The sequence below is a fragment of the Taudactylus pleione genome, unplaced genomic scaffold, assembly GCF_031769625.1.
Source record: "Taudactylus pleione unplaced genomic scaffold, aTauple2 ptg000537l, whole genome shotgun sequence".
In the NCBI taxonomy this organism is placed as follows: domain Eukaryota; kingdom Metazoa; phylum Chordata; class Amphibia; order Anura; family Myobatrachidae; genus Taudactylus; species Taudactylus pleione.
In genome coordinates, this window is record NW_028284939.1 from 2,160,624 (window position 1) to 2,232,712 (window position 72,089).

General features: G+C 47.1%; 1 protein-coding gene across 5 annotated transcripts; it reads left to right on the forward strand.

Moving 5' to 3' along the window:
* Positions 1–14,947: 14,947 nt before the first annotated feature.
* Positions 14,948–54,209, forward strand: CUNH19orf12 (chromosome unknown C19orf12 homolog). 5 transcript variants are annotated; one of them, XM_088451074.1, is made up of 3 exons: positions 14,948–15,035; positions 28,133–28,298; positions 49,791–54,209. In XM_088451074.1, the coding sequence occupies exons 2-3, from the start codon at positions 28,139–28,141 to the stop codon at positions 50,054–50,056; spliced, it is 426 nt and encodes a 141-aa protein (XP_088307200.1). In that variant the 5' UTR covers positions 14,948–15,035; positions 28,133–28,138; the 3' UTR covers positions 50,057–54,209. The 5 variants fall into 5 exon arrangements, with proteins under 5 accessions (XP_088307200.1, XP_088307198.1, XP_088307197.1 ...); XM_088451072.1 differs by lacking the exon at positions 14,948–15,035 and adding an exon at positions 15,248–15,333; XM_088451071.1 differs by lacking the exon at positions 14,948–15,035 and adding an exon at positions 15,606–15,636.
* Positions 54,210–72,089: the final 17,880 nt, after the last annotated feature.

Genomic DNA, 72,089 nt, shown 5'->3' on the forward strand with positions numbered 1-72,089 from the left:
AGACGCTACCGTCTTCCGCCCCAAATCATCATAGACACTCTCTCATTAATAGAGAGTGATCTTGAGCGGCAAATTCACAGTCCTACAGCAATACCACCACTTACGCAATTTATGGCGGTGTTACATTTCTGTGCCTCAGGATCGTTTCAAACAACGGTGGGAATAGTTGCGGGAATCTCCCAATCCTCCTTCTCCAGGATCCTGAGGGCAGTGATGGAGGCCCTTTTCAAGCACCTCCATCATTTTATTCAAATGCCTTTGGATATGGGTGCCCTTAGTGTGGCCAAGGCCAATTTTTACCAAATAGCTGGCTTCCCACACATCATAGGGGTTGTGGATGGTACTCACATACCACTTCAGGCTCCAGCACGGCTGTAGGCCATTTTTCGCAACCGCAAACACTATCACTCCCTGAATGTAATGGTGGTATGTGATGCCTCCCTCCAGATCCTGTCCCTGAATGCAAAATTACCCGGAAGTGCACATGACTCATTCGTCATCCGGCAATCAGGGATATGGCAAAAATGAAACAACCTACAAGCTGGTGATGCGTGGCTTCTGGGTAAGTGGAGACCTTTAGTACATAACAATGTTAAGCTTGATACACAGTGATCCTGATGTTGTCACTTCTTTTTCACAGGAGACAGTGGCTACCCTTGCACGCCCTGGCTGCTCACTCCTTATTTGGCTCCCACACCAGGGCCACAAAGTAATTTTAATTCCGCACTTACAGCCACCAGGCAAGTAGTGGAGCGCTGTATCGGCCTTTTAAAAGGCCGATTCAGATGCCTCCACCGCTCTGGTGGCGAGCTCATGTATTTGCCGGATATGGTTTCGAAAAATTGTGGTCCTGTGTGGGATATTTCACAACATCGCCACAAGGAGTGGTGTCCCAATGCAGCCAGAGGATGCCTTGCCTGAGGATGGCCCCCCCGAGGTTGGTCGGAGGTCATACGCGATGATGTGGTGGCCAGATATTTTAGGTAATTATTGGCACAAAAGAAGTTCTTTGACACAATGTGGTAAGGATTTTGGGAGACCATCTAATTAATTTGTTTATTATTTCCCATCTTCTGTTTGATTTCATAATCTTTGGGACTGAAACGATGACTACTTCCTGCTACACAAAACAAACCTTCATGGGGACACATTCGATATATATTCTGGACCCAATATTGCAACGCTACATTTGTGGAATCATGTTGGCATGCTCATTTGTCAACCAGTTCTTGATTTTTCTGTACTTTTTTCATATGGTGTTTGATGGGTTGTACATTTTGTTATCACTGTGTGTATTGTTTGTGAGCCAACACTTTGGTTTTTTTGTTATGTGTTGAATACATTTTTTGAGAGTGTAATTTTGCTAATTTTCTTGAACATTGCAAGCAAGTGTAACCAGGTTCACCCACGTTAAAATTGCTTAAGGGTTAATCCTGTAATGTCGCAATTTGCTCTAAATTTAAATATGCTTTCTGGGTCAAAACCAACACCAAAAGGTATTGTGTACAATCAGTATGCTTTGGAATCTCGGGCTAAGCAGGTTGCCCCCAAAATTGGAACATGTAAAAAGTACTCATTTAAAAAATGTCACACAAACAAAAACCCTAAGCCAATTGTTACTGTTAGCTGTTTCATGTGCCTGTTTTCTAAAAATCTACAACACACAATCTTAGTGACATTAGTTGCAAATACTTGCTGCAAGAGTCTACTTATGTAAGTGTAAACAAACTAAGATTTGGAGACAAGGAATGAGACTGAACTCTAACTTTAACTTTTTTATTAGTAAAAATAATTAGGGTTTAAAATAAAAAATTATGGACGCAGGATCCCAGCCATACGGTCAAGGACCACCAGCAGGCTGATCACGTGGGCCCGCATCACTTGGACGCACCCGGCTAGGTCCGCCAAACACCTCTGGTCCTCTGTGGGTTAGAAAAGTGTGGGGCTTAATACATAATTTAAGAAACACCCAGAAAAAACAAGCAAAACAGAGCGATACAAAAATGACAATAGTGTGACCAGAAGCACATTTAACCAAAAAAAACAAAGGACACAAAAATGGACACCCAAAAAAAACAACAAAAAAAAAGTTTTGCCATGTGGGATATGTGTATGGGGAAATCAGCAGTAAAAGGTAAAGACAAACAGAGATATACCCAAACTTTTGAAAAACCAAATAAAGGAAAAGGCACAGACACAGGATTAGATTAAAACATTTTAAACTACAAAAAAGGATAAAAGGGAAACATACCGTTCAAAATGACGGCTGGCCCAGAACCAACTCCCTCGTCCTCCTCGGAGGTGGCCACATTCCCCAACGAGGTGGGAGGGGTGATGACGGATTCTGCCGAGGGGGTAGTCACGAGAGGGGTGGTTGGAGGGGAGGGGGAATTGGGATGGAGGGGAAGTAGCACAAAGGGATGTGCGACAGGGTCTGGGCAGGCTGGGGAGGAGGGGGAATTTAGGGTATTTTGGGGTGAGGATGTTTGGCTGGGGGTTGGGGAGAGGGGCCGAGAGCGCCGTCTTTGACGGTGATGACGCCGTAGTCTTCGCTCTGCCCCTAAATGATGGGAAAAAAATTGAGGTTAGTTTAGAACATCACCTTGTTAAACGCTAATTGTTGAACCCAAAAACATGAAAACATGCACATGCAGATATGACTACAAAGAAAAAACAGCCCATACATGAAAACATGCACATGCAGATATGAGTACAAATAATAAATAGGCCATACATGAAAACATGCACATGCAGATATGAGTACAAATAATAAATAGGCCATACATGAAAACATGCACATGCAGATATGAGTACAAATAATAAATAGGCCATACATGAAAACATGCACATGCAGATATGAGTACAAATAATAAATAGACCATACATGAAAACATGCACATGCAGATATGAGTACAAATAATAAATAGGCCATACATGAAAACATGCACATGAAGATAAAAGTACAAATAATAAATAGGCCATACATGAAAACATGCACATGCAGATGAGTACAAATAATAAATAGGCCATACATGAAAACATGCACATGCAGATATGAGTACAAATAATAAATAGGCCATACATGAAAACATGCACATGCAGTTAGGGCCACAAAGATAAACATGAAAACCAAAGTCAAATAAACTTACTTTCCGCTATCTGCATGCGAAAGCATGCCAGCAAGCGGGGCGTCCGCCGTTGCAGGTCGGACCACCTGCGCTCCAGCTGGCCGATCTGGCGGCGTGAGCCGAAGGATCGCAGGCTGCCACGTACCTCCGCATATGCGGAACGCTTTTCCCGATTGGTGATGGGGGGAGGCTGGCTGGTGATCCGCCTGTCCATGACCTCGGTTAACACCATCAGCTCGCGCCTGGTGAATGCCGAGGCTCTCATGATGGCAATGGTGTATTTTTAATAAAACAATTTTAATAAAGACCAGAAAATAATTTTGATTGGCTAATGTATTTGGGTAATTAACAGGACCAATTCTATTGGTTAGTGTATGAGTCATGTGTTCGACAGGGCCACAAATCTATTGAGAGTTATGATAGGCTTGATGCAGTGACATGCGTAAGCTAATTTAAATAAAGAAATGAACCCAGTAAAATATGCGTGGGTAAAAACACAGAAAACAAATGGATAATTGGCTCAAACATGTATTTTGGCAAATAAAAGCGAATGTTTAAGCCGTACGTATTCTGCGGGTAAACACAAACACGGACAAGAGTAAAGTTTATTGCATGTCAAAAAAACAACAACAAAAAAAAATTGACGAGCAATTAAGCTAATTGATATATTGATTGGCATGATACGATTGAGGGAGGTAGGCAGAATAAACGAGCAGGTAATCGGAATCTGACAGGCCCACTTCCGGTTTGTACTTGTGCGTGCGTTCACTGCAAGCCACAATGGGGATGTACGCTCGTTATTTGGCACGCTCGTTAGCTAGGGGAGGGGTCGGTAGACTTTGGGGAGGAAGTTTAGCTGCGTTTGAAATTACGAGCGAGCGCTTAAATTAACATATTTCGGTACGTACGCCGAACGTACGAACGGCCACTTGCGTCCGGCTCTGAATGAGGGCCTATGTTCTCTGCGAACTCGCCACCCAATATGAGCCTACAGATGTATACACATACACCTAGCCTCCTGGCGCGTTAAACAGCACTTCAAGTTGCGTCATGCTGTGACGTGGGATGTAGTCAGCATCCTGCCATGCGAGATGGCAACGGTCAAAATACCGTCGCCGAAACCCCAACAGTGTCAGGATCCCGGCACCAGAATCTCGACAGCTGGCATCCCGAAGGTAAGTATCAGGCATTAGGGGGGAGGGTTAAGTTAGGTTTAGGCACTAGGGGGGAGGTTAGGTTTATGCACCGGGGGGGAGGCTACGTTTAGGCACTAGGAGGGTGGTTAGTGTTAGGCACCGGGGAGTTAGTCTTACCTTGTTTTCTCATGGGTGTCTTGATTCTGACGGGATGCCGCTGTCAGTATTCTGACCAGCGGCATCTCGACCGCCGGGTCTCATACCCAACCCCTGTGGCGTGACTTGGTAATGCAGAGCATCTTTTTGTGCGACTTTTTACCTTCCAGTGAGTCTTATTCGAATAGGATGCACAGGTAGCTTGTGCTGATTAAAATGATATGCGATATGCCTATATTCTGTGTGCAACTGCATCTGCATGCAAAACGCTACGTGACAGCCACTGACACTGTAACGTAGAGGTGTAGATGGTCTTAAAGGCTGGAATCTGTTTCGTGTTTGAAAAGGGCTATGTTGGGACTGCGTGGAATCTGGTGTATTGAAGTGGGGAAATGCATTCAAACGAGTTCTGGAAGAATTGTTTGTGCGACTTTCCTTAGGTCTTGCGCCTTGTCGGGCATAAATTCCCTGGGGTGGGTATCCTCTAGATCGATTCCTTGAATAGTGTTTCGCTCTCCATGGACTAGAGTGACTATCTAGGGACCGAAGTGTCCTAGGATCATCTATAGGGTGTTTTGGGGTGTTTCTATGCATCCCTTGAGTGTAAAGGTGCCCACACACATAGCGATTTTTCATCCAATTTGGCCGATTTCGATGAATCGTGACGACGAATCGGGTAATAAAAGTACAAATCGTGAGTTTATACTCACGATGCCGATGCGCGTCCCCGCTTGTCGTTCCTCGCATCCTCTGATCTGCCGTGCTGTAGGGCAGATTAGCCAACCTGGAACACGATGGAAGCCGATCGTGAGGGTTTTTTTCAGCGCACAACGTGGAATTTGATTGACAGCTTCCTGTGCACGCCCCATCGCCATCTTGTGCAGCATCGTGTATGGAGGATGATAGACGCACTTTGGAAGCCTGCACAGAAGTCTTGTTTTGTTGGAAGTTTGGTGAGTATTTGTACAGTTTAAATGCAACCACACTGACCACCAATATGTGCTCCCGAACTGCCCACCTATGTGTGCCCCCAGGTAATAAATGCATGACCCAGCCACCGCCCGCCGGAATGAGCTGGCGGTGGCTACAAGGGTCTCGTCGCAAGTCCGATGGTCGCGATGGTCTTGACCATCATCCTGGCCGCTCGCACTAGCTGTGGGTGGTCACCCACAGCTTTGCGAGTGGCCAGGAGGCCGCTCTAAAAAAACAATAGGCGGGCACTGATTCAGAGCGAGCGCTCTGAAAGAGCGTCCGGCTCTGAATCAGGCCCTTTGTCCCCAACAGACCCCCCTTCTGTGTCTCCGTACCCAGCAGACCCCCTTCTGGATCTCTGTCCCCAACCGACCCCCCTTCTGTGTCTGACCCCAGCAGACCGTCTCTTTGGACCCAGCAGCCCACTTTTCTGTGTCTTCATCCTCAGCAGCCCCCCTTGTGTCCCACGTAGCCCTCCTTCTGTCTCCATCCTCAGTAGCCCCCCTTGTGTCCCCTGCAGCCCTCCTGTGTATCCATCCTCAGCTGTCCCCTTTGTGTCCCCCGCAACCCTCCTTCTGTGTCTCAATCCTCAACTGCCCCCCTTGTGTCCCCCGCAACCCTCCTTTTGTGTCTCAATCCTCAGCTGCCCCCTTGTGTCCCCAGTAGCCCTCCTTCTGTGTCTGTCCTCAGCTGCCCCCCTTGTGTCCCCAGTAGCCCTCCTTCTGTGTCTGTCCTCAGCTGCCCCCCTTGTGTCCCCAGTAGCCCTCCTTCTGTGTCTGTCCTCAGCTGCCCCCCTTGTGTCCCCAGTAGCCCTCCTTCTGTGTCTATCCTCAGCTGCCCCCCTTGTGTCCCCAGTAGCCCTCCTTCTGTGTCTGTCCTCAGCTGCCCCCCTTGTGTCCCCAGTAGCCCTCCTTCTGTGTCTATCCTCAGCTGCCCGTGTCCCCCGCAGCCCTCCTTCTGTGTCTCAGTCCTCAGCTGCCCCTCTTGTGTCCCCCGCAACCCTCCTTCTGTGTCTCAGTCCTCAGCTGCCCCCCTTGTGTCCCCCGCAACCCTCCTGTGTCTCAGTCCTCAGCTGCCCCCCTTGTGTCCCCTATAGCCCTCCTTCTGTGTCTATCCTCAGCTGCCCCCCTTGTGTCCCCTGCAACCCTCCTTCTGTGTCTCAATCCTCAACTGCCCCCCTTGTGACCCCAGTAGCCCTCCTTCTGTGTCTGTCCTCAGCTGCCCCCCTTGTGTCCCCAGTAGCCCTCCTTCTGTCTGTCCTCAGCTGCCCCCCTTGTGTCCCCAGTAGCCCTCCTTCTGTGTCTATCCTCAGCTGCCCGTGTCCCCCGCAGCCCTCCTTCTGTGTCTCAGTCCTCAGCTGCCCCCCTTGTGTCCCCCCCCACAACCCTCCTTCTGTCTCAGTCCTCAGCTGCCCCCCTTGTGTCCCCCGCAACCCTCCTGTGTCTCAGTCCTCAGCTGCCCCCCTTGTGTCCCCTATAGCCCTCCTTCTGTGTCTATCCTCAGCTGCCCCTGTGTCCCCCGCAGCCCTCCTTTCATGTATCTGTGACAGAGTGCTGCTGAGCATGCATAAGGTGGCAGCGGAGGACAGATAATCTGTCCTCCGCTGCCCCCTTATGCATGCTCAGCAGCACTCTTCCATGTCCTCAGCCACCCCCACACTTACCTTCACACGCTTGCATTGCTACTCCGGGCTCCCGCGAAGTGGCTCCAGCGCTCCTCTCTTTCAGCGGCGCATGTGACATCATGAGTCTTAAACAAAAAAAAACAACTTTATTGGCTGTGGCGCCGGAATCAATCATAGTATCTGCACGGCCCGAGGAGGGCTGACAGCAGCAGCCTCATCCTGGTGGTGGCCGTGCAGCTACAGTAGGAGCAAAAAAAAATGAATCTTCTAAACGACAGGGGGGGCACGTGCCCCCCCCCTGAATCCGCCACTGCCAATAGGGATGCATCAGTACAAAATTCAGGAACAGGATAGAATGCAGGTAGGTAGCACACACTTGCAGGTAGAAGACACTTTGTAAAAGGCAAGCCAAATACAAAGAGCACAGTAGCAAAGTACAGGATTCAGCAGGAATACACCTAGCCTCATCTAGTAGCAGAGCAGAATGTACACAGAGTTTAAAGGGTACCTGCTTTTAGATAGCCCCTCCCATTGTTATGGCTATTTAAATTTCCCACCAATAGTCAAGAGCCTGTTTTTTTTTTTGTTAAACTCACGATTTATTATGGCCAAACTCACGATGCATACGATCCTATAGATCGTGATATCGTAAAACAGATTGGGTGTCTTTTTCCCAAAATCGTGATCACGACGGCAAGGGAGCTCCCATGAAAGTTCATGAGGAAATTGGACAAGAAACCGGATCGTGAGCACATCAGTATGTGTGTGGGCACCTTTAGAGGTATAATCATGCTCGTGGATATGATAATCTGTAGAGAATTTTTTATATTTGTTATTTTAAATAATTTCTTATCCATAGCCAAGAACCCTTTTATTAACTAGATCCTCTCTTTTTTTAAATATAGGGAGATCTGTATATTGTCCAACAGTCTTTAGGGTTGCCTCAATCTCACCTTCTAAATCTGATACCAGTTCTTGTCTGTATTTGACCAAAATGTGCATAAATTCATAAGCACACTTATCTAGGGTGTTGTTGCATTGTTGCAAAAGTTTTGGGCCATCCATAGAGGAAGGAATCTTTTGAATTCTTCAGCCTCTTGGGATGTATTTTTGTTCCAAGTCGTGACTGAGGAACATCCGGTCCCGCCAATGCTGTTTCATTTTTCAGTAAATGCTCTAGTTTGTTAAACCGTATGAGCAGACAACACGAGCACATCGGACTGGTCAGGTCACCGGGATGTTTTAAATGTGAGTCCAACAGATGTCTAACTTGTTCTTTCATCCAGAATCAGAGCAAATATTACAGCTAATACATTACGAAAGGGCAATACAATATTAGGGGCTCTGGGCCTAATTCAGACCCGCTCGCGAGCTTTGAGCGCTCGCAAGCAGGTCGATGTTAGCCCAGTGCACATGACGGAGGGGGCTCCATCGTGCGCATGTGCGAGACCCGAATAGCGACGGCCAAGCCGTCGCTATGGGTCTCGCACCAAAGGGGGCGTGCTGTCGATGGTGAGTGACAGCACGCCCCCTTTGGTGGGCGTGCCGGGGGCGTTGCTGCCTACCATCTGGGGCCGGCCCCACTGACATCACAAGTGATGTCAGTGGGAGTGCTTTTGGCTCTGATAGAGCCAAAAGCACTCCAGGGCTTGCGGCCACGAGACCCTACCGCAGGGGTCTTGTCGCAAGCCCGATGGTCGCGATGGTCTTGACCATCGCGACCATCTTTTTGGCCGCTCGCATAAGCTGTGGGTGGTCACCCTATGCAAGCGGCCAGGAGGCCGCTCCAATATTAGGAAGGACGGCCCTGATTCAGAGCGAGCGCTCTGTCAGAGCCTCCGGCTCTGAATCAGGGCCTCTATTCATTATGTTAAATATCGGGATCTGATAAATATAGGGATAACAGCTGTGACCGGATGGCCTCAGCCCGACTCCCGATCACAGATTGGGGTTGATCCTCACTAGGTCTTGGGGTATCAGGGCTTCCCACTTACCATCAGTGACCGCTTGTTACTGACTCCGCCGTGGGCGTGTAACGATGCTGCCACCACCAAGCTCCTTCCGTCGGCGCTTGAAACCAATTCTTATGTAGTCAGGCTCCTACCTCCGGCACCTGGAACCGCCTCTGCGTCGTCTATCTGCGGCCACACCTCGATTGGTGTCGGCTGCTTTCTCCTGATCCCTCGCAATGGACCAGGGTCTGCACTTTAGCTGGCAGAGGGCTTGAGCTTTGGAGACGTTTGGCTCAATCCAGAACAGCCGGAGAACGGAATAGCGTTTTGCACAATTCTGTTGGTCGCAAGAGCCAGATGCAGTTGTAGCCAGGCAAAGATATTTATTACTCGCAGTCTTGAAAAAGACTCTGCCTTCAGTTTGAAGGGGTTCAGAATACAGATATCAAACAGAGATGTACACATACAGGGCTCACATGCACTCTTTTTATATCATTCTTAAGGTGCCTACACACTTACCGACTTTCTAACGATCCGACATCGTGCACGATTTCCCGGCAGCTCTGCACACGATTTGGTGTCCAATCTTCATAAGATCTCTCCTGTATCCAGACTTTTTTCAGTGAATCGTATCCTAGATTGGCAGCTCCGTCCCACAGCATGGCAGATCTGACGATGCGATGTGCAACCAGCGGGGACGCGCATCGCATTGTGATCGTGAGTGGGGACTCACGATTTGGGCATTTTTTACATGATCTGTCGTTCCAATGCATTGGAATCGGCCAGATCATGTAAAAAAAATGGCCAAGTGTGTAGGCACCTTAACACACAATATCACAGGGGGGTAAATCCGCCATGCGTTCCTTTTAACCCATCATGCTTTCTCACAAAATATATTTAACCACATCTCACATTTCAAAAGGAGTTACCCAATTTCCTCCTTTCTAATCTACCACCTAAAAGCAGTTGCTTCCTAAACACAAACTGATTTAGCATAAAGTATAACTGTCTCCTAAAATGTAGATATAACATTTCACAGGAAATGGTAAATGACATTCATCCTTCCAAATACAAGTATCAATCAGTTTGGCATTTCCAACCATAACACATTCAGGTTTTAGAAAGTGGCTTCTTAAAAACAAACAAATTGTCTTTACCAAACTTGCTGGTTATCGTACCCAGAGACACAGAGGAGCCTTTTCAAAGGAAGTGCTGTAAACAGAGTTTTGGCCATATGACACTATTCACACCTTCACACAGAAAACTTCCAGCCAGGTCTTTCTATTCATCAGACCTCCTGCTAGGAAATGACAATTAACATCTAATTTCCTGCAGCCACAGAAGCTGGTCATGTCATATACAAAAAGTGCATTTAAACCCATATTAAATACAAATATTTGCAAACAGGTTTCCCCAATTTCAAAACTGCGCACAGCACTTTAAATTATAAAATGGAATATCACCCATAAATCTACAGTACATGGCGTCCTGCACCTACATTGTCCCTTTAAAGATGGTGCCATGCAATGAGGGTTAACTCCTTCAGTCCCGTGGCAGCCATTTTAATTACGTGTGGTCGGGCTTCGGCCACAACAGCTATATCCATATTGAGAGTTACACTGAGGACAGAGCGGGAGACACGGTATATGGATAACAGCTATACCTACAGTATAAGGACAGATACTGAGAGTTACACTAAGGACAGAGCGGGAGACACGGTATAGGGATAACAGCTATACCTACAGTATAAGGACAGATACTGAGAGTTACACTAAGGACAGAGCGGGAGACACGATATAGGGATAACAGCTATAGCTACAGTATAAGGACAGATACTGAGAGTTACACTAAGGAGAGAGCGGGAGACACGGTATAGGGATAACAGCTACAGCTACAGTATAAGGACAGATACTGAGAGTTACACTAAGGACAGAGCGGGAGACACGGTATAGGGATAACAGCTATAGCTACAGTATAAGGACAGATACTGAGAGTTACACTAAGGACACAGCGGGAGACACGGTATATGGATAACAGCTATACCTACAGTATAAGGACAGATACTGAGAGTTACACTAAGGACACAGCGGGAGACACGGTATATGGATAACAGCTATACCTACAGTATAAGGACAGATACTGAGAGTTACACTGAGGATAGAGCGGGAGATACAGTATAGGGATAACAGCTATACCTACAGTATAAGGACAGATACTGAGAGTTACACTAAGGACACGGTATAGGGATAACAGCTACAGCTACAGTATAAGGACAGATACTGAGAGTTACACTGAGGACAGAGCGGGAGATACAGTATAGGGATAACAGCTACAGCTACAGTATAAGGACAGATACTGAGAGTTACACTAAGGACAGAGCGGGAGACACGGTATAGGGATAACAGCTATACCTACAGTATAAGGACAGATACTGAGAGTTACACTAAGGACACAGCGGGAGACACGGTATAGGGATAACAGCTATACCTACAGTATAAGGACAGATACTGAGAGTTACACTAAGGACACAGCGGGAGACACGGTATAGGGATAACAGCTACAGCTACAGTATAAGGACAGATACTGAGAGTTACAGTAAGGACAGAGCGGGAGACACGATATAGGGATAACAGCTATAGCTACAGTATAAGGACAGATACTGAGAGTTACACTGAGGACAGAGCGGGAGACACGGTATAGGGATAACAGCTACAGCTACAGTATAAGGACAGATACTGAGAGTTACAGTAAGGACAGAGCGGGAGACACGGTATAGGGATAACAGCTATACCTACAGTATAAGGACAGATACTGAGAGTTACACTGAGGACAGAGCGGGAGACACGGTATAGGGATAACAGCTACAGCTACAGTATAAGGACAGATACTGAGAGTTACACTGAGGACAGAGCGGGAGACACGGTATAGGGATAACAGCTACAGTGACAGAGCAGGAGACACGGTATAGGGATAACAGCTATAGCTACAGTATAAGGACAGATACTGAGAGTTACACTAAGGACAGAGCGGGAGACACGGTATAGGGATAACAGCTATACCTACAGTATAAGGACAGATACTGAGAGTTACACTAAGGACAGAGCGGGAGACACAGTATAGGGATAACAGCTATAGCTACAGTATAAGGACAAATACTGAGAGTTACACTAAGGACAGAGCAGGAGACACGGTATAGGGATAACAGCTATACCTACAGTATAAGGACAGACACTGAGAGTTACACTAAGGACAGAGCAGGAGACACGGTATAGGGATAACAGCTATACCTACAGTATAAGGACAGATACTGAGAGTTACACTAAGGACAGAGCGGGAGACACAGTATAGGGATAACAGCTACAGTATAAGGACAGATACTGAGAGTTACAGTAAGGACAGAGCGGGAGACACGGTATAGGGATAACAGCTCTACCTACAGTATAAGGACAGATACTGAGAGTTACACTAAGGACAGAGCGGGAGACACAGTATAGGGATAACAGCTACAGTATAAGGACAGATACTGAGAGTTACACTAAGGACAGAGCGGGAGACACGGTATAGGGATAACAGCTACAGCTACAGTATAAGGACAGATACTGAGAGTTACACTAAGGACAGAGCAGGAGACACGGTATAGGGATAACAGCTACAGCTACAGTATAAGGACAGATACTGAGAGTTACACTGAGGACAGAGCGGGAGACACGATATAGGGATAACAGCTATACCTACAGTATAAGGACAGATACTGAGAGTTACACTGAGGACAGAGCGGGAGACACGATATAGGGACAACAGCTACACCTACAGTATAAGGACAGATACTGAGAATGTTTATATGTAAGCAGCTGGGTGGCACTGTGCATGTGTCCATACAAACAGGAGATAACTGCATAGTGTATATTACATGTAAGTGGCATTGCCTCCTCACCACTGACTGTTTTAAATAAGGCAGAAATAAAAGGATCTCATTCTGAGCCGCACGCAATCCCGATCTTCTCATACTTGAGCGATTATTTGCAACTGCATACCGTACATTTCAGAAAATCCCAATGGTGCATGCGTTACGCAGAGTGTACATGCAATGGCGATATTGCAATCAGGTGAAACAGTACCAGAATTTTGGTGGGGGAATGTGGTGGCCATTCCTGCGCGGTGCCTGGGAGGTGGCTAGTGACGCACGCAAAAATGGGCGTGTCTTAGGTATGTCAATGCAAGCAGCTGCGTTCCCAGACACACAGTCACAGGAGGCCATAATTAGACGGAGACACTGCACCTGCCATAGGATTGGAGCCAGTGATGGCCGTAACTAGGGTGGTGCAACATGTGCCAGGGCACAGCAGGGCAGGGGGCGCTGCTCGGGCCAGCCAATTTTCTGTTTATAATCATTGTCACTTGTAGCTTCTTCTTTTATCCCCCAGCATCTCCTGGTGGCCCCAATCTCTCTATTTGGCCACCACCCCAAGAACCTTCAGTCACATCCTCTTTTATTTAACACACATTGGAAAACAGTCATACCCAGGACTTAAACCTATCACCTCTCACATGGCAGTCAGACACCTTACACATGAAGCTATCTGCCCCTCTGTTTCTGATGGCAGCCTTGAACACAGGCACTGATAACCGACAAAGATGTTCCCAATACACCTTGAGTACCATACACGGATCTCCCCACCCATGATAATTGCGTATACACTACAGTGCTCTTTCTATACCTTCAGTCAGTGATCTACACTGCCGTCTCCAGGCTTGTACACGGCTGCTCTGATGGACAAATCCTGCTGCAGGTGCAGCTTCCCCAGCGCTCTTCTACTGTACATCTAGAGCTGGTGAGTTATACTGCACAATTATTGCGTGTCATCACTGCAGCCATTGGATTCACACTGTATTTGGCAGTGACACCTGGGTAACAGTGGAAAAAAGGGATCGGTACCCCTTCATCATCATCATACGGGACAAATCAGATTTGTCATGCCCCTTCCCCATGGGGTCACGCCCCTTTTTCGGGTGTGCGTCTTATGTAAGTAGAGGGCGCTAATACTCTTTCGGGCCAAGGGCCCCAAAAAGTCTAGTTACGGCTCAGGAGCAAATTTCAATGATTCGACCGACGGTGGCGTATAAGGAGGCACCAATCGTTATTACTGCGTGCACTGGCGCTAAAACAGAGCATATCAGCACATTTGCCCGCACGGATGTACAGAAGGGAAGGAGTTTATAGCGCCATTTATGTAAACTCGCTGATTGAGGCTGATGTGTCAGCTTCTGTGTGCAACTCAGAATCAGGACCAATAGGAGGAGACCACAACACAGCATATTATACAGCATTACAGGAGGGGGGTGCTAGTACTGTGTGCAGCCAGAGGACACAGCATATTATACATCATTACAGGGGGGGGGGGTGCTAGTACTGTGTGCAGCCAGAGGACACAGCATATTATACAGAATTACAGGAGGGGGTGCTAGTACTGTGTGCAGCCAGAGGACACAGCATATTATACAGCATTACAGGAGGGGGTGCTAGTACTGTGTGCAGCCAGAGGACACAGCATATTATACATCATTACAGGAGGGGGGTGCTAGTACTGTGTGCAGCCAGAGGACACAGCATATTATACATCATTACAGGAGGGGGGTGCTAGTACTGTGTGCAGCCAGAGGACACAGCATATTGTACAGCATTACAGGAGGGGGGTGCTTGTACTGTGTGCAGCCAGAGGACACAGCATATTATACAGCATTACAGGAGGGGGGTGCAAGTACTGTGTGCAGCCAGAGGACACAGCATATTATACAGCATTACAGGAGGGGGGTGCAAGTACTGTGTGCAGCCAGAGGACAGCAGATAATAATGGAAAGGGTCTGGGATCAGGGGGGGGACGTCATATGGCAGCTCTATCACCAGTGACAGCAGCTGACTAGAGAAACTTCTGAACGGGCGGCGCCGTGCAGCAAAGAGTCAGCAGCGGGCGGGCGTTGTAGTCACGTGCTCCTCCGCGGCAGCGAGCACAGTCACTGACGGGTGTGACTCTCCGGCCCGGCCCCAGCACATGAGCAAGGAGAACAGGTGCGTCCCACAGGAATACGAAACCATACTGGCAGCAGGACTCTGGGTCAGGAGTCCGAGTCTGCACGGCGCATGCGCAGTGCAGCTGAGAGGTCCCGGCCAGTGATATCATATGCCTGCTCCCAGTCCCAGACATTAAGTCATTGGCAACTGAGCCGCTGTGAGCCACGCCCCTTAAGAGTCAGCCAATAGAATCCCGTACGTGTTTGCCCCGCCCACCAGAGATATCACATGTGCAGCTGTCACCGGCCAAGCAGGAGACTGAGCGAGACACAGAGGCGAGAGGGACTGATACATTGTAACTATTATATTATACCCTGTTATCTTATATTCTGTTATATGGGAGACACAGAGGAGAGGGGACTGATACATTGTAACTATTATATCCTGTTATATTATGTTATGTCCTGTTATATGGGAGACACAGAGGAGAGAGGGGACTGATACATTGTAACTATTATATTATACCCTGTTATCTTATATTCTGTTATATGGGAGACACAGAGGAGAGGGGACTGATACATTGTAACTATTATATCCTGTTATATTATGTTATGTCCTGTTATATGGGAGACACAGAGGCGAGAGGGACTGATACATTGTAACTATTATATTATACCCTGTTATCTTATATTCTGTTATATGGGAGACACAGAGGAGAGGGGACTGATACATTGTAACTATTATATTATATCCTGTTATATGGGAGACACACAGGAGAGAGGGCACTGATACATTGTAACTATTATATTATATCCTGTTATATGGGAGACAGGAGAGAGGGGACTGATACATTGTAACTATTATATTATATACTATTATATGGGAGACACAGGAGAGAGGGACTGATACATTGTAACTATTATATTGTATACTATTATATGGGAGACACAGGAGAGAGGGACTGATACATTGTAACTATTATATTATATTATATCCTGTTATATGGGAGACACAGAGGAGAGAGGGACTGATACATTGTAACTATTATATTATATCCTGTTATCTTATATTATATTCTGTTATATGGGAGACACAGAGGAGAGAGGGGACTGATACATTCTAACTATTATATTATGTTATATCCTGTTATATGGGCGACACAGAGGAGAGAGGGACTGATACATTGTAACTATTATATTATGTCCTGTTATCTTATATTATATTCTGTTATATGGGAGACACAGGAGAGAGGGGACTGATACATTGTAACTATTATATTATATCCTGTTATCTTATATTATATCCTGTTATATGGGAGACACAGAGACGAGAGGGGACTGATACATTGTAACTATTATATTATATCCTGTTATATGGGAGACAGAGCCGTAACTAGACTTTTTGCCCCCACCCCCAGACACATTTTTTAAATAGGGAGATAAGATAGTGCACCTGAAAAAGGGCCATAGGGAAGAGATAGGGGAGGCCAGGAGATGCTGGGGATAAAAGAAGAGGAAGCTACAAGTGAGACTGATAATAAACAGGAAAACTGACATGCCCAAACAGCGCCCCCTGCCCTGCGGTTCCCTGTGCCATGGCACTGGTCGCACTACCCTAGTTATGGCCCTGAAGGAAGACACAGAGGCGAGAGGGGACTGATTAATTGTAACTATTGTTATATTATATCCTGTTATATGGGAGACACAGAGGCGAGAGGGGACTGATTAATTGTAACTATTGTTATATTATATCCTGTTATATGGGAGACACAGAGGCGAGAGGGGACTGATACATTGTAACTATTGTTATATTATATCCTGTTATATGGGAGACACAGAGGCGAGAGGGGACTGATACATTGTAACTATTATATTATGTCCTGTTATCTTATATTATATTCTGTTATATGGGAGACACAGAGGAGAGAGGGGACTGATTAATTGTAACTATTGTTATATTATATCCTGTTATATGGGAGACACAGAGGCGAGAGGGGACTGATTAATTGTAACTATTGTTATATTATATCCTGTTATATGGGAGACACAGAGGCGAGAGGGGACTGATACATTGTAACTATTGTTATATTATATCCTGTTATATGGGAGACACAGAGGCGAGAGGGGACTGATACATTGTTAATCTGGGTATCCACTATACAATGTTCTGTCAGATATCTATCCAATCTGGTTCGAATGAAAACATCTAGTAATGAATGGAGCAAATGACAATCGTCCATTTACTCACAAACTCTGGAAAATAGCCAAAAATATTTGTTCAGACAAATTGGTTAAAACACAAATTTAACCAATTTGAACAGTATTTTTTGTCCTTTTTTCAGTGTTTAAACTATATGATCGACTGTCATTTGCTCCCATACATTACCAGGTTTTCATTCCAACCAGCCAGATTGGACAGATATCTGACTGAAAATTGTATAGTGGATGCCCAACTTAACTATTATGTTATATTATATCCTGTTATCTTATATTAAATCCTGTTATATGGGAGACAAAGAGGAGAGAGGGGACTGATACATTGTAACTATTATATTGTATCCTATTATATGGGTGACAGAGCGAAATGATATATTGTAACTGTTAAATACTGTTATATCCCGTTATATGGGAGAGACAGAGGCAAGTGGGGACTGATACATTGTAACTGTTATATGGGAGAGAAGGAGTACTGATACATTGTAATTATTATATCCTGTTATATGGGAGAGACAGAGAGGTTTGATACATTGTAAATAGTTTATTATAACCTGTTATATTATATGGGAGATAGGACTGATGCATTGTACGCTAATGCCACCGCCTTGTTAGCTCCCGGAAATGCTCACTGACATTGTATCTCTCTGCATCTAAATTCATTCTGTGTCCCCCGGCGGTAACCATTGGGAACGCATGCACAGACTGAACACTTCTGATGCTTTTATCTGATACCACAACAGCGTTCACCTCATGGGGGGGGGGAGGAGAGAGAGAGAGACGTTGTAACTCCTATTCTATAAATGTCCTGTTATATGTGGGAGAGAGAGGTGAGCGAGTTACGTTGCAATATTAACATTTGTACTAGTATATACTGTAGCACTTTACAGCTGGCAACATACACAGCACTAACACAAGGCTGGGTGATAGCTGACAGACCGAGATAAAGGGACTAGGGGCCTAATTCAGATCCGCTCGCGAGCGCTGAGCACTCGCAAGTGGGTTGATGTTGGCCAAGTGTGCATGCGCACGACGGAGGCAGCTCCGTCGTGCGCATGCGCAAGACCCAAATAACGATGGCCAAGCCGTCGTTATGGGTCTTGCACCAAAGGGGGCATGCTGTCGATGGTGAGTGACAGCACGCCCCCTTTGGTGGGCATGTTGGGGGCGTGGCTGCCCAGACGGAGGCATTCCCACGGGAATGCCTACCGTCTGGGGCCGGCCCCACTGACTAGTGATGTCAGTGGGAGTGCTTTTGGCTCTGATAGAGCCAAAAGCACTCCAGGGCTTGCGGCCACGAGACCCTACCGCAAGGGTCTCGTCGCAAGCCCGATGGTCGCGATGGTCTTGACCATCGCGACCATCATTTTGGCCGCTCGCTATAGCTGTGGGTGGTTACCCACAGCTATGCGAGCGGCCAGGAGGCCGCTCTTATTTTCAGAGGGACGGCCCTGATTCAGAGCGAGCGCTATGTCAGAGCGTCCGGCTCTGAATCAGGGCGTAGGTTCATAAGCTTACAATCTATAGGACAACAGGAGTTTGATGCATCAAGTGCTATATACTGTTAGGTTTTAAGTGCTTGGTGGGCTGTATGATCCAGTGACGCAGGCATGCTAGTTGTCACCGGGTTATAGAAAGAGAACACATGTAAGTATTGAGTATGAACTGTGAAAGGGCGTAAATCGGGTATAATGGCATACCCGACTTTCACAGAGCTGAGTTAATGGTAGTGTAACCGATAGCGCAGGAATTTGATAAGGTGCCTGATGAGGGGAGGTTTCAGGGTACGCTTGGAGGCCGGAGGAAAGTCTTGTTGTGAGTGGGTGCAGCCTGAGAACTGTCCTATAACAGGTAATACGTGAGGGTGAGCGATGCGGGGGGGAGGGGGTCTGAGGCCAGGATGACACAGGGGCAGCGAGTGTGAGGGCTACAGAAAGAGAGGTGTCAGTTCGGTCACTGCTGGTGGGAATATGATCAGATCAGGATTTGAAAGATTGAGGTTGCGGGAGGATGTCCAGGATGAAATGGCGGAGGGACAAAGAGTAAACTGGCTAACACAGGCCGTGAGAGATCCAGAGAGGATATATATATTGTAACATCCACATAGAGGTGATGCTGGATCCAAATGGGTGTATTAGCTTTCCATGATAAGTGGTGTAGATGTATAGATGCTGGGTCAGAATGGGGCGTGTATTTGGTACCGGTATTTGTTCTGTGCGTGCGCTGTAGCATTCTCTATGAGTTATGTTTTGATATATTAAGCTGTGTTTGGGCTGTGTCCCTTCATTGGGAAGAGACATTGGATGGTCTCCATGGATGGTCCTTATGGGTGGCGCCACGGTTACGGCCTATTCATAGAGGATGCTAAAGAGCGTGCACAGAACAAATGCCAGGACAGAATGTACGCCCCTATCAGTCCCTGCATCTAAACCACTTCTCTCTAGAAACCATTGATGGCTAGAATGTGACAGTGGCGCAGTGTTCACTCTAGCTCCGGCGGCAGGCAGGGCGCCGGAGCTAGAGAGGGGGCACATTTGTGCGTGAGAGAAGGGGGCGTGGCCTTTGAAAAGGGGGCATGTCTATAAGACGCGTCCCCTTTTCGTCACTCTTGGGGGCATGCCCGGCACTTACGGACACGCCGGCAGCCTCCAAGCGCTGCAGACATGGAGAATAGATGCTGGGCGCATGCACCCGGCGTGTATTCTCCGGCGGTGACCGGGTCACCGCACATTACTTCACCCGCGGGATACTGCGACCCGCGGGTGAAGACTGCACCCGCAGGCTGTTAGGGCAGGGCGCTTTTTGCCTCCCAGAAGGAGGGCAGGGCACTGCGCCCCGCTAAAACAGCCTAGCGGGAACGCTAGTGGCGCTCTGAACAGGAGGGGCTGATCCAGGGGGAACGAGATCGGTGTGATCACTCCCCCCCCTGCCTCCCTGGCACCACTCCCGGCCAGCACACAGCAGTGAAGAGAGGCTGCTGCTGAGAGGTAAAAGGGAGGGAGGAACTGGACCCTTCCACAAGCCTGGGTAAGTAGTACCCATCCCCCCCAGCCCCTCCACACTCGGCTCCCCTGTTCGTGTCCCCCATCCAGGTGCATATGAATGGTACAGTCTGCTGATAATTGTCAGATGCGTCCATTTTAGGCCTTATACCGACTCATATACTTTCAAAGGACACTCCTGTTTTATTGCACCTGAGCGCACACTGACAATCTCTTTGGAGATATCATTGAGTGATACATTGGGATCGGAATTATGTTTGAATTATTATTGCACAAGTTGGACGTTGGCCTTTGCTGTCACAGGACATGGAGGCACGAGTCAGTCATCATAAATAGTTGAAATATACTGTTCTGATATTTATATTACTTTAGTTATAGTAATTGCCAGTGGTGGATTTAGACCTCATGGACCCCTATGCAAGAAACCGATTTGGGCCCCCTTCCTCAAACAATCCATAACAGTATATTTTCATTCCTGATTTATTCTCCTTATATTATTTGACGTTTTTTCTCCTTAAGTTCAACTGTTTTAAGACTTTAAACTTTACTGACATTACAAGCATTCATAAGGAACATGAAGGCACAGTGTAAGTACAAAATAATTTATTAAAACTACAGGTCACACACAAAGATAAGGGAAGGCATTTTCCCAAATGAGCAAGCCCTATCTAAGCAGTTGTAGAGGATTAGATGGTGAACACTTTATGAATGTTCTAGGACAGGGGTGGAGGACCCATAGCCACACAATTTGGTGCCCTGTGTACATAAAGAGCATTGGTTTCCCTATCTGTAATTGAAGCAGGGAGAGCGTGCGCCAAAAAATACAGGTGTGGTCTCGCTGGGAAGGGGTGTGACCACACAATAGTGACCCCCAATTAAATTATGCCACAGAGTAGTGCCCCTGCAACACATTACACCACACATTAGTGTTCCTTAGTCACATTCCACCACACAGTAGTGCTCCTTATACATGTTATGCTGCACAGTAGTGCCCATTCACATTATGCCACACAGACCCCATTCACTTTAAGCCACACAGTAGTGCTCCTAATGCACATTATGCCATGCAGTAGTAGTGCCCCTTATACATTATGCCACACAGTAATGCTCTTTACACATTATGCCACACTGTAATGTCTCTTACACATTATGGCACACACAGTATTGCCCATTATAACATTATGCCACACAGTAATGCCCCTTACACATTATGCCACACTCAGTAATGCCCCTTATAGCATTATACCAGACAGTAATGTCCCTCACACATTATGCCCTGCCCCCACATCTCATGCCCGCCTCTAGTCCTGCTCCCTGTGTGCCTCCAGCAGCCACTCGCTTGGATTTGATGCCGCACCAGCAGGCAGCACAGCTCTTGAGCTGAGAGAGAAGGCACCGCCGTCATTCAAATCTGGCACTTGTCACGAGCCAATCGGAGCACGAGGACTGCCAGCCAATCAGCAAAGGATTGCGGTCCACGTGCTCTTAATCCTTGATCCTTAAACATTTATAAGGTGGAATAAAGTGCAGCTCCTTCACATTTGTTCATTGCTATTTACATCGTGAACACATGACATCACTTCCCCTAAATACACATGGAAGCTGCCCACCCCCTCATTTGGACTATAAGCAGTGTGTGCTGGTAACACCAAACAACCCCCCCCTCCTGTGGCCAGATTCACTACCTAATGACGCCCCCCCCCAAAAAAAAAAATCAAACTATTCCCCCCTGCGGCCTGCACCCCTCCCTAGGGACTACTGGAGAAAGTGTGTGCTGCTGAAAACAACCAATCCCCCCGCGGCCACCCCTCCCTCCTCGGCTAGTGAAGCAGGTGAGTGCTACTGACGCCCTTCCCACGCACAGCTGCTGAAGCAGGTATCAGTGCTGGTACGGCACTCATCTCTTCTTGCTGTAGTACTCTCCCTGGATGACAGCGCAGCAGTGAGCTTCTTCTCTACTCCTCTTTCTCTCAGGGCATGTTACGTCACATGCAGCACAACACAGTGCAGGGGAGAGAGTGAGAAAGAGGCGGGGCCGGAATTATCACACGCCTACATTACACAGCCCTATCAGCGGGCCCCCTGGCACCCGCCGGGTCCTAAGCAGCCGCTTATGTTGCCTAGCTGCAAATCCGCTACTGGTAATTGCTCTTATTGCTTTCATTTTCTTTCAACACTGGTTACACACAAGCATGCAGGAGGAGAAGCGGATGGTCCGAGCTGTACCTATACAGCTGTGTCCTGATACTCCTAAGCTCAATACGCCATACGGCACAAGACGATGCTCCGAGAGGTGCATCATACTGACCTGTATTAGTCGCATCACAGACCCAGCAAAACACCACTCGGTGTACTACAGATGCTGGGCTGCAGCTTTACCCACACGGTAATTCATTTTATACATGTACAGAGCCGCACAACAGAAGTTGGCGTGAGGAAAAGCTGCGGCCACTGCATCGTAGCACCAGGGCCAAAACTAGGATTTTTGTCACCCAGGGCAAGACAGTAATTTGGCGCCCCCCATAGTAATGCTCTCTGTAGTAGTGCCCCTATAGTAATGCCTCTGTAGTAGTGCCCCTATAGTAATGCCTCTGTAGTTGCGCCTATATGGTAATGCCCCCTGTAGTAGTGCCTATATGGTAATGCCCTTATAGTAATGCCCCCTGTAGTAGTGCCCATATGGTAACGCCCCTGTAGTAGTGCCCATATGGTAATGCCCCTGTAGTAGTGCCCATATGGTAACGCCCCTGTCAGAGCTGTAGCTAGACTTTTTGGTGCCCTGTGCCAGGAAGAGCATTGGCGCCCCCCTAATTTTTCAAAGGGACATAATGCACCCAAAGAAGGGGAATGGCCTCATGGTGAAGGGCCAGGGAAGAGATAGTAGAGGCCAAGAGATGCTGGGGATGAAATAAGAGGAAGCTACAAGCAAGAATGATAATAAACAGAAATTTGACAGGCCCAAACAGTGCCCCCTGACCTGTGGTGCCCTGTGCCATGGCACCGACCGCACTACCCTAGCTACGGCCCTGGCCCCTGAAGTAATGCCTCTGTAGTAGTGCCCATATGGTATTGCCCCTGTAGTAGTGCCCATATGGTAATGCCCCCTGTAGTAGTGCCCATATGGTAACATCCATATGGTAATGCCCCTGTAGTAGTGCCTACATGGTAGTGCCCATATAGTAATGCCCCCTGTAGTAGTGCCCATATGGTAATGTCCCTGTAGTAGTGCCCATATGGTAATGTCCCTGTAGTAGTGCCCATATGGTAATGCCCCTGTAGTAGTGCCTACATGGTAGTGCCCCCTGTAGTAGTGCCCATATGGTAATGCCCCTGTAGTAGTGCCCATATGGTAACGCCCCCTGTAGTAGTGCCCATATGGTAACGCCCCCTGTAGTAGTGCCCATATGGTAACGCCCCTGTAGTAGTGCCCATATGGTAACGCCCCTGTCAGAGCTGTAGCTAGACTTTTTGGTGCCCTGTGCCAGGAAGAGCATTGGCGCCCCCCTAATTTTTCAAAGGGACATAATGCACCCAAAGAAGGGGAATGGCCTCATGGTGAAGGGCCAGGGAAGAGATAGTAGAGGCCAAGAGATGCTGGGGATGAAATAAGAGGAAGCTACAAGCAAGAATGATAATAAACAGAAATTTGACAGGCCCAAACAGTGCCCCCTGACCTGTGGTGCCCTGTGCCATGGCACCGACCGCACTACCCTATCTACGGCCCTGGCCCCTGTAGTAATGCCTCTGTAGTAGTGCCCATATGGTATTGCCCCTGTAGTAGTGCCCATATGGTAATGCCCCCTGTAGTAGTGCCCTTATGGTAACATCCATATGGTAATGCCCCTGTAGTAGTGCCTACATGGTAGTGCCCATATAGTAATGCCCCCTGTAGTAGTGCCCATATGGTAATGTCCCTGTAGTAGTGCCCATATGGTAACATCCATATGGTAATGCCCCTGTAGTAGTGCCTACATGGTAGTGCCCATATAGTAATGCCCCCTGTAGTAGTGCCCATATGGTAATGCCCCTGTAGTAGTGCCCATATGGTAATGCCACTGTAGTAGTGCCCATATGGTAATGCCCCTGTAGTAGTGCCCATATGGTAATGTCCCTGTAGTGCCGCTTACACAAAAAATAAAAACAATAGTTACCTTAAACCCCGCTCCTGCATCCACCGCTGTCCGGTCCGCCTGGCTGCTCCTCAGAACTATGGGAGAGACGTCATGACGTCTCTCCCATAGTGCCCGTGGGGAGAGTCGGAAGCTGGAGTTCAGGAGAGAACTCCAGCCTCTGGCTACTGTGGCGCTGGTAATAAAATCTCAGCGGGCGTCCAGCTTGGAGCCCCCTGCGCCGCCAGGCTGGAGGACACTGGCAGTGGGTGCAGCGGTGCACGTACACCTCCAGCTCCCCCTAGTCGCGGCCCTGGTAGCACACGGATGTACAAATGTTGCACATCAAATTGATCAGTGTAAGCCAGCAGTGTAGTTTTGCCGCTTCCAGTTCTGTTATTTATGCGACTAAGATGCATATTTTGAGCGAAAAAGATGCTCAGTGCGGCCGACTCGCCCCGGAACCTGGCGCAACGAGATGGGCTGTTTAGCGTGACTGAAGCCACTTTGTATGAGGACACATCTTTAGTCTGAGTAGAAAAAAAGGTTAACAGCAGCACAGAGTATTTCAGATGAAACCACTGCAGCGTGGCCTTGTGGAGAGTGACAGCAGTAATATAAGACTCCTAATAACTGGTGCAGTAAGATTGTGGTGTAATTTGTATTTCTGTGCTATATAAAGTTTATATAACCAGCTACTATTATGAATTTTTTTATTTCAAATTAATTTCTCAGAATAGACACTATATAAAACAGGGAGTCCATTCCATGTTACAAGTCCCCTTCCTATAACCCAGCCGAACCCATAAGGTCTGCAGTGTGCAGTTGTTTTCCTGGGGATCCTCTGGTTTTACGATATGTTGTTGTCCACTTTGGTACATTTTAGGGCCGTAGTCAATTAGAAGCAAAAAGTCCGTTGCCGTACTTTTTGCCGTCATCGCTGGTTTCAGGTGTGAAAAAGTATCGCGCTCGTCCCCGCTTATCCCCGTATTCAATTCCAAATTGACGAAAACGGGACCCGGCGAATTCGAAATCAGCTAAAAGTTCTGTCAGTTTTGGGGAAATCGGCCTGACATCCCCCAAAGGATGCACTGACATGGGGGATCACTATGGGTACCCCTGAATAGGCCTGCTAAAGGTATTTGGGGTTTTTAAATGGCCTCAATAGGTGTTTTTAGTGTCTTTCAGCAAGTGGTGAAGAAAGACGGCAGACTAGATGGGCCAAGTGGTTCTTATCTGCCATCAAATTCTATGTTTCTAATAGCATTTATTGCAACTTTTTTGGGGGAAAATAAGTATTCCCATCAAATTTGGGGTATATGAAAATGGGTGCAAGCATATTTTAAAGTTGCTAAAGTAAAGCATTAAAAAGCGCCAAAAATGTACCTTCAGCAAACACCTCCCCCATACTTCCAGACCCCCCCAAAAGGCTATTTCCCTAGTTTTTGAATTTGTACCCCCACTTTGATTTTTTTTCGAAGTGCTTTTTTGGGGTGTCCTTTGTGTAAAAAAAAAATAATAAAAAAAAAAAAATACACAATTTGCGTCAAGAGGTGTGCACCACGAAACACCAATTCCGGACTTTTTTCCGCCGGTTATTCACAGGCAAAACTTTTTCGCTCGTTGCATTGTGTTTTCGCATCGGCGAAAAGACGCTGAAATTGAATACGGGGATAAATGAAATCTGCGAAAATGACGTCATCGGCGATAAAGTATTGCGGAAACTGACTTTTCGCTCTAATTGAATATGGCCCTTAATGGCTGTCTCACCTCTCCAATAATATACCACGTTTTCCAGGTCACCTAGCAGGAGCACAGGTGTATTCATTACTCACTGAGACATTTTAAAAGATCCACAGGTGGAGTAATTATTTCACTTTTGATTCTGTGAAGAGACCTGGAAAACATGCACTGTGTGGGGTCCTAAGGACTGAGTTTGAGAACCTGTGCTCTACAGGCATTGCTGAGAGTGAGGGGCAGTTTATTTTGCTAACGGAAGTTGCCAAACCACAATAGCTGACAAAGGGAGACAATTAACATCGGTGCAAACCACATAAAAAGGAAGTGGGAAACCTGTAAAAAAAAAAATATTGAAAAACATCTATAACCAGTCATTTCAAAGGCAACGCAAATAACAAGAGCATCTTGCTAAAGCGAGAAACTGCATTAATACAATCAACTCAAACACCTGTTGTTGCCCTTCCTATTGTTCAAGTCCATAAGGAAACCACTGTTTATCTATGCAATATTCTCAATAGGTGTGATATATCTTGTCAACATTCAGCATGGTCACATGAGAATGTTGACCTGGTCGTGTCGACGCTGATTAAATGCCAACATGATTTGAATGTCGACAAAACTTCCCTGGTGGTCTAGTGGTGACGGCGGGTACGGCTGCTCCAGCGGTGCCTTCCTGGTCCAGCGGACTTTTGGCAGACCCTGCTGTGCTACCGGCGGTGGCTATGGCTAACCCTAAAGCTAGTGCCTAACCATAACCTCCCCTTCCGCAGTCTAACCTGAACGCTCCACTGACAGACTAGCAGATGCTTAATCGCTCAGAATGGAGGCAATACTCTGACGGACAAACTACACCTACCATGGGGCTGGCGCACGTTTCGATGGTTAACCGTTGGTTGCGTCTAAAGACTCTCAAATTGGGTATCTCAGTCAGTCAGTCGCATGCTTGCAGACCAGGGGACGGGCTGATACTAGCATTCGCATAAGATGGTAGATGCGACTATAGCAACAGACGCTAAGGCGTGACTCAATCCTTGGTGTGGTCAGAGTCTTGTGCAGACAATAGACACGACATTAACAAAGCAATTGTTACAGAATTGCCTAAAAAGCTGGGTGTACACTATACAATTATCTGTCAGGTCATCTGAGAGTGGTGTGATCTGGAGAGGACTGTATAATGCAGGGCCAGCTCCAGGGGTAGCCACGCCTTGTGCCGGAAAGATGTAAGCGCTTTCAAGTCGCGCGCGACCGAAAATGGGGGTGTGGCCTAATTACAATAGACTAAGCCCCAATGTGACATTATTTGGGGGGCGTGCCCGCATGGTACGCCTCCCTTGTAACGTCAGGCTGGGGGCAAGCCCAGCACTTCTTCACTAGCTGGGCTTCCACCAGCCGTCTCCCGGCACTGAATGGATGCCAAGCGCATGCGCGCAGCATCCATTCAGCTACTCAGGGGTCTGGCACCGCCGAGTGGAACAGTGGTACAGTGGTGTCCCGCTGAAATCAGGGTGTTGGGAGGGGGTGCGCCAGGGGCGTATCTATAATGGGTGCGGGGGACACGGGCCTCTGGGTCCACAGGGGCCCCGCACCACACACCATGCACCCATAATAATACTTTCCACTCCGGAGTCCCACGTCGGTGCGGGCGTCCGGCGCTTTAAAACAAGTAGAAAGTGGCTGCGGCGGCCATTTTCCCGGTGACCTGTGCATACACTATAGACCCTGGGCACACTCTAGTGCCCAGAGTCTATAACTCCGGCACTGGCAGCGCACAGCTCAGTGCGCTGCCGGGCGGAGAGGAGGGGCCCCGTGTCGGGGACTGCACACGGGCCTCTTCTTCTCTAGAAACACCCCTGGGGTGTGCCCTCTATGGGGTACACCCCTGTTCGAGCCGGCCCTGGTATAATGTGTACACACGTACAATCTCCATTCCAGGCACCCTGCAAGCCACATGCAGGCATTGCGAGGCCTCCCTCCCGGCTTGCACCTATACATGGATGAAGGTTTTTGACAATGTTTGAATTCATCCTGGTGGAGATTTTATTCCTTTCCAGCAGATTTACATCACGACTGTTTATTTTCCCCTTTCCTAGTAAAAGATGCCGGTGTACCTAGAAGACATTATGCACCTCTTGTGCCACATTTCTGACAAGCAGAAAATGAAAGCAGCAGTGAAACACTCGGCGCGGGGTGCCGTGGCCGCCGGGGCTGGAGCCTTCCTGGGGGGCTTGATGGGAGGACCTATCGGAATAGCAGCAGGTACTGCGCAACTTTTAACGCATTGAGTGGTGTATTTACTAAGCAGTGTTAGGCGACAGAGTGAAAAGTGATAAGGTGCCAGCCAATCAGCTCCCAACTGTCATTTTTCAAACACACAGCCTGTGAGATGACAGTTGGGAGCTGATTGGCTGGCACCTTATCACTTTCTTATCACTTTTCACTCTGTCTCCTAACACTGCTTAGTAAATAGACCCCTGAGATTGATAACCGGACCCGTGGGTTCGGAACACTTCCTTTACGCTTATTTGTTACATTAGGTATTGTGTGTGTATATATATGATACTAGATGCTGTACATGGTTTTATTGTAAGCAGATATCATTTTACAGGAATCCCGTGTCTGATTACTACGCTTGGTGTGTTTTAGCTAAAGATTAACTATCGACCTGATACTGATAAAACATTTACATTACCACAAGTTATCTTATGTATGTAACCCTTGGTTTGGTGAAGGGTTAGAGGAGGTCAGTTGCTTGGTTAAGTTTTGCCGACACCCATTAACTTTTTCCAAGGGTCAATTGTACGGGCAGCCAGATGATTCAGCCAATGAGAGGTTGGTCTGGGAAAAACCCTATCTGATCTGCACTATGCACGATAACACACATCCTGTATATATAATGTATATTGCATGTCATAAACTAGTGCAAACATGTGATCTGTGTACACAATTGTCCGATAGGGTTCACCATGCTGGAGTAGGGTGTTACAGTTCATAGAGGCGCTGGGGTGTATTGGATTAATGGTGCACAAAATGGAAGTTGCTCAAATCAATTTGTAAGCTGAAACTGGTGCCTGTAAGGGAGGGGATGGGTTATCTAGAAAAGGAAAGGCCCAAAAGGTTCCCTCAGCACGCCACAATACAACAGTGTAAAAGCTGCCTTTGTATTTGTAAATAAAATGTAGACGTCTTTATTGCACATATTTGAATGTATATGATAAGCCCCTCACCACTCCACCGCCCTCCTACTAAGAGTGGTCCTAACTCTCCCCTATATCATGTGTGGAGACCCTGATGACAATGCAATAATACATTGATACTTTGTTGCCTAGAAAGTCGTCCTGTGTTATTCCCTGTGTGCCGCTGCCTATACTTTCTTCTATTCTGGGCAATTTTGCCGCTGTGTCTACCTATAAAGGGAAGCGGAGTAAAGGTTTTTTTTTTTTTTTTTTTTTTTAAACAAACGCTATATCTCCCCAATTATAGTGCGGCATCACTCCAACACATTTCAGTGCCCTGGTGTTAGTCATGATGGAACTGTCACGATCCAGATGTATTGTACTGATCTTGTCCTGTGACTTACCTCTGCTACCTGATGTACAGCTTGCCTGCAGGCTAGCATGTCTGTGTTTGCTAGCTGCTGGATTCCTCTCCTGGACTGATTGCACACCTGTGAGTCTCACTGTCCAGACTACCTGTGCTCCTCAGAGAGCTGTTCCTGAGTCCTTTATAGTGGATGCTGCTCCCAGTACCCCTGCTGTCTCAGTTCAGCAAATCTCCTGTATTATTCTGGTTCAGTCCAAGTCCGGATGCAGCCAAGTTCGAGTCCTTCCCGATGCAGTTCATTTTCGGTATCAGCCAATTTCAGCCCAAGTTGCCTGAAGTAGCTAGAGTCTGCAGGCCTCGCACCTTTATTCGGATCCCAGCTATTTAGTTATCTCTTCATGCGTAGAATCTTCATCAAGCCAGCAAGTTTCCAGCATTCCGTATCATCCCCTATCCTTCTCTCTGAACCCAGCTCGAATTCACAAAACCTTTCCAAGCATTGGTGATGTATTATGCACCTTATACATATTGAATAAAAAGCAAGTTTTATATATATATATATATTAGGGGTGTGCACCGGCCACTTTTCGTGTTTTGTGTTTTGGTTTTGGATCTGGATCTTTCTTCGTGTTTTGGATCTGGATTGGTTTTGCCAAAACCACCCTTCCGTGTTTTGGGTTCTGGGTTTTGTGTTTTGGATCTGTATTTTTTTTAAAAAAAGCATAAAAACAGCTAAAATCACAGAATTTGTTGGTTTCTCTGCTCCTATGCTATTATTAACCTCAATAACCTTAATTTCCACTCATTTCCAGTCTATTCTGAACACCTCACACCTCACAATAGTGTTTTCATGTCCAAAAGGTTGCACCGAGGTAGCTGGATGACTATGCTAAGCGACACGAGTGGGCGGCACAAACACGTGACCCATCTAGGAGTGACACTGCAGTGGCAGACAGGATGGCAGTTAGAAAAACTAGGCCCCAAACTGTACATAATGCAAAGAAAAAAAAGAAGTGCAAGATGGAATTGTCCTTGGGCCCTCCCACCCACCCTTATGTTGTATAAACAGGACATGCACACTTTAACAAATCAATCATTTCAGCGCCAGGGTCTGCCACACAACTGTGGCTGAAATGATTGGTTCGTTTGGGCCCCCACAAAACAAGCTGGCAATTAATGTGTCCCTGCACAAACTGGCTCTACGGAGGCAAGATGTCATCCTCATCCTCCTCATCCACCGATTCCTCACCCTCTTCAGTGTGTACATCCTCATCCTCACAGAGTATTAATTCGTCCCTGCTGGAACCACAGGTCCCTCTGTACGTTCTGGAGGCTGGTCTCCCTGGAAGAGTTGATAATTCATTTTATGAACATCATCTTCTCCACATTTTGTGGAAGCAACCTCCTACGCCTTTCGCTGACAAGGTTCCCGGCTGCACTAAACACTCTTTCGGAGTACACACTGGAGGGGGGGCAACTCAGGTAAAATAGAGCCAGTTTGTACAGGGACCTCCAAATTGCTTCTTTTTCCTGCCAGTACAGGTACGGACTGTCTGACATGCCTACTTGGATGCTGTCACCGATGTAATCCTTTAACAGACAGACGCACGCTTGTCGCTGCTGCTTTGAGGATTCAAGTGCGGCTACAGCCCACACAATTCACAAAGACAGAAAAAAAAAAGAACAATATTTTAATTGTTTGTGTAGAACACTTTGAGGTGTCACCACCCTTTAACAGACAGACGCACGCTTGTCGCTGCTGCTTTAAGGATGCAGGTGCGGCTACAGCCCACACATTTCACAAAGACCGAAAAAAAAAAGAACAATATTTTAATTGTTTGTGTAGAACACTTTGAGGTGTCATCACCCTTTAACAGACAGACGCACGCTTGTCGCTGCTGCTTTAAGGATGCAGGTGCGGCTACAGCCCACACAATTCACATAGACAGAAAAAAAAAGAACAACATTTTAATTGTTTCTGTAGCACACTTTGAGGGTGTCACCACCCTTTAACAGACAGACGCACGCTTGTCGCTGCTGCTTTAAGGATGCAGGTGCGGCTACAGCCCACACATTTCACAAAGACCGGAAAAAAAAGAACAATATTTTAATTGTTTGTGTAGCACACTTTGAGGGTGTCACCACCCTTTAACAGACAGACGCACACTTGTCGCTGCTGCTTTAAGGATGCAGGTGTGGCTACAGCCCACACATTTCACAAAGACCAAAAAAAAAAGAACAATATTTTAATTGTTTGTGTAGAACACTTTGAGGGTGTCACCACCCTTTAACAGACAGACGCACGCTTGTCGCTGCTGCTTTGAGGATGCAGGTGGAATCTAGACGGGATTTGGAACCGAGGACACACTACCTCCATCAATTGTCTAAATCCCACTGCACTAATGTCGGATACCGGACGCACGTCTAACACCAACATAGCAGTCAAGGCCTCAGTTATACGTTTTGTTTCAGGATGACTGCTGTCGTACTTCATCCTCATCGCTAGGGACTGTTGGAGGGTCAATTGTTTAGTAAAAGTAGTGATGTTCCTACTTCCTCTCTGGGATGATGAACAACTCCCAGCAGCAGCAACAGCACTAGGAGGAAGAGGTTCTTGATCTTTCCCTATTTTATTTTTATCGGAGAAAGTTTGGTCCTCCATTTATGTTATATTGATATATATACGTGCGGCTAAAGCGCACACAAACACAGAAAATATTATTTTATTTTTGCTGGAGAGTAGTGCACTTTGTGGGTTACACCACCCTTTAAGAAATGAGCCAGCCGGCTCTTTACTTATGGGACACAGGCGCACGCTTGGCGCTGCTGCTTTGTTGATGCACGTGCGGCTACTGCGCACACAATTCACAAACACAGAAAATAATTTTTTTTTAGGTTTGGACTGGAGTGTACTTTCGGGGGTTACAGCACCCTTAACGGTCAAGCCAGCCGGCCCTTTACTTATGACACAGGCGCACGCTTGGCACTACTTTGTTGATGCACGTGCGGCTACTGCGCACACAATTCACAAACACAGAAAATAATTTTTTTTTTGGTTTGGACTGGAGTGTACTTTCGGGGGTTACAGCACCCTTAACGGTCAAGCCAGCCGGCCCTTTACTTATGACACAGGCGCACGCTTGGCACTACTTTGTTGATGCACGTGCGGCTACTGCGCACACAATTCACAAACACAGAAAATAATTTTTTTTTTGGTTTGGACTGGAGTGTACTTTCGGGGGTTACAGCACCCTTAACGGTCAAGCCAGCCGGCCCTTTACTTATGACACAGGCGCACGCTTGGCACTACTTTGTTGATGCACGTGCGGCTACTGCGCACACAATTCACAAACACAGAAAATAATTTTTTTTTTGGTTTGGACTAGAGTGTACTTTCGGGGGTTACAGCACCCTTAACGGTCAAGCCAGCCGGCCCTTTACTTATGACACAGGCGCACGCTTGGCACTACTTTGTTGATGCACGTGCGGCTACTGCGCACACAATTCACAAACACAGAAAATATATAATTTTTTTAGCACTTGGGGGGAGCACCCCTGATGGACAGAGCACCCCCTGGACAACACTACAGCACTCCTTTAGGACTGGGACACTGCACAGGACTTTGGAGTGGACACAGCCCCTATGGAGAACTGACTGCACAACACAGTCCAGCCAGCCCCTATGGACTTTGAAGTAGTGGACACAGCCCCTATTAACAACAGCAGCACAGCACAACACAGCCAGCCCCTATGGACTTTGAAGTAGTGGACAACAGCAGCACTACACTACACTACACTACACTACACAGCCCTAACTCCCACCCTCCCTCTTCACTGTCCACAGCCGAGTGAGAAAATGGCGCCGACGCGGGTACCTTATATAGGATCCAAAACCCGCGAGACTCGGAAGGCGGGATGATGACGTTTTGCCTCGATTTCAGATCCGAGTCAGGCGGGAAAAGTCGAGGCTGATTCGGATCGGACTCGGATCGGGGGGGCTCGGGGGGGTTCGGATTTCAGAAATCCGAACCCGCTCACCCCTAATATATATATACTTATTGTGATAGGATCACTGGTAAAGTGGTCTGTGGCAGGTACATTTGTCCCAGATTCCTGTCATTATGTGTTTTAAACCCCCAGGAGAAAGTCTGCAGTGTAGCAGGCTTGAGTTTCGGCTTTTTGAAAAGCCGGTTTGGGACCTGGGGGTTGTGGGTGAGAGGAGAGGGAGGGCTCCACCCACAGCCACTCCAGGTTTTGGTTCTCGCAGCCTGGTAACAGGGTGTTAGTTTTCCACCGGAGAGTGGCCAATATAAGCCTAGTGTGTTTAGGGCTGATTGTCTCACCTGGGAGAGCAGACAGGGAGTTTGCTCAGAGACACTTGGAAAACCTATCTGCGAGTGTTGTGCTGTGCTTTGTTGCTGGCGAGGACATTAGGCCCTGCCAGGTTCTGGTAGTGAGGGAACTACCTGTGAAGTTAGTGCCCCAACAGGGCTAGGATTTATGTTTATGTTTTCTTTATGGTATTTCTGGCATTGTACAATAAAGACTGGCGCCGACCAGCTTGTACTCGCTTCCAGACGTGTGTGTGTGTGTGTGTGTGTGTGTGTGTGTGTGTGTGTGTGTGTGTGTGTGTGTGTGTGTGTGTGTGTGGAGAGGGACCTCCTAATCTGACTGTCACAATATGGTGGAGAATGCGTGCAACCACACACACTGAAGTTGCAGCGAGAGGAAAACTTTCCATTTAAAAATTAAAGGGACAGACACCCAATTTGTGAGTGTGGAAATAACACTGTGTCCTTGGAGTCCCATAGAGGAGGCATCAGCCAATGCTTAGAGAGGCAAGGTTCAGCTTCCAATCTACCTCACAGGACAAAATGGAGGAAATTATTAAGGCCTTGCTACAGGAGTTCAGCAGGAGACGAACAAAGCTCAGCAGGAATCTGCCAGGGCCCAGCAGGAAGCTACAGCAGCTCAGCAGGAATCTACCAGGGCTCAGCAGGAATCCACCAGGGTGCAACTGTTGGCCTTGGAGACAGCCCAGAGGCAACAACAGGTCGCCATCGAGGAAACCTGCCAGGCCATAAAAGAGGTGGTACAGTACCTGGTCGCCCGGCCCAGAGATGTTACTACTAGTCCTACCACCACCATTCACTCCATACGAGCCAGTCACTTCCTCCAAAAGATGACTTCGGGCGATAATGTGGAGGCCTATCTCACCGCATTTGAAAGAACGGCCGAAAGGGAGAGTTGGCCCCAGGAGCAGTGGGCAAGTCTGGTGGCACCTTTTTTGTCTGGGGAGCCACAAAAAGCATATTTCGACTTATGCCTGGCTGATGCCAAGGACTATAAAAAACTAAAACAGGAGATCCTAAATCGCTTGGGAGTCACCACCTTTGTTCGTGCCCAACGGGTCCACCGCTGGGAGTTCCATATGGACAAGCCTCCACGTTCACAGATGCATGACCTCGTCCATCTGTCCTCAAAATGGCTACAGCCCGAGACGCTGACGGGACCACAGATCGTGGAAAGGGTCGTGATGGACCGGTACCTGCGATCATTACCTGCGACTCTGCGCAAGTGGGTGAGCCATGCAGACCCTAAGACCGCGGACCAGTTGGTCGAGCTAGTGGAGAGGTACGTGGCGGCTGAGGAGCTGAGGAGTATGCCCCACCAAGCCCCGATGGCGCACCGGCGAACTCCCACAGACACTGGTAAGACTGTTCCAGGGGAGAAGGGTGCTGGGCGGTGGAATGTAGCTAAGACTGAGGGTGTAGAACCTGGAGACAGGCCTGCCAGGCCAGGAAGGTTCTTGCCCCGTAAACGACTAGACATTAATATGATTCAGTGTTTCCGGTGTGGTGACTTCGGCCATATTTCCGCTAATTGTTCACTTACAACTGAACCTATGCAATGTGATACTGCTCATGTCTACCGCAGGGGGTCTTTCTTTGCACAGACAGCCTGTACGGCTGACCGGCAGGCTGAGACTGATAAGCACATGTGTGTACTCACTGTAGATGGCAACCGAGTAGAGGCACTGTTAGACTCTGGTAGCTTGGTGACACTTAGAAAAGCTGAGCTGGTGAACCCCTTGAGGCATAAGGGGAAAACTGTTGATGTGACCTGCATACATGGGGATAATCGATATTATGTTACTGCCGAGGTGAACATCGAGACACCATGTGGCTCTGCTATAGTTTCTGTGGGTTTGGTGCCTGGTCTGATGTACGATGCAATATTGGGGAGAGACTTTGCTCACTTCTGGAAATTGTGGGAAAGCCGTTTTGTTCCAGAAGTGAACAACCCCGGTCCATTTGAGAAGGTTGTCGATATAGTGGAGGAGGGAGTTTCTTCTGAGTCAGAGTTATTCCCTTTTTCTACTATGATTGGAGAACTAGAGAATGCGGAGGGTGACGGTGGCCCGCCAACTGATGTGCCTCCCATTGAGGTGGGAAGTGTTGTTGGGCCAGTTGATCGTCTGCCTGATTTAGAGGTCAGAAGAGAGGTCTTTGCCGTGGAGCAGTTGAAAGACCCTACTTTGGTAAAAGCCAGGAAGAATGTAAAGGTAGTTGATGGTAAACCCGTAGACCCTGATAGTCCTTTGTCCTATCCCCACATGGCAATGTGTCAGGATTTATCCTGCCCTGAGTGTCAGTATCATGCTCCCAGACCACGTTTTAAAGGACCACTAGTTCCATTGCCTATTATAGAGGTGCCGATAGTGAGAGAGCACCTGAAACAGGCTCAACAGGCACAGCAGAGGGTATACAACCGCAATGCTCGGTTACGCAGCTTTGCTCCTGGGGACAGAGTGTTAGTGTTGGTTCCCACTGTGGAAAATAAACTTTTGGCTAAATGGCAAGGGCCCTTTGAAATCTTAGAAAGAGTGGGACAGGTCAATTACAAAGTTTACCAGCCGGGGAAAAGAAACCCGGAACAGATATACCATATAAATCTGTTAAAGCCCTGGAAAGATAGAACGGTACTGTCGGCCGTCCGAGCCCCTCCAGTAAGTCCAGGGCCCTTAGTTCCCGAAGTGACAGTGGCAAAAACCCTGTCGGCAATTCAACAACGAGAGGTCAAGGAGTTTCTGGTTAGAAATAGGGTGCTGTTCTCTGATGTACCTGGGAAAACCTCGGTCGTTAAACATGACATCTTCACTGACCCAGGGGTTAAAGTTAATCTAAAGCCCTATAGGTTACCAGAAGCACCAAGAGCATCGGTGTCGAAAGAAATAAAAAATATGCTAGAGTTAGGGGTTATTGAAGAATCACATAGTGAATGGTCAAGTCCCATTGTGTTGATTCCAAAGCCCGACGGGAGTGTGCGTTTCTGCAATGACTTCCGAAAGTTGAACAGTGTTTCAAAATTCAATGCCTACCCGGTGCCACAGTGGAGAAGGAGGCGTTGGCCATAAAGTGGGCGTTACAAACTTTTAAATTTTCGGTGGAACACAGGCCAGGGGGCCTGTTGTTTAAAGCAGACGCGTTGTCACGCGTTCATTGTTTGGGGGCTTCAGTTGTTCCGCCCCATAGGTTGAAACAAAGGGGGGTGGATATGTGATAGGATCACTGGTAAAGTGGTCTGTGGCAGGTACATTTGTCCCAGATTCCTGTCATTATGTGTTTTAAACCCCCAGGAGAAAGTCTGCAGTGTAGCAGGCTTGAGTTTCGGCTTTTTGAAAAGCCGGTTTGGGACCTGGGGGTTGTGGGTGAGAGGAGAGGGAGGGCTCCACCCACAGCCACTCCAGGTTTTGGTTCTCGCAGCCTGGTAACAGGGTGTTAGTTTTCCACCGGAGAGTGGCCAATATAAGCCTAGTGTACAGCCGTGTGTCTGTGACCATATGCTAATGCTGGTATCAGCCCTTCCCCCGGTGTACAGTCGTGTGTCTGTGACTATATGCTAGTGCTGGTATCAACCCTTCCCCTGGTGTACAGCTGTGTGTCTGTGACTATATACTAATGCTGGTATCATCCCTTCCCCCGGTGTACAGCCGTGTGTCTGTGACTATATACTAATGCTGGTATCAGCCCTTCCCCTTGTGTACAGCCGTGTGTCTGTGACTATATACTAATGCTGGTATCAGCCCTTCCCCTGGTGTACAGCCGTGTGTCTGTGCCTACATCCTAATGCTGGTATCAGCCCTTCCCCTTGTGTACAGCCGTGTGTCTGTGACTATATACTAATGCTGGTATCAGCCCCTTCCCTGGTGTACAGCGTGTGTATGTGACTATATGCTAATGCTGGTATCAGCCCCTCCCCTGGTGTACAGCTGTGTGTCTGTGACTATATACTAATGCTGGTATCAGCCCTTCCCCTGGTGTACAGCCGTGTGTATGTGACTATATGCTAATGCTGGTATCATCCCTTCCCCTGGTGTACAGCCGTGTGTCTGTGACTATATGCTAATGCTGGTATCAGCCCTTCTCCCGGTGTACAGTCGTGTGTCTGTGACTATATGCTAGTGCTGGTATCAACCCTTCCCCTGGTGTACAGCTGTGTGTCTGTGACTATATACTAATGCTGGTATCATCCCTTCCCCCGGTGTACAGCCGTGTATCTGTGACTATATACTAATGCTGGTATCAGCCCTTCCCCTTGTGTACAGCCGTGTGTCTGTGACTATATACTAATGCTGGTATCAGCCCTTCCCCCGGTGTACAGCCGTGTATCTGTGACTATATACTAATGCTGGTATCAGCCCTTCCCCTGGTGTACAGCCGTGTGTCTGTGATTATATGCTAATGCTGGTATCAGCCCCTTCCCTGGTGTACAGCAGTGTGTCTGTGACTATATGCTAATGCTGGTATCAGCCCCTTCCCTGGTGTACAGCCGTGTGTCTGTGACTATATTCTAATGCTGGTATCAGCCCTTCCCCCGGTGTACAGCCGTGTGTCTGTGACTATATGCCAATGCTGGTATCAGCCTTTCCCTGGTGTACAGCCGTGTGTCTGTGACTATATGCTAATGCTGGTATCAGCCCTTCCCCCGGTGTACAGCCATGTGTCTGTGACTATATGCTAATGCTGTTATCAGCCTTTCCCTGGTGTACAGCCGTGTGTCTGTGACTATATGCTAATGCTGGTATCAGCCCTTCCCTTGTTGTACAGCTGTGTGGTCTGTGACTATATGCTAATGCTGTTATCAGCCTTTCCCTGGTGTACAGCCGTGTGTCTGTGACTATATGCTAATGCTGGTATCAGCCCTTCCCCCGGTGTACAGCCGTGTGTCTGTGACTATGTGCTAATGCTGGTATCAGCCTTTCCCTGGTGTACAGCCGTGTGTCTGACTGTGCTAAGACTGAGACGCCCGCTTTCAGTGTCTATAGACGCTGTAATACCGCCTGCTGTGTCTCTGGATGCAGCCATTGGTCACACTATGGAAACTTGCGCCTGCCCCATTGCTAGGTTCAGGTTCCCCGTCAGAGATGCCGGCACTTATCGTGGATAATTTTTGAAACCTGATGTGTCCCTAAAAATAATCCACAATAAGTGCCGTTTTTTTACACCACCTAAATGGCGAAAACACAGTTTATGGCGGGTCCTATGGGTTTTCAGGAGAATTGTCCTAGTATTTTGACCGAAATAATAGGATAGCGTGAAAAAAAACATCCGCAAAAAACTGGAATAATCCAAGTTTTTCGCTAACTGCTGCTATGCAATAGCGCCTGAACTATGTTGGAGGCTAATTGAGTACCGCTCTTACTGTGAATTGGAGATAAAATGAGTGTAGTTGCCTTTTTTTCTCTCCAGTAGTATAGTTTTCTGTCTCTGGCTACCTCTTTGTGATATAGGGCTCTAATTACTACAATCCGCATTGCGAATTCAGCCAATATCACAGGGATTTACTAAAAATCCCTTACAGGGACAGAGCTTGCAATAAAGCTCTTTCCCTGCGAATTCCCTGCGCAGCCTTATCATGGTATTTTCGGAAAAAATACTGTGACAAGTGTCCGTGCTGGCACCGGCCGCCGCTGCTGCCCCGCCCCCCGGCACTAAGCCCTGCCCCCCGCGATCGCGGACCCCCCTCTCCCTTAATTGCACTTACCTGCATGATCCAGGCTCCGGTGATGTCCTCCATAGCTCCGGTCAGCTGACATCCCATATTGCACTGGGACCCGGTCACCTGATGACCGGGCCGCAGTGCAGTATGGGATACCAGCTGACCTGAGGGAGGACATCACCGGAGCCCCGATCTCCGGTCCCTGGACTCGGGTAAGTAAAAAAAATTTTTGACAATTTTTTTTTTTTTATTGTAGTGTATCAGCGTGTGGTCTGTGTAGCAGATATCAGCGTGTGGTCTGTGTAGCAGATATCAGCGTGTGGTCTGTTTAGCAGAGATCAGTATGTGGTCTGTTAAGACCACACAGCTGATCACTGGGGCCGGCTCCGGGCTCTGCTCTGCATGTTAGAGCAGAGCAGGAGTCCGGTAACCGGGGAAGACCCTGGATAACGCCACCTCGCCACCTCCAGGTGTCGTTATTATCACAGGGCCTCCCCAGGTAATTTTTTTCACAATTTATTTTTAGTAACTTGCACACAGATCGCATTTCCCATTACAATTATTTGAATTGTGATCTGATTGCTAAAAATAAGTGATACTTAGGGGTTGGATTAGAATTTTACGAATTATACTCCAATTGCCCTGTAATAACTTTAGGTGAAACTAAAATAATGTGAAAAGGGTGTGAAAACATCCTTTTTCACTTTATTTTAGGAAAAATAATGATAATAAATAGAGCCCATAGTGATTTGTAGTGTCTCTGCTGTCCCATAAACATAGAAAACAGCAGTAATTTGTGAATCCATCTTGCAAACCTAATGGCTACCTTTTAAATCACAACGAAGATTCCATCCATGATCCTTATATACGAGATTCCCTCCAACAACACAGCCATAAGTTTCTTTCATGTCCACTGCATAGGCCAGAGGCACTGAGGGGAGTTTGTACCCATTATGGAGTAACAGCGCTTTCGGATTACTCTTCCAGGAATCAATAAACAGTCGCTACTCACTAGTATTATGCTAAACAAGAGGAGGGTTCAGCCCCAGGACCAGCACAAAATCTTACTTGATATCATATTTCTGATGGCATATTTGGATTCTAGGAACAAAATGTTAATTGATATATATCATGTCAGACGAGTAGTGTAATTAATTCTTCCAAATATAATAAAATTAAACCCCAATTATCAGTTAATATAATGGATCAGTAATATTGCTCTCAACAATTATACAATTTTCCTCCAATGTTGCGCTCATTATAAGTATTGTGATTCCTCTCCTTCTGATTGGTCAGATAGCTGAGCATGTGGTTTGTGCTATCTCTCCTGTCACAACTACCTCATTTATTTTCGGTGTGTTTGCGGCAGGTTCCAAACTTCTGGGGTTTCTATACTTCTAATAGGAAAATAAAATGAATGGTGCTTCAATATTGTATTCTAAAATCTGGATTCTCTGCGGGTTTTCGGTGGTAAATTAGCGGTAAGTGCCACTGGATAGCCGCCGAAAATTCTGTTTAGTAAATGTACACCTTGGTGGAGAGAACCAACAGGGTGATGGTTGAGAGAATTTATGGTGGAAGAAGGGAGGGCTGTTGGGAGGGGGAAAAGGAACTGTATGGGGTTTCTTTATGTAATGTGGATGGTAGGTGAGGGCTACTTATTTAACAGTAAGAGAAGTTAATTATTTATAGGATGATGGGGGACACGCAATGTATTTTTTAGTGGGGGCTGTCTTATTTTTTGGTTTTTACTCAATGCTAACTTTTTCATATTTGATGTATTGATTGCTTTTTTGAAATAAGACCCCCAACATCCCAGGATCGCCAGTAGGGGGCGTGGTCTAGTGGCCCAACCCCTGGTTTTGTCACTCCAGGGGTGCCGGAGATGCAGGTTGCCCCCAGGGACCAGTTTGTTTTGCAGTGCCATCTCCCTCACTGTGTCAGGAGCCGAGTGCTGCATTTAATGCTACAGTGCAGCACCCAGCTCCTGTTACTGCAGAGGAGTCCGCACTTTGGGATCCCCTTTCAGTGGATGACCCCCGGGTGCGGCCCGCACCCCTCTTGTGACGCCACTGCCTAGGACGCAGCATTGGATCACCTACGGGTCCATCGGTTGGCTAAGTGACCCTTCGGAGATCCTGGCCTCTTCACTCCCACTGCAACATGGGCAACACGTCTACGTTTTTGGAAACTGAAGCCGTCATCGCAGACCGTCGATCTCTGACTGTCCTTTGCCGGACTGTTTGCGGGATCGCAGGCCCGTCCTGTGCATGCGCAGATTCCCGGTAATCTGCTTTTTTCCCCACTGCAAGGACAGTGAGGAGCTAAGTCCTGCTTCATCCTACTCTGCTTGTGAAGAGTGAGCTGTGTGCTAGCGGGGGATTGGTAGTGGATGGGACGGGTTGAGGGGAGATACCTCACACCAGCCAATATGACACCCATGCCACTTGCACTGTGCCAAAAGGAAACTCTTGTGGCTGGCTAAGCACTCTTGCACCCATATATTCATTATTAGGGATGTGCGCCGGACCATTTTTGCCGGATTTGGAATTGGTTCTAATTCGTCGTCCGGCTTTGGATTTGGATTTGCCAAACTGCAGTGACTGGATTTGGATTTGGATTTTTTTACAAAAATTTACAAAAAAAGCTAAAATCGCATAAATTGGTCTTTTTTTTTCTTCCTAGAGTATTATTAACCTCAATAACATTAATTTCCAGTCAATTTAGAACACCTCACAGCTTATAATATTGTTTTCAACATTATTGGCCAAAGGTTGCAGTGAGCTGACTGGTTACTAAGCGACAAAGCAGCGGCACAATGACACAGACACCACAGTATAAAGCACATCTATGACACATTGCCACACAGCAGTGGCAGAAATGAAAAGTAGTGCACCCACCCAGTGGGGTACGGCCAGCAGAGTCACAGTACTTGTTTACAAAGTGAAGATGGGCGGTAGAACTGCTCTCTCGTTGACCAGGGGGTGGTGTGTTGTGGTTTCGGGGTGCTGCACCTTTGTGTGGGAGTACCTTTCCCGCACCGAAAACGTATGGGGGTAGGGGGGGTAAGGTGCGCTCTTCCTGCTAGTAATGGTGATGACTTGTGTGTGTTTGTGAGTGGTGTTAATTAGAATGTTTCTTCTGGTGGTGGTGATGTTTTGGGAGTGAGGAGGGTGTGATTGGGTATGGAGTGTAGTTTGGAGTAATGTGAAAAGGGGAATGGAATAGGATCAAAATGAGGCCAGCGAGACACAGTAATTTTGGGCAAAATCTTTTATTGAGTAGTCACAATGCTTGTTTACAAAGTGGGCTACGGCCCAAGGAGTCACAGTGCACAATCTTATTCACATTACACCGCACGTAGTGCCCCTGATTCACATTACACCATAAAGTAGTAGGGTCCCCTATGCAGTGCCCCCAATAGCAGGCCCCCCCAGTAGCAGGCCCCCCACAGTAGCAGACCCCCCCCCCCTGGCATCCCCAGTAGCAGACCCCCCCAGTAGCGCCCCCGGCCCTTACAGAAGTTAAAAAAAAAATAATAATACTTACCTGTATCCCCGCTCCCGCGCCGTCCACTCTGCATCCACGCGCTGAGGAGGGAGCCGGAAGACGGAGCTCCTGAGTGAGCTCCAGCCGGCTCCCTCCGTGCAGCAGCCAATGAGAGTCTGTGTGACTCTCATTGGCTGCTGTAACAAACACACAGCTGCCACTGGCGGCTGTGTGTTTGTTCTGTGTAGGGCAGACCGCTATCACAGCGCTCTGCCCTACACAATAGGAGCCCTGATGTCGGATTCTCTAGCGAGAATCCGACATCAGGCGGCCGCTGTTTGGCCCCGAACGGGGATCCGAGTCAGGCGGTGAACACCCAAACAGGGTTCGGGTGGACTCGAATCCCCAATGTTCGGAGCGGTTCGGATTCCACAGAATCCGAACCGCTCATCTCTATTCATTATACTAATACATTTTGGCCCAGGACATTACATCATAGTTAATGAGAGGTTCAGGAACCTCATGCTCCTGCTGAAAAATAGCCCTGTACTTACCTATCCGGAGTTCTGCATCACAGGTGCCTGTGGACTGAAATCACCGGGAAAATGGAGTGGTGGCCATTTTCCTGATTTGTGTATACTAGGGGTGTGCACCGGCCACTTTTCGTGTTTTGTGTTTTGGTTTTGGATCTGGATCTTTCTTCGTGTTTTGGATCTGGATTGGTTTTGCCAAAACCACCCTTCCGTGTTTTGGGTTCTGGGTTTTGTGTTTTGGATCGGATTTTTTCTTAAAAAATAAAAAAAACCCGCTAAAATCACATAAATGGGCCTTTTTTTGTTCCTACGCTATTAATAACCCCAATAACATTAATTTCCACTCATTTCCACTCTATTCTGAACACCTCACACCTCACAATATTGTTTTTAGGCCAAAAGGTTGTACCGAGGAAGCTGGATGACTATGCTAAGCGACACAAGGGGGCGGCACAAACACGTGGCCCATCTAGGAGTGGCACTGCAGTGGCAGACAGGAAGCCAATCAGCGTTATGGTGCCCATTTGCATGTAGCACGAACCCGGGAGATCCGTGCTACATGCATCTGTGTGATTGGCACAGAGCAATGACAGGTCCGTGAGACCCGTCTGTGCTGCTGTGGTAAAAAAAAAAAAAAAAAACCTGTGTAAAAAAAGAAAAAAATGGCGTGCACCCCCCCAAAAAAGAGCAACCAGCCCCGGGCATTAGTAACCCAGTGCTGGGTGTGCTTAAATACAGGGGACAAACGACGTAGGGGTCCCCTGTACTTAAGCACAACCAGCACCGGGCTAGTCAGAACCAGCGCTGGTTGCCAAAATACGGGGGACAAACGACGTAGGGGTCCCCTGTATTCTGCGCAACCAGCTCTGGGCTCTGATCCGGTCCTGGTTCTGGAAATATAGGGGACAAAAAATGAGTAGGGTTCCCCTGTATGTTCCAGAACCAGCACTGGACTTTTTCTAGCGGGGGGCTGATGCCACAGCCAGGGGAGCCCTTTCACCGGGCCCCCCAGCCGCAGCATCAACCCTGACCGCTAGTCAGCCCAGGCCGGGGATCCCTGGAGAGCTGGGGACCCCCCAATAAAGGGGTCACCCTCTCCAGGGCACCCCAGGCCCAGGCTGATAGCCCGGGGCTATCCCCGCCACCCCTGGTGGCGGTGGGTGGCGGGTTGATTGTGTGGTGTGGTGTAAATAAAGAATATCAAACATTGTCTTTACAAGTAGAACTGCAAGTCCCAGCTAGCCTGCCCCGCATGCTGGTACTTGGAGAACCACAAGTACCAGCATGCAGGGCATTAAGGGCCCACTAGTACCTGTAGTTCACCTGTAAAAAAAATGTTTAAAAAAACACAGGACACACACACCGTGACAGTATAAGTTTATTAAACATACATACACACACACACATGTACACATACTCACCTATGTAACCTGTAGCATCGGTCCACTTGTCCGGTAAAGTATCCCTAGGGGACCTGTGAAAAAAAACATACTCACCATCTCCTATGCGAGGTTCTGTCCTCTTCGTTCCAAAGTAGGCATCCCCGGACTTGGCAAAAAAAAAAAACGAAAACGCGATCCACGAACTTAGTACCGTTCTATAGAACGGTACTTCCCGAATGAGAGCTTAGCGGCGGGGTATCACCATGGAAACCCCGCTGCTAAGCGTTCATTGGCTGAGAGAGGTCATCTCCCGTCTCTCAGCCAATGAACGGCTCCCTCCATTGTAGTCAATGGTGGGAACCGCAGGGTAAACTTTAATAACCTTGCGGCTCCCAGCATTGACTACAATGGAGGGAGCCGTTCATTGGCTGAGAGAGACGGGAGATGGCCTCTCTCAGCCAATGAACGCTTAGCAGCGGGGTTTCCATGGTGATACCCCGCCGCTAAGCTCTCATTCGGGAAGTACCGTTCTATAGAACGGTACTAAGTTCGTGGATCGCGTTTTCGTTTTTTTTTTTTGCCAAGTCCGGGGATGCCTACTTTGGAACGAAGAGGACAGAACCTCGCATAGGAGATGGTGAGTATGTTTTTTTTCACAGGTCCCCTATGGATACTTTACCGGACAAGTGGACCGATGCTACAGGGTTACATAGGTGAGTATGTGTACATGTGTGTGTGTGTGTGTGTGTGTGTATGTATGTTTAATAAACTTATACTGTCACGGTGTGTGTGTCCTGTGTTTTTTTTAAACATTTTTTTACAGGTGAACTACAGGTACTAGTGGGCCCTTAATGCCCTGCATGCTGGTACTTGTGGTTCTCCAAGTACCAGCATGCGGGGCAGGCTTGCTGGGACTTGCAGTTCTACTTGTAAAGACAATGTTTGATATTCTTTATTTACACCACACCACACAATCAACCCGCCACCCACCGCCACCAGGGGTGGCGGGGATAGCCCCGGGCTATCAGCCTGGGCCTGGGGTGCCCTGGAGAGGGTGACCCCTTTATTGGGGGGGTCCCCAGCTCTCCAGGGATCCCCGGCCTGGGCTGACTAGCGGTCAGGGCTGATGCTGCGGCTGGGGGGCCCGGTGAAAGGGCTCCCCTGGCTGTGGCATCAGCCCCCCGCTAGAAAAAGTCCAGTGCTGGTTCTGGAACATACAGGGGAACCCTACTCATTTTTTTCCCCTGTATTTCCAGAACCAGGACCGGATCAGAGCCCAGAGCTGGTTGCGCAGAATACGGGGGACCCCTACGTCGTTTGTCCCCCGTATTTTGGCAACCAGCTCTGGTTCTGACTAGCCCGGTGCTGGTTGTGTTTAAGTACAGGGGACCCCTATGTCGTTTGTCCCCTGTATTTAAGCACACCCAGCACTGGGTCACTAATGCCCGGGGCTGGTTGCTCTTTTTTTGGGGGGGAGGACGCCATTTTTTTCTCTTTTTACACAGGTTTTTTTTTTTTTATTTACCACAGCAGCACAGACGGGTCTCACGGACCCGTTAGTGCTCTGTGTCAATGACACAGATGCAAGTAGCACGGATCTCCTGGTCCGTGCGTGCATCTGTGTCATTGAAATACACAGCAGCACAGACGGGTCTCACTGACCCATCTGTGCTCTGTGTCACTGTCAATCACACAGATGCATGTAGCACGGATCTCACGAGTCCGTGCTACATGCAAATGAGCACCATAATGCTGATTGGCTGAGAGCCGTGACAGACGGCTCTGTCAGCCAATCAGCACTTTGCCCATTAAAGGCAAAGGCATTTTTTTTTAAATGGCCGCTCGAGGCAAAACCTCGAGATCCGACAGCAGATCTCGAGGTTTTGCCTCGGGAGAGGGATCCGGGGCAGACAGGGAGATCCGAGCTTGGGCTCGGATCGCCCCGGATCCCCGAAGTTCGGGTGGGTTCGGTTCTCAGGGAACCGAACCCGCTCATCCCTAGTGTATACGCGGTGGAGATGTCTCCAGGAACACAGGACGGGCACCATGTTCCTGTAGATCTGCACATGTACCGGAGACCCTAGCACAAAGCCAGAGACTCTCACTGCCAGAGAGGAGGTAGCCCGCCCTGAGGTTACATATGAACCCCCTCCTCTCTTAAACCGCCCCTGACCTTGTCAAATATATTGACCTCTTTGTAGATGAGCTATGTCACTGGGGCAATAATAAGGATATAAAGTATTCCCACCACTCATGCATCATAAGAGATGATTCTACATGAATTCTGCCAGTGAGGCTTCGGAGTAAAGGAGAAAGAAACCAAACGAGCCTGTGTTCTATCAATGTTTTTAATTTATTTTTTGTAATTAAATGTAACTATTTCCTATGTGTAGTAGATGCAGTAAGTTAATAGGCTAAACCAATATGTATGTGCACTATACCTCCGAGAACTGCTGGCATTGCTGAGGCATGGTGCCGTCCTCTCCTCATGTGATTCAGCCCACAAAATGGCTGCCTCCACCAAGCTTAGGCAACACTGTTTCCCTGGGCTGTGCAGCCTACTGACAGTTACTTTGCAAACATATAACAATTTTTCTTTTTAACACTAAAAATCCTTCACTTTTATGTTGTCAATTTATAGGCTTGTCAGGAGCATTTTTTTTGATAAATACTGAATATTTATTTCCCATGTTAACAAAAAAAACCCTTTCTGAGGGATCGGAGTTGAGAGGGTGCCCGGTAATGCCAGTTGACTGTCGGGAGGCCCCCACTCTGCTGTTATGGGCATGTGCGGGGCAGGTGAATACACAATGATGCCGGCTGTGGCCTCACTGTACAGTAAATGCTCTGGGTCCAGAGAAGTGCAGAGCCGGAGTCCTCCCATAAGTTTTGCTGCAGCAATTCTCTGTTCCTTCCATAGTTATTCTTCTAATCTTTATTAGCCAAGGACATAATGAAGGCCTCAAAGGAAGCCGAATGATAGAGCAATTAATTATGTAAACAGTGGAGGGAGGAGGTGAGGCGAGAGGGACTGGGTTGGACTGGTCAACAGGGGTACTGGGGAAATCCCCGGTGGGCCCCACTGCCTGTGAGCCCACCCCACTCCTCTAGGTGTCAGGTTCCATACCTCAAATTATAGATTGTTAGTCTACTAGATGGTCAGTCACCTGGTGGAGCAGGACCACTGATCATTATGGGGGCTTGATTCCCTTCAATAGAAATGTTATGTTCTGGGTTGTTTGTGGACCCGGGGTGGTAGCAGGAGCGATCACAGGAGCAGATTTAAAGGTAAATGTAGAACTTTTAATGATTGGCTTAACAGACATGGGAATGGCAAGAAATAGTCCAGGTATAGCACTAAAGTGCACTTAATAACTGTAGTGGAGTAAATGGGAGAATGTCCAGAAAGTGACAGGCAGGAACAGTCCAGTATACAGGTATGGTGAGCTGTAACAAAATGCAGGCAGAGGTAACGAAGTTGAGCTGGGTGTAAATGGAGGTAAGGTGCAGGGAAACAGCAGGTTCAGGTTCTCAGGCAGGGGAAAAGGTAAATGGAGGGTGCAGGGTAAGTTAGCCGACACAGGTGCTCAGGCAATAGGAAAGGTAATTTGAGGAGGCAGGGGAATCCAGCAGGGTTGGAGCAGGTCAGGTGAAGAAGGCTTAGGCAATGAAACCAATAGACAGGTGAAAGCACAGGAACTCACTCTCTCAGCTCTCGCTGAGAAACACGTTGCACTGGCAATGCAATGGAGCTCTGAACTCCCTTAAATCCCCAGTGCTCAGCCGTGACTGGTCAGAGAGGAGCATGTGACACAACAGGATAGGGCAACTAGGTCACCTGACCGGAGACAAGATGGCGGCGCCCATGCCAGAACGGAACAGAAGCACCACCAGGCCTAACCAGACCAGAGTGACAGTATGCCCACACGGAACCACGCACAGCCAATGCTCCCCGCCAGGCACCAGTACCACCGCCAGACGCCCCTCGCCATAGCGTCCTCACAGGTATTACCCGTCGACTACCATGCCGAGAAACCCTGGTCGTGACAAGAAACTACACCAAGTTTGGCTAATGGTGAGCCATTAATTTGAGGTGGCTGGCCTCACCCCCGCTGGTGGAAGACCACTCCCCTTAAATATAGGCACCTAGAACTGCATTCCTGCGGTGGGCTCTTCTTGTCCCAGTCCGACACTGGAGAAGGAACTAATCAATTTAAAATTGTTTGACAGTTGACAATTACTTTAAAGGCAACTGTACCTAAAATACTTTCTATAAGCGAGCCAGGAGTACCCTTCCCAATATGGTATGGGTTTAAAGGGCTTACCAGCACTGATATTTCATATAAAACCGGGGAGATTTTGTACTGTGCATAGTAAGCTTCCTGTATGTAACATCACTGGCAGCCTTATTTTAAATCTGAAATGGCCACTTATCCAACAGTGACATATCCAGCAAGGTGCACAGCAAATGTTAAGTTCAGTGAAAACGTTGCTAGTTCTGAGAAGGCATGAGAACTTGACAAGACATTACAAAATGGCCTAATCTATGGGATCTTTGAGTGTTTAAAAAGGTTTGTGCTTTTTCTATTGAGTAGGGGAGGGTTTGTGTAACATAGGATTTACCCTGCCAGGTTATGCATGTGAATAAGCATATTCCCCATAGACCATAGTATTGTGTTATTGGTCTTCAGTTCCATTGTCTGCTAAAACCTTTCTCTGTATTTCTTAGTTTTCTCCCAAAAGGACTTACTGGTTAAGGTAATTAATACTAACCCATTTCCTGTCTGTATTCCTGTCTTTAGGCGGTGCAGTGGGGGGAATGGTGGGAGCCTGGATGTCAAGCGGGCAGTTTAAACCCATTCCTCAGATTCTCTTGGAGTTGCCCGCCATTCAGCAGCAGCAACTCTGTGACGACGTCTACGCCATCATCCGAAATCTGGACTGGACTGATGCAACACAGCTGGTCATGCTTGTCACAGGCAATATCGCTTTACAACAGAAGGTGGCAGGAGCGCTCATAGGCTTTGTGACTAACGAGCTGAAATCAGAAATTCAGTATGGAGACTAGAATACTAATCAGGCCTCATTACTGCACATTTACTAGGGACCGACAATCTAGCCGAGATGTTTTAGGACAGCTAACCTAAAATCAAGGCCGACTGACGTCCTCGTAATGTGTCTATTTCATTACAGAATCCCGTAATGAAATAGATCCTTACCAATGACTTAATACTGACACTCATTTCACCAAATGTACTTACTTATTTTCTCCACCCCACCCCCCTTCCCTCTTTTTGTGCCCTGCCACATGGGGATGCTGTGCCCAGTGCAGAATAGCCATTCAATTATATATACAATTCTGTATAACCGGCAGCATAAAGTGCAATTACTTTGTAACTCATGGACACTGGCTGTCCTAATTAGACCAATTAACCTCGGCCTTCGTTGAACTGACATATATTTTTACGGGTTGTAAAGTTTTTTTATTAAAAGCATGTGAATATAAACTGGTAAGGTTAGTATAATCTTCAGAGAAAAAAGGTTTTGAGAAGTAAAAAAAAAAAAAAAAAAAACAATGTACAATTTTGAAGTCCCCCTGTTATGTGTAAAGTGGATATGGCGGCCATGTTGTGGAATGATGACCAGTGTCCTCACTGAGGCCCTAAGGTGATTGGTCCATGTCTGGGTTTTCTCAGCGCCAGCATCTAATGACTATTGGTTGGTTGTGAACGTGGGATGTTCTTCTAGGATGTCACTGGTTGGTTCCCTTAGGAGGCATTCTCAGAATGTGGCTTCAGCCAGCAAAATGGCTGCCTCCAGAGGTGAATTAAACCCCATCAAGCCTGAGACAAAAAACTAGTTTAAAGAACCCCCTTCCCACCTCCATTTCACAAGGTAAAAAAAATTAAAAATGTAAAAATGATTTATGATAATCTGGGTCCCACAGTGACCGGGCCCTAAGCAGGTGCCTAGGTTACTGAATGGATGTTTCAGCTATGGCCGCCTCTACTACAAGCATTTTTTTTTTTGTTGCCTTTTCCGCTACTACTACTTGTTAGCACATGTCCCAGTACTTACATGAAGTATGTATGCCATGCATGTTTGCTGGTCAAATGCTATTAACAAAATTTGGCCATATATTTGAGCCTGTGGAGGAGGTTATGGCTGGCGAGGGCCACAAAAACAACCTTGTCGGGCTGCTTCCGGCCTCCAGACCATGACTACCTATGGAGCGGCGTGCAGGGTAAACTCTGATAGGGTTATTTTTTTGTTTCTACTGTCCCACCCATCGTCTAGCTACACCTATAGTGAGGTACGGATTGATATTGTGGATTCATTTGCTTGGCTCCAATTTGCCAAACAGATATTTTCTTTTTAGTTTTTAGATCACTGGGAAAATTTTAGTTCCTAAAGTGCATCACTGACACCACCCAGTCCAGGAGAACCGACCTCAGGCATGGGTTACATTGACTATATATAATATATTATATTTTAACTACATTGTGCCATGTGTAGGTAGCAAAATAAATATCCACGTACCCCAGAAACCCCATTCTCTTTGTCAAAATCATTTTTTATTTTACAGTGCCGTTTGAGCGGTTCTGTCTACCTGGCCAGGCATTCTCCAGCCCACACAGTAGGAGCGACGCGAGGTTTAGGGAAACCCGGCCACGAGCGACCACTATATTGTGACAGCTGGACTTGCCTTGTGGGTACTGCACCATTCTCGCCTCTCCTGATGGGATTATATTAGTGCAGGAAGACTATTGGCTCTAAGCGCCTCTGTACGATATGACGCTCAAACACCCAGCTTGTTAAACTTCACGTAAAGCATTTATAAGCTACAGGGGGAGATATATCAAACCTTTGAGAGAAGGTGGAGAAGTTGCCGGTAACAACCAAGCCGCTTATAACTGTCATTTAATAGACTGTGCTAGATAAATGACAGCAGCTGATTGGTTGCTATTAGTAAATTCTTCACTTTATCTCTCTCTAAGGTTTGATACATCTCCCCCACAGCCTTGCTTTACAATAATCTCCTCTTACACACTGTGCCTTTCCTTATCTTACACTAGTGTCCATCATTGAACAGGACATATAAAATATACCATAAACTGTCACATGACTGCTCTGAGCTGAAACTACAAGTGATACCTCTGATGTATGTATGTATGTACACGTGACAACAGCTTTGAGCACCAGGAAAGTGACGGATGGAAAACATTGTAGACGAAAATCCTTGTACACTTGTTTTATTTTCTAAAGGTCAGTCCTAAAACAGGGACGTGGTCCTAATCCCAGCTGTCGGGATGCTGGCACTCAGAATTCCAACACCAGTCAGCATCCCGGCACCGGTATACCAAATGTAAGTAGTGGGGTTAGCGGGAGCGTTAGGGTTAGTCTTTGTAGGGTGGGGGGGTTCGGTTTAGGTGCTATGTGGGGAGGTTAGGTTTAGGCAGTAGGGGTGAAGGGTTAGGGGTAGAAAGAGGGGGAGGGTTAGGACACTTACCGACAGGTGTCGGTATCCTAACCCAGTTGAGATGCCAGCATCGTAATTCTGGCTGCCGGGATCCATGGTTAAAGTTTTAAAATCATTGCCTTCCCAGCAAGTTACCAGCATACTAATGTAAAATAAATGTTCCCATAATCTACTGTGCTCTAACAATGGGATTACCAGAATAGCCTGTACATCCGCCTGATAGAGCTGGAAATTTTATACTGTGTAATCGATTGCTTTCCTCCCCCCCTATATTCCCTTCATACAGTGGTTCTCAAACTTGGTCCTCGAGGCACCCGAACAATCCAGGTTTTAACGATATCCATGTTTATGTTGATTATACCTTCTGTGCACAAGCAGGTATTTCCTTAAACCCTGGTGCCTCGAGGACCGAGATTGGGAAACCCTGTTTTAGTATAAGCACAAATCATCTGATCTTGGTGAAATCTCTGGAAGGACACTGACAAATCCTAATTAGTACATTGTCTTCATTTAGGATGGAAAAGCTTTCTGCCTGATGTTTGGTAGATAGATGTGATAAATATAGAAAAATGGCCTCTAGGACCCTCAAATCCATGGGTCACACGCAAATCCCTACGAATAATGTAACCCAAATACATACAATCTCTGTAGAGTTGCAGGTGACAAGGATGAATTAGGGGGGTCCGGTACCTAGTTAGACTGTGAAGTTATAGGTAGGTAATGTTACCTCCTAGGACGCTGCTGTTCCACTACCTCCCTTCTCATATTTACATCCCTGCATCAATGTGTGACTGTAGGTGATACATTATACACAGATATCACCTAATGCAAATAACAATGATTGAATCCTGACTTATTCATAGATACTCGGAATTAGGTATTGTTGATAAGAATGTTTCTTTTTTATTTCAATATCCCCAATAAATATGTTGTAAATCACCATTAAGTTTTTTCTTCTGCCTTATGACTGAAATACAGGAATTCCTTCGCTCTTCAGTAACTGAATCTGGCCTGAACTGTGCCCCTCTAAGATTGACTCTGTCACAGGGTGTAAAAATTGTCCAGTGAAGCACCGTGCAATGGTCCTTGTAATAAATGAATCGGGACCGGTGCTGAGCTCTGGTCGTCGTGATTGGTTTTCATCTAATTGCCCGATATGATATTTCGGTGTGGTTTGGTCCGTTAGATTAAAATGTCTTTTTTTTTTGTGTGTGTGGTGGTAAATTATGAATTTATCCTACATGTTTCTACTTGTACGTCTACTTTGGTGGCCAGTGTGATGGAAACATTATTACTTTTAGTACAAAATAATAATAATCATCATTTAGATTTATAGATTATCTTTAAGGTAAGGGCTTCACTGGTCTGTTCAGTTTAGACCCAGCTGCATTTAAGCTTTGCTTTACTAAGTGCTGGATTTCACACATAAGGTCACATAAAAAATAATAGTGATTTTCAAATGTGTTTATCATTTGGGGAATATAAATAAGATGAGTTCTCGGTTTTAACGACCGTGTAGGATCAGGTTTGACTGTGACATCTGCAATATTTTTTACAGCCACCAGGCCATATAGAGCTCTTTGTTTTTTCTGTGCTATAGATATACTGGTAGAATATATAGATTTATGCTGATGTTTGGTGAATTGTATAATGTTTTTTTATTATTATTTGATATATCAATAAATGAATTTTAAAACAATATTTGTTAATCTGTGGTTGACCAAATAAAAGGGTTTCGTGATTGAGACTTTGTTAATGAGCTTCATAAGTAAGATGAAATGATAATGACCCAATGTCTTGGTTATACCCCTTTCAACTAGTAGCAAAATCCTGGGTTTTTGCAGGTGAACCCGGGATATTGCTTTAATTTGCTTAGTCTGAAAGGATCCTTAAAAAATAAAATCCTGGGTCGATCGACCTGGCATTTCAACCTGGATAGGTACAAGGGTTTAACCCAGGATCTACCCGGGTCGCCGTGCAGTGTAAACGGGTAACTAGGGTCATCTGACCTGGACCCATTTACAGCATAGGGAGCAGGGGCTAGGGTAGTGTGACCAGTGCCATGGCACAGGGCACCGCAGGGCAGGAGGCGCTGTTTGGACCTCTCAATTTTCCTGTTTTTATTATCATTCTTGCTTGTAGCTTCCTCTTCTTTTATCCCCAGCATCTCCTGGCCTCCCCTATCTCTTCCCTGGCCCTTCTTCATGAGGCCATGGCCCTCTCTCAGGTGCACTATATTATGTCCCTATTTATCCCCAGCATCTCCTGACCTCCCCTATCTCTTCCCTGGCCCTTCCCCATGAGGCCATGGCCCTCTCTCAGGTGCACTATATTATGTCCCTATTTATCCCCAGCATCTGCTGGCCTCCCCTATCTCTTTCCTGGCCCTTCCCCATGAGGCCATGGCCCTCTCTCAGGTGCACTATATTATGTCTCTATTTATCCCCAGCATCTGCTGGCCTCCCCTATCTCTCCCCTGGCCCTTCTTCATGAGGCCATGGCCCTCTCTCAGGTGCACTATATTATGTCCCTATTTATCCCCAGCATCTCCTGACCTCCCCTATCTCTTCCCTGGCCCTTCCCCATGAGGCCATGGCCCTCTCTCAGGTGCACTATATTATGTCCCTATTTATCCCCAGCATCTCCTGGCCTCCCCTATCTCCTCCCCGGCCCTTTCCCATGAGGCCATGGCCCCTTTTCGGGTGTACTATCTTGAAAAATGAGAGGGGGGGGGGGGGTGCTCTCTGGCACAGGGCACCAAAAAGTGTAGTTATGACTCTGATGGGGAGAGATGGAACTTGAAGATGATCTCATCTCCAAGCATCACCACTGCACCAATGTGGCCGACCCAGGAATAAGCCGCCTGTCTGAAAGTGGTCACATCTGGGTTGGATCCGTGTTCAAAATCCCAGCAGGTGCGACCCGGTATTTTGATCTAAAAGGAGTATTAAAGAAGATCTATGGTTTAGAACATATTTTACGGTGTTGTGTGTGTGTGTGTGTGTGTTGAGGCACACATAATGTAACGTGTGCAAGATAAGCATAGACCACAGAGGAGGTAGCAGCGTAATGGGAGGAGCTTAATGGTATGTGTAGGGTTTAGTGTTGGGACATGGAGGTTTTATTATCCCTTAGAACATTGTAGCGGAAAGGGTTAACCAGATCTGAGCTTTCAGTCCCACTTAGTATAGAAAAATGCTTCTAAATAAATCCTGAAAATGTTCTATTCTATCAAGCGATGGTGACTATAGTACCGGTATTACTTGTTTTATAGGCTTCACCGGGGAAAGCTGTATTAAGCCTTTTTATGTATAGGGTGAAATAAGAAATGCCACCTGACCAGTGATGGCTCCCATTCCCAACGCCAATGGAGTGCTTCACCCTGTCTTAAATCTGCCCCAAAGGGTACTACTATGTAGGAGGGGTAATACATGGAATGTGGGGCACAGTGTATGTGTGGGGCTTTCTGGTGTGTGTGATGTGGGGGCACAGAGTGTGGGTTTGGGGTACTGTATAATGTGGGGCACAGTGTGTGGGACAATTAGGGTACTGTACAATGGGGCACAGTGTAATGTGTGGGGGTTTCTGGTCTGTGTAATGTGGGGCACAGTGTTTGGGGCAATTGGGGTACTGTACAATGGGGCACAGAGTGTGGGTGTGGGGTACTGTACAATGTGGGGCACACCCACTTACATAAAACACTTTTATGCAGACACGTACACACTTAATTAGAATCTGTTGTTTCAACTGCAAAGGTCTCCGGGGTCCCCCCACATCAACAGTGGTGTGATTAGGTGCACAGCTGTACTGTCACTGAGGGAGAACCTAAAGTTGCTGCCTGCCAGTCACACTCTGTGTAAAGCAATCATTACCATCAAATTCACTCCTTGGACTCTTATTTTATTTTTAATTGTAATGTAACTGCTGCTTGCCCTATTATGTGCTATAGTGCTGCATGGTCTTTCCTTGATATTTATCAAGGATCGCTTTTGCAATGCGAACAGGGAATGCCAGTAACGCCACTGATCGCATTGCAAAAAGCGATCTCTTCGGCCGGATGTATCATCCGGGACACAGGCTCAAAAAAGAGCCCATCCCTGCGATGTCTCCGGAGAGCGGCCGACCTCTGCAGGGGAATGGTGCGCAGTTCAGTGAACTACACATCCGCCATAGCCGGGAGGGCAAGGCGCACATCACCTCACATGCCCTTGAAAAAGTCACAGACTGGGATGAAACGCGTTGGGTAAGACTCGGCAGTTCCATTGATTTAATTCATTGTCTTTTTAACCTTTTTTACCTCAGTACTGTAGCTGCCATACTACAAGTACTTAGTGTATATTGCCAATAAATGTGAGTATTTGCTTTTATCTGATACACTCTGTGTCATACATCCTCATACAGCCCCCATACTTGCATGCAATAACTATACGGGTGTGCAGAATACCAGGAAACGGAGGACCAGCAGAAATTATTTGGTGAGTAGCATATTACTTATTTAAACATCTGCATACTAGTGTCCACATCCACCCTGATACTGCACTCATTATCCCCAAGGTCATTATCCCCACGGGGACAGGGGCATTTTAAGAGAGGAGGGGGCCTGTGTGCACTCCTCGTGCGGGGCCCCCTCCTCTCTCCCTGGTGGCTGGCAGCCGACTGACGCGGCTGGCCAGCCACCCGGAGCATTAGTAGACTCCGGGCACTAGAGTGTACCCGGAGTCTACTGCGCATGCGCAGAACACCGGAATATGGCCGCCGCCATTTTTCCGGTGTTCTGAGCAGCAGTGGCACCCGACGTGGGACCTCGGACAGGTAAGTTAAAAAAAAAATATGGGTGCAGTGTGTGCAGTGCGGGGCCCCTGGATCCGGGGGGGGGCCCTATATTATAGATACGCCACTGACGGGGACAGTTAGATTTTATTTAAAGAACACTCTGCCTACAGTTATTGCTCACCAGTGAATTCAAGACACTTATCTGTTCAGTGCTCGATTTAAGGATTTTTACTCTCTGGACATTTATTTGGGACAATAACATAGTCCTCATTACAGGACGAACACCCTGCCCACAGTTATTGCCTAACAGACTTGCAGAATCAGCTACACATCTATTCTGATTTACATATCCAAATATAATCTTTTTCACATATTAAATGCATAATTAGAATACATCCGAATACCACAGAGCGCTTTTACAAATTACTTATGTTAAGGAGGTCAGGACACCTCCTTGAGCCAGCAGCTAATACTCCCACAAAGAACCCCCCCCTCTCCCCCTCCCTTTTTTTGGGGGAAATTCTGTGAGCGCTAACTTCTGTTTAAAATTATCAGCGTATAGTAGAGATGGTGGCTTTGGACCATGCTGTGCGCGGGTACTAGACCATGTGGTGCAACAGTGGGCTCTACAGGCTGATTCTCAAACATTTGAGGAGTTAGCGGTGGTGATTGAAAGGGTACCTGACTCTTGGGAAGTTAAACAGAGCCAAATAGGGATTCCAGCCAGTTCCCAGTTGTTAAAGCCAACAGCCCCCCTCCAGTTGTGTGTTTTGACTGCGGCAAGCCCGGTCATTTGCGCCGACACTGCCCAAAGCAGGTTGAGCCGATTGACTGTAGTGCTGGAAAAACAACTTGACCAGGGGTAAGCATGGCTGCTGGAAGCACTTCACCGGCGCAAACCACCTTGTTTAGTTTGATGGTGCAAGTGGAAGGCCGGGAGGTCTGGGCCTTAGAGGTTACTGGCAGCGAATTAACCATCATCTATGCCAACCTGTTTCCACCTGGGGCTGATCAGGTGCTACCCCCGGTAAAGGTTATATGTGTACATGGGGATGTAGAAGAATGCCCCCGTGTGCACTTCCCAATAGTGATCAAAGGACGATCAATGAAGGTGACAGCCACAGTAGCCGCCAGGCCACCCTACCCATTGATCCTAGGTTGGGACTTTCTGTTGTTACAAGAGGTGGTTACGTGGCATGATGACAGCAGAAGGTCCCCAGGAGCCAAGCTCTGTTGTTTCCCAAAGTTTGGTGGCTGTATCGCCCTCCTTGGCCAGTGAACAACCGGAGGGGAGTGGTGTCGAGACACAGTAGGTTCCCATGGGCAAGGAAGTGTCCTTGCAGGACTTTGGCCAGGATCAACAGAATGATGGGAACTTGATAAATGCATTTGAAAATGTTGTAGAGATAAATGGTAGAGTAATCACGGCTTTGCCAGCAGACGGTGTACCATAGTTTGCATTGAAAAATGATTTGTTATGTCATGTAACCCATTTGCAGGTAAGAGAGTAGACCAATTGTTGGTTCCCCGGAAGCACGAGCAGTTGGTGTTAAGGGCAGCTCATACACGCCTGTGGGGTGGCCATTTGGCGAGGAGAAGATTCTTTTGGCCCGGTATTCATGTAGCAGTAAAAAGGTATTGTCAGGAATGTCCAGTATGTCGGAAGACAGCACCCTGGCCAGGGTTTCGGGGACCCTTGGTTCCCCTCCACGTAATTTCTGTACCTTTTGAGATAATTGGTATGGATCTGATAGGGCTGGTGGAAAAATATGCTCGTGGGCATCAATACATATTAGTGGTAGTAGATTATGCCACAAGGTACCCGGAGGCAATCCCGCTACGTAACATGAAATCTAGCACTATTGCCCGGGAATTGTTGATGCTATATACCTGCTTGGGAATACCAAAGGAGGTCTTAACGGATCAAGGTACCCACTGGCATCACAAGGCGGGTGCGGGCCGCACCGGGTGACACCATCCAAGGGGGTGACACCAAAATAGCAGAACTGCTCTGCTATTTTGGTGTCACACCCTCGCATGGTGTCACCGAGCAGCCAGCCACACTGCAGTGAGAGGCAGGACCTGTTGGCTGTTCAGCAGTTGCTGCTGCTCTGACCCGGGATTACTCAGCGGAGTAGCACAGCAGCTACTGGGCAGCCAAGCCTCTCCCCTGCCCATTGAATGGTGAGGACGGTGACATGCGGCCACGCCCCCAAGAGTGCGTCCATGAGTTGGCGCGGCTTCGCAGGATGAAGCCACGCCCCCTTTTGCCCGCGTGCACTCCTCCGGCGCGCAAGAACATGGATCCCGGGACCGACCACCGCACCGGGTACAAGTACGGTAAGTGACGCCACTGGAGGTACCCCTTTTGTCTCTAAACTTAAGAAAGATATGTGCCGACTGTTAAAGGTGAATAGGATTACAAACCTCAGTTTACCACCCGCAAACAGATGGGGTTGTTGATCGCTTTAACCAGACCTTTAAACAAATGATAAAAAGGGCGGTGTCTGAGGAAAAGCGATATTGGGACTTACTCCTACCCTATTTAATGTTTGCAGTGCGAGAGGAACCCCAATCCTCTATGGGATTTAGGGCCTGATTCAGAGCCACTCGTAAGCGGCAGCTCGTTCGCTCTGAGCGATGTTTGCCCAACTGCGCATGCGTACGGATCGTTATACGCATGCGCGATCCAGTCAGTGCTGCCGAAATTCATGTGCTCGCAAAATAGCGAATGCCTGATAATTTGAGTGACAGAATGAGGCGTATGTGGGTGGTAACAGGGGAAGGTGCTTGAAAACGGGGAGTGGAGATCCGATCGCAGGCGTGCTTAAAGGTCAAAACGGGCGTTTCATGGGTGTGCATATTTAAAACAGCAGCGTCATTGACCACGTCACTGGGTTCTTTTATAGCCAGAACTGCTCGCAAAATTGTGGTAGCAAAAACCAACCACAAGAATAGCGAGCAGTTCATACCCTGTTCGATGTACTCGATGCGAGCGGCCAGGGGGCATATTTTTCCAAAAAACGAACGCAAGTTTTGTTCGCTCGTTCAGACCTAGAGGCGTGAACAGACCGCAAACAGCGAACGGTTAATTTGAATAGCCACCCCTTGTTTTAGAACGAACGACCGCAAATAGCGAGTGGCTCTGAATGAGGGCCTTAGTCCCTTTGAACTCCTCTATGGGAGGCAACCTAGAGGGATCTTAGATCTGTTGAAAGAAGGGTGGGAACAACAGTCATTCCAAGAGCCTAACATCGTTCAGTTTGCGACCAAATTGTATGGCCGTTTAAAAGAGATGGAGTAAACGAATAACTGCGCTCTATAACCCCTTTTCTGATGGTATGTGCGAAATGACAGTACAGAATAGTGGAAACAGTGGTTGTTGGTTGCTCTTAGTGGATGTCAAATAAATCGCAAAAGTGCTAATTTCCGGTACCTTTAAATATGTTCTAGTAGGTTTTATAGAGGAAACAATCTTAAAAAGTACAAACAAATCTTTACTAGTTAATATCATGCAAGTGAGCATATGCAACACTAAGAAATTACAGTATAATCAAAATGGTTATGGCCAGGGGTGTACAATCAAAGTTAGAAAATTGACTGTAGTAGGGAAAAAAGTAAAATTAGAAAATTGCTGCAAAAAGGTTAAGTCTTGTGTGTGACTCAACGTAAAAGTTCCAAAAGGTGAGGACTGGAGACCCTTCAATTGGTTATGGGAGTGTATCCAAGATATACCAGTGTTATTGATGGTGCGGTGTCCCGCACTTATGTGGTTAATGGTGCTGCAGAGGTGTGCTGTCTGAAGTAGGTGCCTGTGATGTGTTTCTTGGGGTAAGGAGTATACCAGGAGGTACACTCAGATCAAGTGTCTTGGTCTGAAGGACGCGCCGGTGAGCGCTCGGGCCACCTGACAGTCTCCGTCACCTATCAGACAGTATGCTAAGTGTATAAGGGGGGGGGATAAACTGTTGTGGCTCGGAGAACCAGTCACTGTATTCCCCCTCCAAACTGAGACTCGCCTCCTCTGGACTCGACAGAGACCCGCTCTTACCCCTTGCCGGCTCGTGACTGTCCTGGCTTCTTCCCCTCTTTCGTCCGCTTCAATGTTGCGTCCCATGTTCGCGGCTCCTCAGGGGGTCTTCTTTTAGGCAATGCAGTACAGGATGTGTACTGCTGGGGGATGTCTTAGAACTAGTTGATCTGGGACACTCCTCTCAGCTGATTGGTGGTTACTGGCTTGAACATGATAGGTGGGCTGTCATGCAGCGGTAAGTGAGACGTCGATCCAAAACCCTTTCCGTGTTGAAGGGTTATCGTAATTGGAAACAGTTCTGTCAATTGTTGCAAATCTTCAGATGGATTGATGAGGTAGTTGATTAGTTAGGTGATCTCTCCTGCGTTGTCCGGCTTGGGTCCCCGGAATCTGTCTGTGCTATATGTCATAGTTCAGCGTGATTGTTAGCAGGTGTGTATGCACAGTACATATAGGATGATATATAATAATAAGGAGAGTAGGGAGAGGAAAGGGAGAATCAGGCTGTAAGGATAACATTCTTCTATGTAACGCTGGTGTGCAGTATAAGTGCACTCTCTTGGGGAATGTGTGATAATCTGTGATGAAGAAATGAATGCAGGTCTGAGTGGTGACTCAGAACTAACGGATATTATGATGTTACTGTCCCTAGGGATATGCTACTAGGGGCCCATGTGTCGCTCTGAATAGCCCATGGGATGTTGGTAGAGGGCATAAAGTTATGGCGTAGTGGTGGTGATACATAGTGACTCACTTAGTTGGATCTAATCTCATTGTCTACATTGAGTTGGGTGAAGAGTGCCCATGCTAATCATGGCTCGTAGCTCCTCATTGTTGATTTGTTGGATGTAATGTTAGTAGCACGGCAACAAGATGTGTTCTCTGCCATTCCCGGGAAAAACCCAAATGATCCAGCATGATATAGTTACTCCTCACGGGGTGGTAATAAAACAGAAGCCATACCCTAGGCAAAGTGTGCACTGCACCTAGGGGGCATAGAGGAATCAAATAGCGAATGGAATAAACCCATAGTTTTAGAGCCTAAGCCTTCAGCTGCTTTAAGATTCTCCCATGATTTCCACAAATTAAAGTGTCACAGTTTGATTCCTATCCGAGGCCCCGGGTGACCGAGCTGGTGGAGAATTTAGCAAACAGCCAGTATCTCACCACCCTAGATTTGACAAAAGGGTATTGGCAGATTCCTTTAACTGAGGCTGTTAAGGCCAAAACAGCCTTCTCTACCCCAGAAGGTTTGTTTCAGTATAAAATGCTGCCGTTTGGTCTGCGTGGGGCTTCGGCAACCTTCCAGAGGGCTATGAACAGGTTGCTGTGACCTCACAAGGAATATGCAGCTGCATATCTAGAGGACATAGGGGTCTATTTACTAAACAGTGATAGGAGACAGAGTGAAAAGTGATAAGGTGCCAGCCAATCAGCTCCCAACTGTCATTTTTCAAACACAGCCTGTGAGATGACAGTTAGGAGCTGATTGGCTGGCACCTTATCACTTTTCACTCTGTCTCCTAACACTGCTTAGTAAATAGACCCCATAGTCATCTGTAGCACTGACTGGGAGTCACACCTACCAAGAGTAGAAGCAGTGTTGCAATCTTTACGGGCACATGGGTTTACAGCATACTTGCCTATCCTCCCGATTTGGTCGGGAGCCTCCCGAAAATCGGGTGCCGCTCCCGACCTCCCGGGAAGGCAGGCAATTCTCCCGGCTGCCACTCACCCCTCCTATCCCCCCCCGCTATAACCCCTGGGGGGGGGCGGTGACTCGATTCGCGTCATTTTGGCCCCGCCCCCTGCTGCACAATGCTTATTTTATCGGCATTGTGTAGCGGGGGCGGGGCCAAACTGACGCGATCGCGTGACTCCGCCCCACCACACCCACAAGTGACGTCACCCGACCGGCCACTCCCCCTTGTCTCGGCCACGCCCACCCCATCCTGCCGATCTGGCTGCTCCCTCCCGGAAGGAGCAGCCAGAATGTCGGCAGGTATGGTTTACAGCTAATCCTGAGAAGTGTGCCATTGGAATGGTGGAGACAAAATATTTGGGATATATTATAGGCAGAGGGCAGGTGAAACCTCAGCCCATGGGAGGGGCTGGGCTGCACATCCTAATATTGAACATGGTAATAGGTGCTACCATGCTGAGACCAGTAGTTCTACAGCAAAAAGGAGAGGGGGGGGTGAACCTTATACAGGTGGGTCCCTAACATCTCTAATACTAACACACTAATTAATTTATCTAGGACTTACCTATCATAGAGCCCATTAGATGTGTGTACTGCAATGCAAGGACCCATACCAGTTAAAATCACCTGGGGCAGGCAGGAAGAGTGCTAGCCCAAAGAAGGGGTCTCACCTTCAGAATGTACCTTAAATACACACACACAGGAAATGGGAGGGGCTGGGCTGCACATCCTAATATTAAACATGATAATAGGTGCTACCATGCTGAGACCAGTAGTTCTGTATAAGGTTCACCGTGACGTGGTAGGTGGGCAAACATCTTTGGCCAAACATGTACTAAGAAACCTTACATTTAAAACCATGTTAATTATTACAGTCTATTATAGATATTTTGATCATTTGCATTCTTAGTGCTTATAGTGTGCACCTGCTCTCCCCCCCCCCCCCCTCTCCTTTTTGCTGTGAAACTTCAGCCCAGTAAGGTGGAGGTGGTCCTCACATGGCCTAAACCCTAATGCAAATCCCAGCTCAGAATATTCCTTGGCCTAGTGGGTTACTACCGCAGATTCATTCGTGATTTTGGCACTAGGGCAGCACCATTAACTGAGTGTCTTAATAAAAACAGTCCCCAGACAAGATACTGTGGTCTAGAGCAGCAGAAGCTGCATGGCAAGATTTAAGGCGCGCCTTGTCTGCAGAACCTGTTTTGCAGGCTCCTAACTTTAAAAAGCAGTTTATATTGCTGACAGATGCCTCGGGTTCAGGATTGGGAGCCGTCCTTTCCCAACTGGTAGAAGGGGAAGAGAAACCCATCCTCTACCTCAGCTGAAAAATGCTGCCCAGGAAGCGCAAGTACTCCACAGTGGCGCAAGAGTGCTTGGCAATCAAGTGGGCAGTAAAATATTATTTGTTGGGGCGGGAGTTTTTGTTGGTTACAGATTACTCCCCTTTACAATGGATGCACACGAACAAAGGAGTGAACGTTCGTGTAACGGGCTGGTTTTTGTCTTTGCAGTCATTTGCAGCATCGTCCGGGGAAACGGCACCTCAATGCTGATGCCCTTTCCAGGAAGTTTGTTGGGCCCGATCCTCCAAGCAACCCTATGGCGAAGCTAGAGGAGGAGAATGAGGAAGAGGGTGAGGATGGCAAACTGTGGAAAAAGGCAGAGGGCTGTGTACCCGGACGGATGGCACAAATAGATGTGGGCGAGCCAGATAGCTTGCCTGAAAGTGTTTTAGCTTCACCAGGGTGGTTGAAGCTAAGGGGGGAAGAGTGTGACAGGGTCAGCATTATTCCACATGAAGTAAATGTGGAATATCCAGATCTCCCAGGTTTGGCAGAGCAAAGCCATTAGGATTGTGTAAATGTCCAGTTCAGGTGTTGCCTCAATCAGTGCCTGGAAAGGCAGCTGATTACAGACACCTGTGAGAAGCTGGTTTAAGAACTACCGAGACACTGGGGTAACTGAGCCTGAAATAGTCGCTCAGCTTATAGGCCTGGGGGTGACTAGTGTTAGGGTTCCTGGACCTGCGATTCCACTGAAGAAATATTGCTGCTCGGAAGACTTTATGTATTATCTTGCCTGTGAAACTGCCATATCCTGTATACCTGCCTGTGGTGAGCAATAAAGCTACTGATGGATTTTACCCGGTCTATGTGATTCATGTCACAATAGATGTACATACTGCCAAGTTATTGCATATATATATATATATATATGTGTGTGTGTATGTGTATATATATATATATATATATATATAATCTCATAATCAAAAACCTTACGGTTTCACATGTCCCATTACGGCTGCTTAGACATGATCTGAAAATTCCTAAAACCTATTGATTTTCTGCCACTCAAACTTGCAATGCAGATATGGTATGCCATCACACCCTGTGGTTAACTGCAGATTCAGCACTCTCACAGAATGAGGTTGCGGTCACTCACAGAATGGTGGAGCTGCTAATTCACAGAATTGTGTGCTCATTGGAATACACACATGCAGTCTATGCAACTGAGGTCAAAGCAGAAAATAGAGCTGTGCAGATGGGATAAAAGTGGTGTGGATGGGGGGAGGAGACACAGCAGTGTGGATAGTTGAGACACAAAGGCGTGTAGAGGAGGGAAGGTTAAGCAGTACAGAGGGGGGGTAGGCAAAGTAATGCAGATGGGTGAAAAACAGTGGTGCAGATGGGGGGAAACAGAGTGGCATGGTTTGGGGGGACAGCGATGTGGATGGGGGTAGATAGTGGCATGGACATGGGAAGACAGAGCAGTGCAGATGGGTAAAGACAGATTGGTGTGGATAAGAGAATACAGACTAGCACAAATAGGAGAATTCACAACAGTAGGGATTGGGGAAGACAGATTAGTGTGGATGAGTAGGAAGACAGAGTAGTGCGGGTGGGGGGAGGAGACAGAGTTGCACAGTTGGGGGGGTGGACAGAGTGGTGCAGATGGAGGAAGAAAGAGCGCCACAGAGGAAAGAAAGACAGCGGCATGGCTTAGGGGAAGGCAGTGGTGCAGAAGGAAACAGAGTGGCACGGATGCAGGGCAGTGCAGATGGAGAAAGACAGATTGGTACGGAACACAGACTACCATAGTTCGGAGACCACACAGCAGTAAGGATTGGGGAAGACAGATTGGTGTGGATGGGGAGGAAGACAGAGTGGTGTGGGTGGTGGCGGGAGACAGAGTTGCACGGTTGGGGGGGACAGAGTGGTGCAGATGGAGGAAGAAAGCGTGCCACAGATGAGAGAAAGACCGCAACGTGGCTTGTGGAGAAAGCACGGATGCAGGACGGTGCGGCTGGGGAAAAACAGATTGGTGCGGATGAGGGAACACAGACTATAACAGTTGGGAGACCACATAGCAGTAGGGATTGGGGAATATATAGCAGCATGGAGGCATATAGGGGCAGAAAGTGTACATGCATAGACTGAGTATGATATTTTAAAAAATAAGGGAGCTGAACATGTATTCTAAATTAGATAAATGTATGCAGTGGGAAGGATGTTGGAAGCCAGTGAGATTGTTTTGGTGATCAAATGGGAAGATTGTGGGCACTGAGTGGGATGTGGGAGCCACATAACTGCTCAAACCTCAGTTGCATAGACTGCATGTGTGTATTCCAATGAGCACACAATTCTGTGAATTAGAAGCTCCCCCACTTTGTGAGTGACAGCAATCTCATTCTGTGAGAGTGCTGAATCTGCAGTTGACCACAGGGCGTGATGGCATACCATATCTGTATTGTGCAAGGAACACATCCATTAAGGCATCAGCCTTAATGATCGTAATTTCATTGCTTTTTGAAGTTAGTAGAGTGGCAGAAATTCAGTAGGATTTGTAAAAATTCAGATCATGTCTAAGAAGCCTTAATGGGACAAGTGAAACCGAAAGGTTTTTTTTTGTCTATGGAATTTCATTGTTTAATTTAAATTTATTAACTCTCAAGCTTTGGAGGAGCAAACCTTGCCAACTGCAGGGGAGAAGGGCAACAAAATTGTATACTAGCGCAGGTGGAAGAGGGGCCGGCACACAGGAGATGGTTTAAGAAGGTGCAGAGTGAGAGTTGGCTGCAGGGGCGGGCTGTAGGCGTACGGAGTAGCGACAGCAGTGGGGCAGTGCACAGAAGCATCAGCAGGTGATAGAGGGACTCACTGGTGCTGGGCATGCACCTGAGAAAATCTAATCAATAAGACATTAGGGAGATCCATCCATGCATCTGTTAAAAAATGTATGTGTAATATAAAAAAAATGAAAAAAAATAAATGACATGCCCCCACAGCACAACCAGCATTGGGCTTTGGAGCCCAGTGCTGGTTGTGCTAAATACAGAGGGCAAATGATGTAGGGGTCCCCTAGAAAAAAAACTAAATTCTCCCATAGAGAACTCCCAAGGGGGGCATGGTGTTTAAGGGGCTACATCTTAAAAGCCATTGGAGACATGGGTGAGTAGAACTGTTGCTTGGTGCTACATGCCAAATTTCAGGGCAAAAACATAAAAAATGAGGATTTGGGAGTAAGCTAAAGTTTGAACTGTCAATTTTTTCTCAATTAGGACCACTTTTCTGCTGTACTCTATGGGGGATTTTTGGGAAGGCATATCTTAGGGTAAGGGGCAAATTTAGACTTGGGGTTTGTTTAATTAGGTAGCTATTGTTCCAGGGTATGTTCTATTGGGGTTTAGGTAATTGAGAAAGTTACAGTTTTTAAACTATTATTTCACGAATCCGCCATTATAGAGATAGAAAGTTTCAACTTGTTGCACAGCTTCAGTAGGAGCCTCCAGCAGGTGTATTCACTGTGGCATCACTTTGGTGCACAAAAATGGCTGGCCAGTGCGGGTGGTAGCAGCGGTGGGCTCGGGGAAAGGAAGCACGCATTAGCTGCGGCCGGGACCCGATGGAGGGAGGGGGGGAGGGTGGTTAGCGGGTATTAGCTGCGGCGGTACAGGCGGTTGTGGTGTGGGCTGCAGGACCCGGGGGAGGGAGCAGCAGACAGATGCAGGCTCGGATCTGAAAGATCCATGATACCTGCATCTGTATTTAAATAAACAAACGGAAGCAAAGACGGGATCAGTGAAACCCGTCTGTGCTTCCGTGTTTAATGAAAAAAATTAAATAAAATTGTTTGCCCCCCCCCCCCCCAAAAAAAGAAAAATCAACAACCAGCACCAGGCTTTGGAGACCCAGTGTTGGTTGTGCTAATACAGGGGACAAATGATGTAGGGGTCCCCCATTTTCAGCGCAACCAGCACTGGGCCCTGAGCCTGTCCTGGTTCTGGAAATACAGAAGGAAAAAATGTGTATGGTCCCCGTTTATTTACCAGAACCTACACCGGACCCTTTCTAGCGGGGAAGGAAGGTAATGCCACAGCCAGGGAAGCCCTTTCACCGGGCCCCCCAACTGAAGCATCACCCCTCACCGCTAGCTAGCCCAGGCCAGGGATCCCTGGGGAGCTGGGGACACCCCCCAATAAAGGGGTACCCCTCTCCAGGTCACCCCAGGCCCAGGCTGATAGCCCGGGGCTATCATCAGCATCCCTTGGTGGTGGGTGCTGGGTTGATTGTAAAGTGTGGTGCACATGAAAATATAAATATTGTCTTGTTTAGTAGTACTACAGGTCCCAGCAGGCATCCCCACATACTGGTACTTGGAAAACCACAGTACCAGCAGGCAGGGCATTAAGGGCCCGCTGGTACTTATAGTACCCCTGCAAAAGAAATATTAAAATAAAACAAACACGTTTTTTTAAATATTTTATTTATCTGCACCTTCATCTGGGGGGCGGCAGCCTTTGAGCTTTTTTTCATGGCTGCCGCTTCCCCCAGGACTTCATCGGCATCTATACCTGGAGGGCTCATCCTGGACTTCCCGGCGTCTTCTTCCTTCAGCAGCTCTTGTCTGCTGCTAACCGGCCGACAGACTGGCTGGGTGGTGCCTGGTACTGGCTTTATATAAGCCAGCCAAGGGGGCGTAGTGAGCCGTGATTGGCTCGCGGTGGCCATCTTTAAATTTCAAAAATGGCGCTGATTTGCCATTTTTGAAATGGGCATGCTCGGTTCTCACCATTGAAGTCAATGGTGAAAACCGCTCATTGGCGGAGAGGTGGAAGGCTTACCTCTCTCAGCCTATGAGCGCTCCGTACCAGGATTTCTGTACTGAAATCCTGCGGCGAAGCTGTCATTCAGGTAGTAGTGTCCTTAGAGGACACTACTAATGTCCGTGGGCTCGCGTATTTTGCTTTTTTTTTTTTTTTGGCAAGACAAGACCCTGGATTGCCTACTTTGGAATGAAGAGGACAGATCCACGCATAGGAGGAGGTGAGTATGGATTTTTTTTATTACAGGCACTCCATTGGATAATCTACTTAATAAGAGGACAGATTGGTTACAGCAGGGAAGGGGAACCTCAGGCCCGGGGGCCGTATAAGGCCCTCAGAGTCATTTGGTCTGGCCCTCTGAGCTTTTTTCTGCTAGCCTCATCTGGCTAGAATGGCACCCTGCAGCCAGAATCTATGCAGCAGTGCCGCCTATAGTGTCCTTAGAATGCTTCAGATGGTCACACCACTGCCCTTACAGCTCCCAGGAGTATGCTTAGGATGCTCCGGGCATTGCTGAAATCACTGGTTATTGTGGCCCTGCCCCTTGTGACATCATATGGAAAGGGGGCGTGGTCTGCACCAGGCCTGCGAATAATGTTTAATACAAAGTTACCAGCGCTAAATACTCATAAAAAGCAATGTATGAAAAAGCATACTAGGTGTATGGACTAAGACCTATAGCTCATGGCGTGAAAGTCCTAGAAGTCTTGAACTCCGTATTAATGTGGACTACAACTTCCCTTTAAGGCAACATAGGTTTACTGGATCCAAGTGTAATGGCTGTCACACAATACATCCAGCAAAATGCGTTGAGCGCTACTTGTCTATGCTGACCAAGCTCTGGAAGTTTTGTGGATACCTACTATGTGGACTTTGATTCTTTTCCCCTTGGAATTGGCAGAAACAACGGAGATCCGGATACTTTACAAGAACCCATTCTTATGCAACTACAACGCTGCTAAGGGACTTATCATCTGTGAGAATTTGGAGTACACATTTACCCAATTTGTGAAAATTACGCTGCCCAGGGATTGTGTGACATCCATTATACTTGGATCCGGTAAACCTATGTTGCCTTAAAGGGAAGTTGTAGTCCACATTAATACGGAGTTCAAGACTTTCTAGGACTTTCACACCATGAGCTATAGGTCTTAGTCCATACAAAGAAATGTAAGAAGGGTGGATCAGATGGCTTGATTGATCCCAAAAATCCCCCAGTGAAGAGCGTTTTTAATATTTCCTCTAAAAAACTTGATGAGTCTCAATTATCATTGCTTTATAAGGGTCTTAAATTTTCTCCTACAAATGAACCGAATATTTTTGACCTCTATGTCGACTTGAACCGATATATAAGAACTCTTTGTCGTAAAAGATTTTTTGCTAAAAAACTATTGAAACAACAGGGAGATACATCTATACCCATAGTATTGGAGAGTACTGATAATGCTTTGCTCTCCTCATGAGAAGAACTGTGGGAGGAGAATAACACTATCGGTGACAGTGATCTAGGAATGGAAAATATACCAATGGAAAAAATATATGATCTTAAAAGAGATAACCATATATTTAAAAATAAATCGGAATTTTTTCCGATAAGTGATAAAAGTAGCAACATCGAGGCTTTTTACAAGATAACCCTAGAAGACTTTAAAACTTTATACTCACAAAAACATGGGAGTCCTAGATATTCTTCAAATTTAACAAGAGAAGAAAAAAGAGCACTTAAATCACTTACATGTGACACATCTATCATAATTAAAGAGGCGGACAAAGGTGGAGGTCTAGTGGTCATGGACCGTGAAAAATACATTGTAGAAGCCCCTTAGACAACTTCTTGATACTAGATTTTATTCTATTTTACAGAGTGACCCCACCAATAGTTATAAAATAGAGTTGAAAACACTCCTTGATTCAGCAGTTGATTCGGGGGTCATATCTAGAGAAACCCACCGATTCCTGCTACCCCCATATCCTACCACTCCGACATTTTACTTTCTTCCTAAAATACACAAATCCCTCACATCCCCCCCAGGATGTCCAATTATATCGGGTATTAATTCTCTCACTTCTAATTTGTCCTTTTATATTGATTCCTTTCTTCAACCCCACGTGAGCACGTTTAAATCACATTTAAAGGATACCACTCATTTTCTTAATTTATTTAAATCCTGTAAGTGGAGGGACACTTATGCTTTTCTCACTTTAGATGTCACTGCACTATATACCCATATTCCCCACTACAATGGTCTAAAAGCGATTGAATGTAGACTCAATCAGGATAATGATCTCACTCATATACACCAGAAGTTCATACTTGATTGTATTTGCTATATTTTATCACACAATTATTTTCTTTTTCACACTCAATATTACTTGCAGGTGATGGGGACGGCCATGGGGACTAGGTTCACGCCCAGCTACGCGAACCTGTACATGGGTGCCTTTGAGGAGGAACATGTGTGGGGGAGTGGCTGGGCACCAAACCTAGTCTTCTATGGCCATTATATTGATGATCTTGTTATTATTTGGGATGGGGACCTTTCTTCTGCCACTTCCTTTGTTCAATCTTTAAACACTAATTCATAAAATTTATCCTTCACCTCCACGTATAGCAGGAGTCGTGATTTCCTAGATGTGACCCTTGAGACACAAGGAGAGGAAATCATCACCTCAAATTATACTAAACCCGTTAACACTAATGCATATTTGCATTTTCATAGCGCACATTATACTCCCTGGAAGTGTAACATACCAAAAGGGCAATTGATGTGCCTTCGAAGAAATTGCACCAATATAGAGACTTTCTCTATAAAGGCACTCGATATGATTGAGTCTTTTAGACAACGGGGTTATCATGAGACAATTTTAGAGACTGCCTTTAGAGATGTCAGCCTAATGGATAGACAGGATTTACTTAACAAAAAGAAAAAAGATAGTTCTAGATCAAATGCGACCATTGATCAAAGAGTAATAGATCAAAGAGAGTTGGCCTTTATTTGTAAATTCA

What these genes read in the sequence shown, in the direction of transcription:
- CUNH19orf12 (XM_088451074.1), top strand. Translation starts at nt 28,139, where the DNA reads ATGCCGGTGTACCTAGAAGACATTATGCACCTCTTGTGCCACATTTCT. An exon ending in ACCTATCGGAATAGCAGCAG is followed by an intron (nt 28,299 to 49,790) that starts GTACTGCGCAAC and finishes TCCTGTCTTTAG; the next exon opens with GCGGTGCAGTGGGGGGAATG.